The sequence below is a fragment of the Periplaneta americana genome, chromosome 4 (genome assembly GCF_040183065.1).
Source record: "Periplaneta americana isolate PAMFEO1 chromosome 4, P.americana_PAMFEO1_priV1, whole genome shotgun sequence".
In the NCBI taxonomy this organism is placed as follows: Eukaryota; Metazoa; Arthropoda; class Insecta; order Blattodea; family Blattidae; genus Periplaneta; species Periplaneta americana.
Window position 1 is genome coordinate 75081664 of NC_091120.1, and position 72089 is coordinate 75153752.

Genomic DNA, 72089 nt, shown 5'->3' on the forward strand with positions numbered 1-72089 from the left:
CTAATCTGTTCGACGAAAAAAAGAAAGATACGGGCATTCTCAGATGTTGTGCACATACTGAAATGCATAAGAAATTATTTCCATGATAAAATCGAACTCTCTTGCAAGGAGAAAAATATCAATTTTAGTTTTTATAGGAAACTTTTTAAGGAAAACTTATCTGGATGGGCGAATGTATAGGGTTTGTCCCAAGTTGACAACGGCTCATTTAGATCTCTCGTCCTTTAAGAGAATGAATGCCACCAGACTCGCGTTCCAACTCTTCAGCAACAGTGTCGCCAAAGGCCTCAAATTTTATCGAGAAGTAAGGTCATTGGGTTTCGAAGGCAGTGAGGACACTGAAGAATTTACAAGGCATTTAAACTGTATTGCCGCCGCATTAAATTCACACATTTCTGCTAAGGCTCTTTATAAAGACTCTTCTGATCACAAATTTCTTACCGATTTTCTTCAGTGTCTCTCAACTACAACCAACACATTTGCATCAGCTACAGCAATGTTTAGTAGTAATCTTGCAGAGTACCTTAGAAATGAGCGAATGACTCTGGAGCAAAGGATATAAATATATCCTAACAGGGAAAAACTTGCCCAAGATCCCTTGGAACATCACTTCGGAATTTTGTCTTGACTAAGTTCAGATGACCATCCTTCGAAGATAGATTTCCTCCATATGCATTTACTACGAAGTAGATCATTCTTAACATTGCTGGAAACTCTGAAACGAAAAATGTTGATGAACTACTCACATCATTAAATTTGTGAACCAAATTCGAACATTAGCGCGAAATGTGGAATTACTCAACAAGACAATTAAGAAGTCTGTAGAAACTTGTATAAAAGAAAAAAAAATGTTATTCATGAAAAAATACATGCTCAATAGGTACTTTGAAAGTGCTGCGCCCGAGTTGGTGAATACCACTCCTGTTGCGTTGATTGATAGATGTTTAGTGCATTATGTGGCCGGTTATGTCGTAAATCATTCCTCTAAGTTTATTGCGTGTACCCTCTGTGCCCTTCGACAGGAATGTAATAGGTCTAAATATTGTGCAGCTCTCACCCAAATCAAAGACTACGGATCAGGTAGGAACGTCAGTTTTTTAACTCATCCCTCCCAAGCTGTGTATGACGTACTTATTCAAACAGAATTGAAAATTAAAGAAAAGATTAGCTCAGCAAGTGCAATGTGGGATGACATCTATCTTGACGCTCTTTCGATCCAGTCTTCGGGAGCAGGTTGTTGAAGAGAACACATCATCGATATTATTCCTAAATTAGTCTACCACTATTTAAAGTGCTGATTCTTCTTCACGACAAAGTAAATCCGAAGATTTTTACAAGCTCGTAAATCCGTCAAGTCATCTCGGAAACTCTCAAAGGTAGCAAGCAACTAATCATGGTGAGTAATTTAATTCATTTACAGGCACGTAAAATATCATTAAACTCTTTATTTACTAGCACTTCGTAGAGTTTTCTGTCCCTGAATTCGCAACTTGTTACGAAAAGATTATTTAAATACTGAACTTATAATTGCTTTCACAGCGTTTCAGACCCCATTGTATATTCTGTTACGGAAGGTTCATAATAGTAATACCTCATAGAAGACTATTAATTATGAATAAGGAACTATAAAGGTATTTCTTAAGTTACGAATAGCCGGGTTAAATGGAAGAAATTTGCTTTTAAAAAGGACTACATTCAGCGTAACAAGTACTGAGAATTCCTTCCGAGTCCGCTCTTAGCAGTAACAGCGCCGCGTTGCGGCGAATCCGTGTAAACTTTGAGTGCGTACACTATTTCTTCTATTCGTCCTGGTAGTAATAATACCACAGTCTAGTACAGCGGTTCCCAAACTGTGCTTCTCAGGGGCTCCGTCCGCGGAAGTTATAATGACTATTACACTCTTACTACGTCATACTACTTTTGACCAATAAAACGGCACGAAAGGACGTATTTCAACCAATCATGGCTGCTTATCGCACAATTTTATCGCGTCCCTAGCATTTATTTAATTTTATCGCGTCCCTAGCATTTGTTTCTTTGTTTGCCAACATTTGAAACTGCGCTGGTCTGGACGTCAAAAAAAAAAATATATATATATATATATATATATATATATATATATATATATATATATATATATAATTACAAACCACTCCAGTCGATGCACAGCAGTTTCAAATATGACTCGCATTGGCATTCAAGAACAAGAATTAATAAAAATCACTTATCATACCTACGCATCTTCTGAAATCCGATTTACAAATGAATGAAGAGCACCATTCGGAAATCCTGAATAAGTTGAACACACCATGTAGGCCTAAATCAACGAGTTCCACTTTTATTACGCACACGTCCAATATAGCATCAATTGAACCACCAACCATATTCAAATTTGAAAATTGTACATTCAATAATTATTCCTTTTAAAATTATTCATTCGGAAATTCTGAATAAGTTGAATACACCATGTAGGCCTAAATCAACGAGTTCCACTTCTATTACGCACACGTCCAATATAACATCAATTGAACCACCAACCACATTCAAATTTGAAAATTGTACATTCAATAATTATTCCTTTTAAAATTATTCATGTTTATTTTTTATGTCATCGTCGTTAATTAAAACTTTTCTAACACTTGTGTATATTAGTCAGTAGCGTAGCATGAAATTTTGAGCAGGGGAAGCTAATTCAAGTTGTCTTTCATGCAATATGAGAAAACGTATTACAAAAATATAGTCTTAAAATAAATACTAGTCAATGTCAAGTCAGCAGTCGAAGATTGGTTGGAACCTCATAAGTAACACCAATAAGGCATGACCTCAAATGGTACGTAGTAAAATATGATTTCACGGTTTACACATATCTCTAACAAATAGACACGTATACCTATAACATTAGCTCACTCCCTGTCATAGTTAGAGGAATCACAATATTAACGATCAATAGATACAGTACGTAAGTATGCGTCTGTCTTTTGGTTGTGTCCTTCATTGACAGCAAGAGAGTCGGCCATTTGTTGTTTAGATCACACTTTTGTTCGTAAGTCAGTTTTGATAATAGAATTGTCCTAAAAAAAATTCAAGTAAATTGGTGTCAGGAACTGTTATTTCACTCATCCTTTATTGTATCAACCACAATGCACACTAACACTTCAACTGAACACAACTGACGAAAAGGGTAACTCGGAAACTACTTATTTTCAATGTCAAAGCTAGATTCTTGCTAGCCTTGCGACCAGGATAGTTTAGTTAGAAAGGGATGGAAAATCTGCGAGGTGGGTTACACAGAAGAATGACAGTCTGCTTGGAAGCTGGTGTGTGCAGGCTTCTTGTTTACTGCTGCATCACAAATAATCCTGAGCTGCCGCATCACAATATTTAACGCGTAAATATAAATTCTATTAAAATTAATAAATAATTTTGTCCATAGACTGCAGGTTTATTATGAAATTATTATTAACTGGGGAAGCTGAGCTTTTTAGCTTATATTGACGCTACGCTACTGATATTAGTTAGGTTATGTTATAGCTTCTGCTATATGATATTATGGATAGTCACGTATCAGAGATTGTTTAATATTAAGATTTATTGAAAATCATCTGTCAAGTGACGTTGATTACTGGGGATTCGGATAATTGAAATGGAATGTTGCATTTTAATAAAAATGAAACTGAATCAAGAAAGGCTTCTTGACTAGTGACATTGTCATCGTGTATAATAGATCGAGAACTTCTCGGCATTGCTCACTACTGCCATCTAGCATGCATCTAGCGTAATATTTGTAATGTTGAGATGGTACAATAATACATTTGAAGACAGTTGTATTTTCGTAAGTCAATTAATATTTTATTGTATTGGAGTACTTCGTTACTTCTAATCTTTATATACTTTCTTCTAATCGTGTAATAGTCAATTAAATCCCACTCGAGTTTTGATTTTCTCTAGATAAATCAAAACGTCTAGTGAGATTACTGTTGACAAAAATTGCTGCTTCCATCTAGTCTCTAGCGGGAAAAGGGAAACTACTTCCATCAAGCGAAAAATACTTTCTGAGAAAGTAGTTTGCGTTCTTCTCGCTACATGGAAGTATTAGTATTAGATCTACTCGTCACTGGAACTATCTCGATCTTTCTTGCTTGCCAAGTACTCAATGATTCTCGAAATTTATTTGTTTTTTTTTTATATATACTGGGCAGGCAGCGTTTCTTATTCGTGGTACGTGGAATCTACAATCTATTGACTGTTACGTTACCTCAAAAATATACTAGTGTCCAAAAGTTAAGCATAATTCGTAAAACAGAGAAATGAGAGGGAAAACGGTGAGCAATCGCTATAAAACTTTATCATAGTGTGTGCCGCATCGTACTTGTGCTCTATGCATAGGGAGGGGGTACCCCAACCTCCACCTTCCCTCCGAATAAACACGTGTTTCGAAGGTATGCAGACCCAGTACGGCTCATTCGTTCGTGTTCTCTCATTGTGAACAGAGGGTAGTTTCTTATCACAGTGTATACAGGACAGCACCAACATGCCACAGAGACGCCAATTGGACCCTGTTTTAAAGGGTAGAATAATCGACGTCTGGAACCAGGTCAGACACAGACCGAAGTCTCTGGAGCCCTGAATGTGGCACAAAGTGTCATTTGCAGGCTTTGGCGACGGTTCGAACACACAGGAGATGTTCGTTGTATGCCTGTACAAGGTCGCCACGGGTCACAACGCCGCAAGAAGACCGATATTTGGCCTTAACAGCACGACGTGACTGCAAGATAACTGTCTTCTGAGCTTGCAGCCGCCTCAGGCAAAGTGTATACCGGAGGCGCAGGGCAGGCGGTCTCTATGCCAGACGACCAGCAGTGTGGTCCAGCTCACTCGAGTACACATGAGGAACCGATTACAGTGGAGTCGGAAACATCAACATTGGACCTTGAATAAATGGAGGAACGTGCTGTTTACAGACGAGGACCGATTCAGTTTGACCAACGATTCCCGTCGCACAATAATCTGGAGAGAACGTGGAACCCAGCGTCATTCACAAACATCATGGGAAAACGCTCATTTTGTGGAGGTGGCGTACTCGTGCGGGCAGGCATAATGTTCAATGGACGTACAGATCTGCGCATCTTCGCAGCTGGTACTGTGAATGCCTAGAGGTACAGAGACGAGGTATTGGAACATGTGCGACTTTTCAGAGGTGCAGTTGGTCCACACTTCATCTTTATGGACAACAATGCACGTCCGCATAGAGCCAACCTGGAGGACGAGTATCTTGAGGGGGAAGATATCCAGCGCATGGACTGGCTAGCGATGTCCCCGGATCTGAACCCTATAGAGCATGCCTGGTATGCATTAGGAAGACGAGTTGCAGCCCACCAGCCTCCACTGAGGACACTTTCAACCCTTCGCAATGCTGTTCGTCAGGAATGGGAACAGCTGCCTGCAGAGCTCTTGAACCACCTGGTAGAGTGCATGCCACGATGCTGCGATGCCTTGTAGCCATGAGGGGTAAATACACCCCATATTAACCGCTCAGCACCATCATTGTTGTGGATGTGATAGTCAGATTTTGAACCGTAATTGTGTAAAATGTATCCCTAGGCCACAATAAAACAAAATTTGCTGATATGTGTTACTCTGTTGCATACCAGATCCTGTGTGATTCATTTGTTCAAGTTTGGTGCCATTCTGATAGGTTGGGAACAAAATATTGAATTGTGCTTAACTTTTGGACACTAGTGTCTATATTACTGTATATCTGCATATTAATTTGATAGCACATGTGTTAGCTAAACTTTCGTTGAACCGGAACTGTGGGTTAAGACGGGCTCCTTAAGACCTAAGAGTTATTAGCCATCAATCAGTGCTCAATCAAAGGGAGATAACAATAGCTATAACCTTACTTTCAAAGAAGATAGTGCGAATTCCTGGGAATTGAGTTCGGAATATGTTGAACATGATCCTGTCTCAGGGTCTACGATGCCTAGTGTAGAGGTATTGAAAATAACAAACGAAAATATTGTGATTTATATTTGGACATGGGATTCACTGAGTTTGCTGATGAACGTCCACAGTGTGTGACATGTAACAAAGTTTTTCCCAATAGTTCTATGTTTCCTGCCAAGCTTAGACTGTATTTCTCAATTCAAAAATTCACAAATAAAACTGCAGACTACTTCGAAAGAAAAAGTGACGGACTCCATGCACTTCAGACAAAATTTCACCTCGTGTAAAAACAAACAACGAGAAAGCACTGAAAACGTCGTACTTTGTTAGTCATGACCAGGCACTTGCTGGTAAACCTCACCCTTGCTGAAACTCTTATGAAACCACTATTAGTGAAGGTAGTTAAGTGCATGGTGGACGAGAAAACTGCAAAACTTGATTTCCAGTATGCCCTTATCAAATAACACTGTGCATAACCGAATCCAGAATATATGAAAAGACGTAAAAAATACCATGATTTCTCTCATCAGTTAAACGAAATTTTCGTTACAATTCGACAAATCCACGGTCTTTGCCGGATTAGCTATGTTAATGATGTTTGTGCGATATGAATTTTCAGTTTTTTTCATGAAATATTTTGTTCTGCAGCCATTGCCATCCTCTACAAGTGATACTGATTTTTTTCCTTCTTCATTGAAAACTCGATACCGTGGGACAATTGCATTGACGTGTGCACAGATGGCGCAAAGGCCATGGTAGGTCCTGTTGCTGGCGCTATTGCAAGGATCAAGAAAGTTTTAAAAACTGCACAAGTAGACACTGTGTACTACACCAACACGCCCTCACAACGAAAAAATGCCAGCGTTATTAAAGGTACTAGACAACTCCGTCAAAATTATCAACTTTGCTAAGGCACGACCTTCACAGTGTAGGCTACTTAAAATCCTGTGTGAAGATATGGGTAGCATACACAAGTCATTATTAGTAATATTACACACAGAAGTACGATGGTTGTTGCGCGGTAAAGCGTTGCCCCGATTACATGAACTTCGAACGGAAGTTTCTTCACTTTTGAATTACCAGAACAGTTTGCTAGCAGATTATTTGAATGATCGGGAATGGTTGTACAAATTATGTTACTTGGCAGACATTTTTCAAAAATGAATTGAGCACATACATACAAGGTAAATGGAAGATTATATTCGATGCTGATGACCAAATTGTCGCACTGAAGAAAAAGATAGCGTTCTACATAGAAAGCGTCGACAATAAGGATCTTACGTTTTTCATTGACTTCAAACTTTATAGAAGAAAATAACATAACAATGAATGTCTCATTCATAGCAATAATGAAAGAATACCTTGACAATTTGCTTCAAAATATGAATTCATACTTTCCAAGGGACCTCAGGAATCGATTCTAAAGAAATATGAGTGGATTGTAGATCCATTTCCAATGATGTCAAAACCAGCAGCCCTCACTGCTTCAGATACGAGGTCCTTATATGTAGACATGGTTTCGAACAACCACTGTCAGGCATAATTTAAAAGCAAACCATTTCCCGAATTTTGGACTAAGTTAGGGGAGGATCTTTTGATATTAATTTCAAAAGCTAAATTTCTCTCACTGCCTTTTGATATCTACTATGTACCTCAGTGAAACGACCTTTTCGAGGTACACGGCTACAAAAACAAAATATCGAACTTGTTTGGACACAGAGACGATATACGTCTTCAACTGACTTCTGTGACACCGGGCATTGACAGACTCTGTCGCAAGAAACAGGCACATTCTTCACAATAACTTCGGGTGTACATGTAACATCGTAACATTTTTTAAATATCTGAACTACTTGTTAATATCATTTTGTAGATTTAAATAAATTATATCCAGTACTTTTTTACTATTGTTTCCTTTATTATTATTATTATTATTATTATTATTATTATTATTATTATTATTATTATTATTCATACATACATACATATACATACTTCCGTTTATGTATCCTGTCAAATATGCTTCATAGAACGTAAACAGATAAAACTAAAAAGTAAACATTTCTTGGGGCTCCACGAGGAACTTTTGCATCAAAAAGGGCTCCGTGGCTGAAAAAGTTTGAGAACCGCTGGTCTAGTACATACAATCACGAAACTCAAAACGTAGGGAATATGGATCCATAGTTGCTAACCACTAGGAATGCTACTATCAACTCATCACAGACAATGCGAAATAGTACCGGCACAGTCTATTGTTCCTAGTACCCTCAAACTTTGTGACTGTATATACTAGACTGTGATAATATGTTAGCTAGTAGGATCTACTATATTAAACTCGTGATACAAACTGCAGCAGATGTGACTTGCGTGACGAACTGTATTTGTAGTCAAATTTCAGTGATAGATGGCATAGCAATTTGTTTAAACTACAGTGACTGTATGTAAATTATTCTCAAGGTGATTATCATTGTCTTTATTCCACTCTCCACAATTTTGATTGGAATTGTATATCTTCCTATCGATGTCAGTGTTGCTACTAACTCTCTGTCAAAAATCGTTAATGATGCTGTAAGTTATCTAAAGCTGTCCCTGTCACCTTTGTGAAAAAGTCGCACTATCCTAAATGGTTTTCAAACACCTACGTTTACTTATTAAGAAAAAGAACAAAGCACATAGAAATTTCAAAAAATATAAATCTGATCACCACTATCAAATTTTCTCTTACTATAGAAAACAAGTCAAGGCTTTGATTAAGTCTGATAAATTTAAATGGTTAAATTCCATTGATGATAGTTTAAAAAAAGAGCCTAATCAATTTTGGAAATATGTAGAATCTTTTCGGAAATCGAAAAACATGCCTAATGAATTTATTATTAATGGGGTTCACATTGCTGATCAAAAAATTATTGCAAATGTACTATTTGCTAGTCAATTTAAATCAATTCAGATCAACCAAAATTTTAAGTTTCTCACTGTTATTCTAATTTTAAGGGGAGTCTGTACAACGAATTTTGACAAAAAAAATGAAATTTTGGTTTTTATCGTTTTTCGATAGTTTAAAATGTGTAAAATGGTAATATAATTTTATTTCTTCTAATTGTCGGCTTTCAGCCGTATCTTCAGCAAAAATATTGTAGTAATTCTTAATGCAAAAAAAATGTTATCAATGAAAAAAAATTTTTTTTTTTTTTTTACCAACCATTCAGTGGAATTTTAAACTTATTTAGCCGATTTTATACATAAAAGTATGTTACGTATGCCCTATTTTTCCTACATTTGTATCTTTTATCACTTCTGAGAAAAGTGTACCCAAAATTGAGGAATTTAACATTGCATGATATGGAAACTTTGACACCATATTTCTGCACTTTCTTATTTTTTTTAACATTGGTGCACTTTTCTCAGAAAGTTTTGTACCAAGAAGGCTGAAATTAATATACAATATCAATGTGATGACATTTTACACAGTATGTTAAAAAGAATTAAGATTATTTCTATTTTCAGCAAAAAGAAAAAATAATTTGTAGTAATTCTTAATGAAAACAATGTTATCCATGAAAATTTTTTTTTGCTAACCTCTTAGTGGAATTTTAAACTTGTTTAACCAGTTGTATACATAAAAGTATGTTACATAAGCCCTATTTTTCCTACATTTCTATCTTTTATCACTTCTAAGAAAAGTGTACCCAAAATTGAGGAATTTAACATTGTAAGATATGGAAGTACAGTCTCCCCTAACTTTTTACCCCTTCCTGTAATCTCTTGTAATGATGTCAGGAAGGCCATAAGAAATGTCAAGCCAAATAAATATAAGGGTATGGATGGCATCCCTAATTTTATTATTAAAGAATGCTCTGAAATTTTCGTACAGTCCTGTTTTAACCTATATCTTCAATTTGAGTTTAAAAACAGGGATATATCCTTCTCTTTGGAAGAAAGCATCTATTATTCCCATATTTAAGAGTGGTAATAAAGCTATTTTAAGTAATTATAGACCAATTTCCATACTTAATAACTTCTCAAAAATTTTTTAAAAAATAATTCATAAGCATATTTCTTTTTACGTGAAAAACAAAATCAATTCGGCCCAACATGGTTTTACAAAAGGAAAATCTAGGCTACTAATTTAGTATCTTATCTCAATTATGTTATGCCTATAGTTGAAACTCAGGGCCAAATTGATTCCATTTATTTTGACTTCAGCCAAGCATTTGATGTTGTTCCCCATAATAGGCTATATTACTGAGTAAATTAAGTTCTTTTGGTCTTACCAGTAACTACCTGGGCTGGTTTGAAAATTATTTAAAAGATAGACAATCCTGTGTTAGACTTGGAAGTTCTTATTTTGATGCTTATATTAAGTTAGTTTATGCGGAGTTCCACAGGGTTCCACTTTGGGGGCCTCTACTATTTTTATTATCTGTAAAAGAATAAGTTTTAACTGTCTTTTATTTGCCGATGACCTTAAAATATTTCGCAAAAGTAATAGTCTGCAGACTGTATAACTTTGTAAAATGATATAAAAGCTATTGAGCTATGGTATGCTGATAATGGAATGAAAATTAATGAATCGAAAAGTTTTGTCATTTCCTTCTCTAGAAAAACCACTTCTCTTAAATTTAATTACACTCTTAATAATATCAACATAATAAGGAAAGACTGTATTAGAGACCTGGGAGTTCTACTCGATACCAAATTACATTTTCATAATCATGTCCAATATATTTATAATCATTCCATTAGAATGCTCGGACTTATAAGGTCTATAACTTATTCTTTTTCTACTCCAGCTACTCTTGTAATTCTATACTATACATTAATCAGATCTAAACTCGAATATGCATCTGTCGCCTGGAATTCTATTACTTCTGATTCGGTTAAATTGGAAATCATCCAAAGAAAATTTATGTCCCTATGTGCTTTTAGGTTTTTACCAAATTAATCTGTTTTCAATTATGAGCGCACTTGTAAATATTTTAACTTTTCCAGCATTTATGCTAGACGTCTTGAACTTGACTACTTATTATTTTGTAAGGCCTTAAAGGGTAATATTGATTGTGAATCCTTCATAAGCAATATCTACCTTCGGGCCCTTCGAATGGTTTAAGATTTCAAAAAAATTTGTATACCTATAACCCTAAATCTCTCTCTCCAGTTGTCAGATGCATGAAAGCTGCCAATTTACATTATATTAATTCTGATCCGTTTAATGTACCGGTATAGTTTCTTGTTTGGCTATTCTTATATTAAACATATTCATTTCAACTTCATTCGTTTGTGTTGTTTTTAGCTTTCCTGTATCATGTATTTTGTAGTTATCTATTCATTTTGTCATTATTGTTCATTTGTATTTGTCTCTAATTTTAATAATTTTTTGTATGCACTGTTTTTGTTATTCCTTGTACACTGTAAATCTTGTACTAACTTTTATCTTGTGCTGAACTGTTATTGGCCCTAGGCTGTTGTACAGCACAATAAATATTAGTAAATAAATAAATAAATAATAATAATAATAATAATAATTATTATTATTATTATTATTATTATTATTATTATTATTATTATTATTATTATTATTATTATTTAGAATGTGACACAATCCATCTGTTTGCCAAAAAACAGAATAATTTGCTTCCTCCCTCAATTTTAAGTTTCCTGTGCTTTGTAAACATAAAATCTTTATACATTATATATAGGTACAATAATTTTCTTCCTTCCTCTACTGGTCGGAATAAAACGTGGAACGTCACACATGATTTAGGAATCGAAATCTGTGAAGTAGGTACCGTAACTTAAGAAACTTACAATAGGTAGTCAGACCCTGTGAAGTTACTGTACTTCGGAAATGTATAACAATCAGATCCTCTGAAGTTGCTTAGGAAATACGCAACAATCAGATACTGTGAAGTTACTTAGGAAACGTACAACAGTCAGATACTGTGAAGTTACTTAGGAAACGTACAACAGTCAGATCATGTGAAGTTACTTAGGAAACGTACAACACTCACATTGTGTGAAGTTACTTAGGAAACACATAAGTTAGTCAGTGAGATTTGATTGGATTGTGTAAAAGTGAAACCGAATGAGATACATAAGTTATTGTGAATAGATTTGATTTTATATAAAAGCAAAGGAGGTATACAAGTTAATTATTGAGAGTTGATTGAGTTATGTAAAAGTGAAACCAAACGAGATACATAAGTTAGTGTGAATAGATTGGACTTTATATAAAAGCAAAGGAGACATACAAGTTAGTCATTTGAGAGTTCATCGGATCGTGTACAACTGAAACCAAAGGAGACAGATATAAGTTTGTCAGTGTAAGTTGATTGGATTGTGTATAAGTGAAAGCAAAGGAGACATATAAGTTAGACAGATGAAGAAAAGGTGATTAAGGAATAAGTGAGTAAAACAATCATTAGGTAGAAAGCAGTGACGGCTGATTGGCTGAGGCAAGTGACCCCGGGCCTCACTGCTTTACTACCTTAAACTCAAAATTTTGTGTTATTTAGTCGTATGTAACATATTATATTAGTTATTTGAATGAAACGTATGGAGTTGTAGAAGTAGAAAACTTAGTGATGTGTACAGACCTGTCTTGCAGGAAAATTTGTTCCTGAGGCACGAAATGTTTTGGCCAGGTTTGGCTTCTGCATTTCGTATATTTCCACGGGTTTTAAGGTTTCACTTCATCAGCTGAAATTGAGGCACATTTCTTGTGGCCTCTTGGCCTAGTAGGTATTCACCCAACCGACAGCCTTCACTTCTCCCATTCAGAACCCTGTCTTTTGTCAATGCCAGTGTCAAGGATGGGATGGGGTGAGAATAACAGTGGAATCATTGTGTGGTCCAGTGTGATTACCGGTATGTGTTTCGGGAAAATAGAAATCAAAATCAAAATAATGATGCTAATTGTAATAAATTCATTACTAGGAGTGTCCTTTTCGAGAGGAAAATAATATTGAAAGAAGGCAAGTTTTAAATTAAGACAGACCTACGCCATCATTAACAATTTTTCGGAAAGATAATTTTAAGATACGAGCTTTCAATGCATCCTGGTATGGATGTAGTAATGTGGTGTGAAATAAATTTTTCTGTTGGCCGTGCTTGTTGCTGTAAAAAAAAAAAAACTAAAAAACAGCGTGGCTTATAGACAGTTTCAGTGACCTTCTTCAGCGGAGCATAATATTCATTGCTTTATAAATATGAACAGTTACTGAAACATATTCACAGCATAGCAACTTATTTGCTGAGTGACATATTATTTTTCATTAATGATAATAATAATAATAATAATAATAATAATAATAATAATAATAATAATAATAATAATAATAATAACAATATCAATCATAATATCAATCATAATAAAATATCACCAATAATAAACATTTTGTACGGAAGCCAGCCTACTTAAACTAGTTGCATCAGACCTCACCGAGAATTCTATCACCAGTCACTACTGTAGGAAGTGAAGTGGAATAAGAGTGTATTAGGTGCAACTGCCATTCTGCATGAGCCCCTAATTGGCAATTAAACAGCGGCAGTGGCAGAATTTTTAATTTCTGGAAAGACATCTAGAAGGTCGGCAAAATATGATCATGATAGGCAACCATGTTTTTTTTTGGCCTGCACCACTGAAATAGTCTTTGGTAAAGCAGATGCTTCCTGTAGTAAAATATATTAGTGCTTATTACCTATAATTTTCATTTTCGAGATAAAGTTAAATGCTAGAGGAGATCTAACAAATTAAAATTAAGTGAAATACATTAAAATAAAATAAATTGAATTAAGTACATAAATAAGCAAGTAACTAAATAAATAAGTGAATAAGTAAATGAATAAAGAAATGAATAAATAAAATAAATTGCATTAAGTAAAGAAATAAGCAAGTAACTAAATAAATAAGTGAATGATAAGTAAATGAATAAAGAAATGAATAAATAAATGAGTAAGTCATTAAATAAATAAGTTAATAATAAATACGCAAATAAAATAAATAAGTAAATGATAAGTAAGTGAATAAAGAAATTAATAAAATAAACAGATAAATAAATCCGTGATGCAACAACCCATGAGGGGACGAGGCAGGCTGCTGGCCTCAAGTCCACATGCCTCAGAAAATGTGAACGTTCATCCAACAGAATGGAGATAAAGTATGGTTAGCACGTTGATTCCCTCAGCCATTATAGCTGGTTTCCATAACTGGATTTTTCTATCTATCCTATCTCCACTAATTCATCACAATGTTGGGTGAGCACTGGTCCCATACACTGACCAAAATTGCATGACAAAATTCCTTCCCCATGAGAATTTGATCAAGAACTCATCCTGTAACATGAGTCCAGACTTGATGCCTTAGAACAGTATTTCTTAACCTTTTTGATGGTGCTGCCCCTCTTTTCATTACTTTAGTGCAGCTCCCTGGCTAAGGTGCAGAGTAGAATGTAGAACATAGTAATGCAAAATTTGGTATCAATTTGAAAAGAAAACAGTTTAACTACTGTATATTTTTATTTAACACTAAATAGAAGTTTAAATTATTATTATTATTATTATTATTATTATTATTATTATTATTATTATTATTATTATTATTATTACTATTACTACTACTACTACTACTACTACCGGTACTACTACTATTACTACTACTACTACTAACTTACTACTTTTTCAGTTAGACCATAATGCCATGACACAGAATGTGAGCTAAACATGTTACTAATTGAAGAAATTAGTGAATTGTGTGGAAAATGTCTGAAACAAGTTTTAGTTATACTTTCAATACAGGGCTCCTACAAAAGACCTTTCCAGTTTCGAACATATGTAATTTACGTTCTATGAATCTGAGGTGCATGAAAATTGTACCAATGGAAAGAGAAACTCGAAAAGTTTAGTTCCTTACCTTAAAGATGTTCAATGTGTCCCTCCTTGGTATTACGCACACATCAAGCCTATAGTCAAGTCCAAGTGGGTATGCGGACTTTCCGACCCCCAGATTCTGAGGTTATGTCTGTTCACCTTATCAGACATGTGAAAAGTGGCGGATAAACTCCAGAACACGGACTGCACCCTTTCCCTCTTACTTCAAAATTCCAACCTTGTGCAAACAAAATAAATTATTGGCACTGAAAAGTGCCTTTTCGTAAATCTGATCTCTTTAGTATTTTAAGACATAATTTGGTAGGTGCAATCTGTGTTCTAAAATTTTCCCACTTTTTGAGTTTCTTTTTCCATTAGTGCTATTTTCATGAACCACAGATTCATAGAACGTAAATTACATGTTTTCTAAACCAGACATGTCTTTTGTAGGAGCCCTGTATTCAACGAACAACAGTCTAGCAGAGAGCAGAAGGCTGGCATAGCTGGGATGAAGGATAACACGCCACCAAGAGGCTCGGTTAGAGGCTCAGCTGCCATGACCCCGGGAGTCTCAACCGCCACGCCCCTGGGAGTCTTAGGCGCCAAGTCCACTGGAGACTCAACCACCACGCCAACAGGGGTCTCAACCGCCACGCCCCCAGGAGTCTCAGGCGCCAAGTCCACTGCAGACTCAACCGCCACGCCAACAGGGGTCTCAACCGCCACGCCCCCAGGAGTCTCAGGCGCCAAGTCCACTGCAGACTCAACCACCACGCCAACAGGGGTCTCAACCGCCACGCCCCCAGGAGTCTCAGGCGCCAAGTCCACTGCAGACTCAACCGCCACGCCAACAGGGGTCTCAACCGCCACGCCCCCAGGAGTCTCAGGCGCCAAGTCCACTGCAGACTCAACCGCCATGCCAACAGGGGTCTCAACCGCCACGCCCCCAGGAGTCTCAGGCGCCAAGTCCACTGGAGACTCAACCACCACGCCAACAGGGGTCTCAACCGCCACGCCCCCAGGAGTCTCAGGCGCCAAGTCCACTGCAGACTCAACCGCCACGCCAACAGGGGTCTCAACCGCCACGCCCCCAGGAGTCTCAGGCGCCAAGTCCACTGCAGACTCAACCGCCACGCCAACAGGGGTCTCAACCGCCACGCCCCCAGGAGTCTCAGGCGCCAAGTCCACTGCAGACTCAACCGCCACGCCAACAGGGGTCTCAACCACCACGCCCCCAGGAGTCTCAGGCGCCAAGTCCACTGCAGACTCGACCGCCACGCCAACAGGGGTCTCAACCGCCACGCCCCCAGGAGTCTCAGGCGCCAAGTCCACTGCAGACTCAACCGCCATGCCAACAGGGGTCTCAACCGCCACGCCCCCAGGAGTCTCAGGCGCCAAGTCCACTGCAGACTCAACCGCCACGCCAACAGGGGTCTCAACCGCCACGCCCCCAGGAGTCTCAGGCGCCAAGTCCACTGCAGACTCAACCGCCACGCCAACAGGGGTCTCAACCGCCACGCCCCCAGGAGTCTCAGGCGCCAAGTCCACTGCAGACTCAACCGCCACGCCAACAGGGGTCTCAACCGCCACGCCCCCAGGAGTCTCAGGCGCCAAGTCCACTGCAGACTCAACCGCCACGCCAACAGGGGTCTCAACCGCCACGCCCCCAGGAGTCTCAGGCGCCAAGTCCACTGCAGACTCAACCGCCACGCCAACAGGGGTCTCAACCGCCACGCCCCCAGGAGTCTCAGGCGCCAAGTCCACTGGAGACTCAACCACCACGCCAACAGGGGTCTCAACCGCCACGCCCCCAGGAGTCTCAGGCGCCAAGTCCACTGCAGACTCAACCACCACGCCAACAGGGGTCTCAACCGCCACGCCCCCAGGAGTCTCAGGCGCCAAGTCCACTGCAGACTCAACCGCCACGCCAACAGGAGTCTCAACTGCCACGCCCCCAGGAGTCTCATCTGTCAAGCCCGCAGTAGTCTCAGCTGCCAAGCCCACGGAATCAGAAAATCAACGTGGAATTCTGGAGAAAGAAACCAAAAAATTTAAAGCAGCCATTGTTCAATTAGAAAAAGATGTGGATGAAGCCAAGTGTCAGGCAGAGAATTACAGAAATATCTGTCGCACCCTACAGAGAGAAAGAAAGATCTTGAACAAATACATCCTTAAAGCGAAAGGTAGATATCATCAGTACACAATTTGTAATGGGTTACAGATAAATGCACCAAGCAGACATTTAATTCTCACAGAGTAGCGTCACTTCAATAGAGTGAACGTATTAATATTAGAATATTACCCATCCATTCATTCTAACTTCGACACAGCCCTAGTATTATGTAGTTTGAATTCCTTTTAAAGATCGAGATCTGAAGCTGTTTGTACATGATCAGATTTTTCTTCCAATTAAATAATTTACACGGAAACTGATCAAAGATTGATCAGTACTGAAAAATATTTGCCATAGACTGTTTCGTATTGCTAAAGATTTGATAAGATTTTAAAATATGTGCTTCAAATTCATTGTAACCTCTGTAGGCCTATCTACTGAATACTCTATTACAGCATAAATATGTAAATCCTTTGGAGAATTACTAAGCTTTAGAATACAATATTTACCCTAAAACAAAGAATATTAGTATATTACGATTGCATATTTTTTTAAACAAAATATTTATGATTAGTATTTGCCCCACTTTGAGAGAGAGAAACAGAGATTAAGGGTTTTTGAGAATAAGGTGCTTAGGAAAATATTTGGGGCTAAGAGGGATGAAGTTACATGAGAATGAAGAAAGTTACACAGCGCAGAACTGCATGCATTTTATTCTTCACCTGTCATAATTAGGAATACTAAATCCGGACGTTTGAGATGAGCAAGGTATGTAGCACCTATGGGCGAATTTAGAAGTGTATATAAAGTGTTAATAGGGAGGCCGAGACATAGGTGGGAGAATAATATTAAAATGAATTTGAGGGAGGTGGGATATGATGATAGAGACTGGATTAATCTCGCTCACAATAGGGACCGATGGTGGGCTTATGTGAGGGCAGCAATGAACCTTTGGGTTCTTTAAAAGCCAGTAAGTGAGTAAGAATTTGCCCAGGTTAAAGGTTATATTCTTCTTTATTGAATAAAATACATGTATTGGTATTTAATTCGAGATATCTAGCATGCAATTTCCTCATTCATTATTTTTCATTTTGTTGTGGTATTCCACAGAACTCTCGGCATACAGACGTGGGTTTAATTTGTATAATTGAATTAACTCGCAGACAACTTTTCTCTACCAGGACATCACTTTTTTTCGAATCCCATGGTCACGTCTTTCTAAGAATTGTCAAGTCTTCGATCGATTAGAACATGTTCTTATATGTTTTTCAAGACAATCAAAGTTAAGTATTGAAAGCTTCTTTGTCTATGCGAAGTTGCTTAAACTCAGTAATCTTTAACTGTGAAAGGTTTATATCTTACATTTCTTTTATATTTGAATGAAAAGTGTAATCGAAAAAAACATGATGTATATATTTTGTGGAACAATATTAATAACATCGCCATGTTCTTTGTTTTCTTTTCTGGCATACTAACTTGTAACCTTACGAGTTTTCATTTTTTCGTAATATTTCACTTTTCTTATTTCAGAGGAAGCTCATGAACAGCAAACCCTGCAAGATCAAGCGAGGAAAACGTTAGAAAACGAAATTGAAAACCTTAAGTCCGAAATAGTGAAGCAGCGAAAGACTACATCAAACCTTGAGAAGGAGAGAGACAGGTGACAAAAATACAGTAGAATCCCGATTATCCGTCACCCTATTAACCGATTGCTGGATTAACCGTCTGTGTTTCTCTCGCTTTTTTTGCTGCAGAAATATATGAAGTATTGCACATTGTATTAGCACGTTATTTTTTTTCTAGACAGGGTTATTACAAGTCTTTTCCCTTACAAGTATGGTCTATTGTTCGAATTGTCGTACTGTATAACTTCTATATGAAATATTTTCTACGGGTATCAAACGAGCACTCACTGTGCTAAGAATCGAAAAAAAAAAGTGTAAATAATTGAGTGGTTGGAGAAAGATAAACCGTGGCTCATCTCGCATCAGAATCCGAGATTGGAGTGTAGAAAGTACGTAAATCTACAACACGAGATCTCCAATGCTGAAATCTTTCCACAGACAGCCATTACAAAGGTTTCCTTGCCCCTTAAAAACCCGTCGTTGATAGTCAGACTTCAATTAGTGAACTTCTGATCCACTATCTAGCATATTAAATGCAACACCGGCAAAACTACGAAAGTGTAAATATTGTTCACTAAATTTACGATAATCTTTTATGATAGATAGGTAGGTAGGTAGATAGGTAGATAGATAGATAGATAGATAGATAGATAGATAGATAGATAGATAGATAGATAGATAGATAGATAGATAGATAGATAGATAGATAGATAGATAGATAGATAGATGGATGGATGGATGGATGGATGGATGGATGGATGGATGGATGGATGGATGGATGGATGGATGGATGGATGGATGGATAGATAGATATTTATTAGCCTTAGGAAATACAGTACGGATTATCCGATTTTTTCGATTAACTGTTCAGCCCACCCCCTTCATTACCACGGATAATAGAGGTTCTACCTACTGTAGTCTATTTGGTAGAGAAAATATGCTCATTGATGGATTTAAAAGCATCTAGTTGTTTCTTCACCTGCCTTAACTATTAAATGCTACAGTTAAAAGTAGGCCTATGTTTTTTTAACATTCCATTATGATTTTGAAGCTAGTGAAGTACCCGACAGCTAGTCTATAATGTAGTGTACTCATGTATTCATATTCTGCATTTTCAAGGAATGTTTGTAGAATTTAATTTAATATATTTTATAGCAAAAATAGAATAATAAGAAGCATTAATTGGTAACAGCAAGCCGAAGGTGAGGTGAATTCTAACAATTATAATCATCGTAACAAACAAATCTTATTTTCTACTGAAACAAATTCAGTAACAGCCAAGTAGCTCAGTGCCTGCATACTGAACTACTGAATGAGGGGATCCAGGTTTCAAGCAACAAGGGGTTTTTCTGTGGGTACTCCAGTTCCCCTATGACATCCCAACAGTTTCTCTATTATCATTCATTCATCACAAATGAATCTGTCGGAGCTGAAAGGCATTAAGTCAGTTTTTGCGACTTTTCAGGAGAGACAGAAAACATTATATCGTGAAGAAAACGAAGTAAATTTGTTGAATGTTTATGTTAAGCTGTACGATAATTCCCTAGTCTATGTGTGCCACAATAGAAATACAAATTCAATTCTTCATATACATTAAAAAGATTATTTAGAAAAATTGACTTAATGCTTTTCAGCGTCATGGTTGCTACTTACACTTCATAAATACGTTACATATTTAAATATTACATAATATTTTAGTTATATTTATTTGTAACATAAATATCACCTACATTCAATGAAAATATTGTTATAAATTACAACTTTTCTTAATATATAGCAAAATACAAACTAAGTAGAGTAAAGAAGACTGAAAAACTTAGTCACTTATGACTCATGTTACACTGATACATTGATATCACAAGGCTGCAGGTCCATACCTGTGGAGTAATGGTTAGCACATCTGACCGCGAAACCAGGTGACCCAGGCTCGAATCCCAGTCAGGTCAAGTTACATGGTTGAGGTTTTTTCTGGGGTTTTCCCTCAACCCAATATGAGCAAATGCTGGGTAACTATCGGTGCTGGACCCCAGACTCATTTCACCAACATTATCACCTTCATTTCACTCAGACGCAGAATAACCTGAAATCTTGATATAGTGTCATAAAATAATCTACTAAAACAAACAAGGACGCGGAATTGGCGAGAATTGGAAAACAGCAGTTCAGCTGCTTGGTCAACTTCGCATGGTGTGACATGGCACTGAAAGGCAGGAAGTCAATGACTTAATGCTTTCCTCGTCCATTAACGTTACAATAGCAACAGTTTCTTCTACAAGAAGAAGGCTGACTTAATTGTTTCTTGTGCCAATTGATAGGTTTTGCTTAAATAGTTCATAATGCTAAATAAAAAAGTCCAATTTTGACTTAATGCCTTTCAACTCTGACCAATTGAAATGTAATGTGGATCCGTCATCTGTGGTGCATTGTGGATAGTCACTAATAAACTAAGTGCTGTACGCCTCTCAGCACTAGTGACATCTATGAGCATGCTTGTAGAGTCGGGGTGAATAATGGCAAGTTAAGGGCCCTCCTGCCATTAATTATTCTTGTTTTAGTTGTTGTTGTTTTCTGAACTTTCTTGAAACATAGGGTTCTTGAATATGTTCATACTCGTGAGGGTCCTAATAAGGTTGGATTTGTTGGTATTTTGCAGCCTTTTAGACATGTTATTAAGCTTTCTACTAAGGAACAGACTTTCCCTTTCTTATCTAATTATTTATGTTATTATTTTGCTCCCATTCTTAGATTGTTTTTGGCTCTATTAGTTTGGTTTGTAATGCCTTATTTTACTGGTTTAATTTCTTTTGAGATGGGTTTATTATTTTTTCTTCATTGCACTAGTTTGGGGGATATACTGTTATGATTGCTGGAAGATCATCTAATTCAAATTATGCATTGTTAGGTGGATTAACTGCTGTTGCTCAGACAATTTCTTATAAGGTTAGATTGGCTTTAATTTAATTATCTTTTGTATTTCTATTTGGTAGTTATAATTTAATGAAATTTTATGATTTTCAGATTTATAAATGAATGATTCTTTTTACTTTCCTTTTGAGTTTGCTGAGGGTGAGTCTGATTTGTTTTCGGGATTTAATGTTGAGTATAGAAGAGGAGGATAATAATAATAATAATAATAATAATAATAATAATAATAATAATAATAATAATAATACCCTGTCCTCCAGAGTGGGCGTTATGCGGCGGGCCAGTAGCTCGCCCATGTAAAAAATATAAGTACTAAAAACGCCAAAGGAAAAATAAATGTCTTTGGCGTGGAACGGGATAAACCCCAATCCTTGGAAAGGCAGAAGAAGGCGAATAATAATAATAATAATAATAATAATAATAATAATAATAATAATAATAATAATAATCTGTGGTGCTAAGCCCGTGAAAGGCCTAGACCGACCGAGCTGCTGGCCTCACGCCCACATGCCGAAGCAGAGGTGGACGATCATCCAACCAGAATGACGGTATCGTGTGGTTAGCACAATGATACCCCCAGCCGTTATAGCTGGCTTTCGCAATCGGATTTCACTACCTATCGTAGCTCCCGAAGTGCATCACGATGCTGGGTGGGCACCAGTCCCACACACTGGCTGAAATTTCATGGTTCATATTGGGTCGAGGGAAACCCCCTAAAAACCTCAACCAGGTAACTTGCTCCGACCAGGAATCAAACCCGGGCCACCTAGTTTCGCGGCCAGACACACTAACTGTTACTCCACAGGTGTGGACTAGAAGAAGAGGATTTACTTTAATTTTTTGGCTGTATATGCTAGTATGTTGTTTATGAGTATATTATTTTGTATTATTTTTTTGGATGGTAATGTTAATTCTATATATTTTTTATTTTTTTTATTTTAAGCTTTCTTTTATATTTATTTGAGTTCAGGAAACAATATTGCAATTATAAGGTAAATTAATGTATTTGGATTGAAAGGGATTTTTGCCTTTATCATTAAATTATATATTACTTTCCTTAGGAATTAGGATTTATATATTTTTATTATTAGTTTAAGTGTATTAATTTAAGCAAAATTAATAGAAGATTTGAACTTATTTCTTATGCTTTCAAGACATATACTTTTCTTTAAACCTTTTTAACTTTATCTTTTTATATTGTCTCAATTTTTTGTTACTGTGGGATTTATAATAATATTAGGAGTATAATACTGTTAGAATTTGTCCAATAATGATATAAAACTCTTCTACTGGTCGTGTGTCAATTCATGTTAATAAAATTACAATTATCTTTATTGATGAGAATAAAAAAATCATAAAACTTTCTTAGTTGACATGTTAAAAGTGTTATAATTTTAAAGAGGTTATATACCTTATGACAGATGGGTCCTGTTTCGACACTGGTGAGGTGTCATTTTCAATGTTTTTGCAACTACTGCTGTTCCAGCTGATCTTGATTTACGCATTGTATTCTTCACCTGACATAATTAGGAACATTAAATTCAGGGGTTTGAAATGGGAAGGGCATGTAGCACGTATGGGCGAATCCAGAAATGCATATAGAGTGTTAGTTGGGAGGACGGAGACAAAAAGACCTCTGGGGAGGCCGAGACGTAGATGGGAAGATAATATTAAAATGGATTTGAGGGAAGTGGGATATGATGGTAGAGACTGGATTAATCTTGCTCAGGATAGGGATCAATGGCGGGCTTATGTGAGGTTGGCAATGAACCTCCGAGTTCCTTAAAAGCCAGTAAGTAAGTAAGTAACGATAAAGTTAAGGGTGCTGCTGTTGGGGATGGGGGGGGAGGGATTAAAAAATACACACGAGTACAAGTTCTTAAAATTCGAGATATAAAATTTACATTTGGTACTATTGTGTAATTGTGAGAAGGTATGCATCACATGCAAAACGCTGTTTATTTCATGCTGATGTAAGTAGAGAAATTCAACTTTAAATCAAGTAAACATATCATTATCATATCAAGTTTTATTTTGAGAGTTTCTTTTTAGAATGTTCAGTATACTATTTTGTAGCAGTAAAATGATTTCTTATTGTGAATTTTTCTTAACTAAATTTTGATGTAAACGGTTCTGGTATTCCAAATATTAAGTTCACCATTTCATATCTGTTATAGATACGTACTTGAAAATAAGGAATTGTCAAATAAACTTGGAGAGACTTCCCATAAAGTGAAACTAAAAGAAGAAGCAATTTTTGACTATGAAAAGAAATTAATAGAGGCAGAAAAGAAGTTTCGACTACAACAAAACAGCTTTGAAGCAGTTGATAGAGGTCGGCGTGCTTTCAGCAAGCAATTGATTGAGGCTGAGGTGAGATACAAATACCTACCTGTACCTTTTACTGTGAAAAAATATTAAAAAATACTCATTTGTTTTCAGTAAAGGAGTTGGTAGAATTCGTGATCAGTGTTTCATTCGCCTGATTTATATTCACAAATCTCAAAATAACTGTGCTTCAGTTAGTTACAGAGGTATTTAGGGTAGACAGAGTTAAAAAAAAAGACATTACGGTATTATGTAATATCAGTGATGCCTAAACTATGTGTGGAATACATAAAATGTTGCCAACTTTAAGATTACCGGTATGTACAAATTATGTATAAATACATAATACATTTCTGCGTTTTAAATGTGTGTTTGATTCCTACATGTTTCACTATGTTTATTTCGTTATATTCCATAGCTGTCACCTGAGAACATCAAACAGCAATAACACTGAAGACATTCCTCTGTGTTGCTACCACAAAGTCACCTATATCTGGTGTACAAAGAGTTCTGAAATATTTTCATAATTCTGTCATCTTTTGTGATAAACTTCGGTTGAATTATTAATATATACTTCCGTTTTCCTTTTCGTTCTAATATTAAAGAACATAGTGATTGATTCGTAATATTTATAACGGATCCAGAAGTGTTCTTGTCCATATCCTCACATGAACATATCATGCCTAATCCTGTTGATTTAGAATTAAGATATATAGAAAATAAGTGAATATACTCTAACAAAGAATGATGAAAAGAGACTGGAGGTTCAAGAAATGCCATTTAAAATTCATATAACGTGCAGGAATAAAATTTCCAACAAAAATTACAGAGAATAATTGGAAATAACATAATGGATATTAAACATTACCAGTTAAAATGGAAAAGTCATGTTTAAAGAATAAGTAACTTGAGACCTCCTAACTAAGAATTTTATTACAGACAAAAAGTAAGATGAGTAGAAGAGTTTTAGATCCTGGAATAGGCTTCACTTGAATCTTACTGATTTTGAATTACTGCACATAGAAAAAAATGTAGATATTCTCTAAGCGAGAATAATGAAAAAAAGACTAGACGCTCAAAAAATGCGATTTCTCAGACCACTAATTCATGTAATCCGTAGTAACAAAATTGTCACAAAAAGATCAGAGAAGGCTTGGAAATAAGTAATATAGTGCATGATATTAAACATTACCAGTTAAAATGGAAAAGTCATGTTCAAATAATAACTTGAGACTTCCCAAGCAAGAATTTTATTACAGAGCAAAGGATAGGATGATTAGAACAGTTCTGAATCTCGGAACAGACCCTCGAGTTCTAAATCTTGATAGACAAAAGAAAGAGAAGAAGAAATTTAAATAGGAAGGCAAGCTTTTCATATTACAGAGCTTAATAATAATATAAGTGGAGAAACCATGTCCAATGAATGAATTGGAATAGACTTCCAAAAGCCATGCTTCAATACTATCCCCAAGGGACGAGATCTTTAGGCCATCTAAAAAAAAAAGGTGGTCTGAGAGTGACTCACTGAGACCATAATGGGCCTTGGACCTTATATTTGTTTGGATGATGATGATGATGATGATGACGACAATGATGACGAATATAGTTTTAGTAACTAAGATAGTTTAAATAATAAATCTTACTCTTTCTGCAAACATGACAATGAATAGCAGATTATTATGAAATAGAAACACACCAATATCGTGTACAAATAATGTTTGATATCTACTGTATCTCAGGAAATGGGACTTCCATCCATGTTCAAGATTTCTGGTTTTATGTAAAGGGAGAAGCAATTGCTATTACAATTTGTGTAATTATATAAGTTTATCAACAGTAATCTCACTAGAGGTTTTGATTTTATCGACAAATCAAAACTCGAGTAGGATTTAATTGAATATTACACGATTAGAAGAAAGTATATAAAGATTGGAAGGAATAAAGTACCGGTACTCTAATACAATAAAATATTAATTGACTTAGTAAAATTCTATTTCACTAATGTTAGCTTGACCAAAATGTTTGAAGAGAGCCTCCATTTTCAGTTGACTGTCTAAGTGGTAAACAAATGACGATCGCAAAGCATATTTATAGTATTGTAAAGAATTTGCAGTTTGAAATGTTGGCAAACAAAGAGACAAATGCTAGGGTAGTGATAAAACAAACAAATGCGAGGGAAGTGATAAAAATAAACAAATGCTAGGAAAGTGATAAAATTAAACAAATGCTAGAGAATTGATAAAATTATGCGATAAGTAACCATGATTGGTTGAAAGACGTTCTTTCATACCGTTTTATTGGTCAAAAGTAGTACCGTAAAGTGGGGTGACTTTGAACACTGCTTTGAATAGTAATTTAGCACCTTTTTAATTTGAATGCTGTACCCTATTCTGAAAAAACTGAACTAGTTTATTGACAACTTAAACAGTTTTTTTCGCAATTAGGTACAACATTTAATTTAGAAAGGTGCTATATTACTGTTCAAAGTCATCCCGGCATTCAAAGTCACCCCACTTTACGGTATGACATAGTAAAAGTGTAAAAGTCATAAATAAACAGTCATCAAATTGAAAAAACCTACGCACTACTCAAGGGGAGTTTATAATCACAAAATTAAATGTAAGAAACAGAGGACCAATTTAGAAAAGTTTTCGTTTTTAAATAGGACCATAATAGACTGGAACCAGCTATCTGCAGCAGCTTTCGATGGCTCTTCTAAGATTAAAAAATAACTTACGTTCTTATAACTGCAGTGGGTACCAGGGCATTCAGGGAAATGAAAATGCAGACCAATTGACCAAAAAGAATACGGAGATACCCTTTGTTGGACCTGAACCTGTGGTTGGAATCAGCTTACTCACTGCCAAAACCTCGCTTAAGACATGGATTAAGGATAGACATCAAATTAGATGGCAATCCTATCCTGGACAAAAACTGACTAGGAAACTGGTCTTAGGTCCAACAACTCTCTCCCCTCATCTCTGTTCAAATTGGACAGAAGAAGAATGAGAAGTGTAGTTGCATTAATTACTTGGCATGATCACTTCAGGAAACACCTACGCACAGTGGGACTCTATAAAGAGGAACCCATGTGTCGAATGTGCAAACAGGAGGAAGAGACTGCCTCACATATTATCCTGTTTTACTTCCACTCTTAGAAAGGTAAAGATTTTCCCTTTCCATAACAAGGGAAGATTTAGGAATGGACACTAATGTTGGAGCCAAAATACTGTTGCTAGTCCAAGGAACAGATTTTGGAAGACGATGCTAGTGTCCATTCCAATAGGGATGCACAATAAACCTTTAGGCTGACGTACAGGAGACTTTTAAGACTCCTTAAAAATCCCCTGTTACCTAACCTAACCTACCCTACGTTGTTATAACAAGAGTAATAGTAATTATAAATTATTTATTATTATGAACTAAATGTTATGTAAATGTGTGTAATGAATATTTAATAACTGCGTTATAGTTTTATATGTTGTTTTACCATTTCCCTGTGTTCTATTTGTTTTCTATATTGCTGCTTCGTTTGTGTTTATTGGAAGTGTTTAGTGCTACAAATAAGTAAACATAGTATAAGTGTTCGAAGTGTTTAAATGTTTTGTAAACATTAAAATTGGTTTAAGATTTATGTGTTACAAGTGTCACATAAGCGTCTTTTACTTTCTTCAGCTTAGTGTCAAGAATAATTTAGTGTTTTCTGAAATCTTAATTAGTGTTTTGTTTTTGTATTTCTGTTGTGAGTCATGTTCATGTTGTGATTTCGTATTTGTGTTGTTTTCTATTTGTGTTATTGTTTTGTAATTGTGTTACTTGATTTCTTTTGTGTTGGCATGTTATTTTGTGTTTTGTTGTGTTCTTTGTATTGTATTGTAAATTGTGTTTGTTCCCTTTTGTATTGTACCAACATCGTACTTACTTACAAATGGCTTTTAAGGAATCCGGAGGTTCATTGCCAGCCATCGGTCCCTATCCTGAGCAAGATTAATCCAGTTCCTAGCATCATATTCCACCTCTCTCAAATCCATTTTAATATTATTCTCCCATCTAAGTCTCAGCCTCCCCAAAGATCTTTTTCACTCAGGTTTTCAAACTAACGCTCTATACACACTTCTAGATTCACCTATACATGCTACATGCTCTGCCTATCTCGAACGTCTGGATTTAATATTCCTAATTGTCAGGTGAAGAATACAATGCGTGCAATTTTGCATTGTGTAACTTTCTCCATTCTCCTATAACTTCATTCCTCTTAGCCCGAAATATTTTCCTAAGCACCTTATTCTCAAAACTCTTAACCTCTGTTTCTCTCTCAAAGTGAGAATCCAAGTTTAAAAACCATACAGAACAATTGGTAATATAACGTTTTATAAATTCTAACTTCGTAATGCAATAAATAATTCATTTTCACTAAAATGTATATGATTTCTTTGTATTACGTGTTGGATAGACATGTCTTCCTGATACTACCGTTATGCGATATTCAAGTTTTAATGCTTGGCTGGTTGAGTACTAAGATAAAGAATATAGAATTATTGTAATACGTATTTCCAACTAATCATTCGTCTATTTTTTCATGTATACAGAATGAGATATTAGAATTCAAAAAGAAGATGAAGATTATGAATCAAGCAGAAAAGCAAAACAAAGAGGTCATTGCAATGAAAGAGACACAACTTATGAGAGATAAGATAGGTAATATTTATTCAATTATTATTTATCTCTTTTAAGAGAATATTGTTGATAGTTGCACTGTATTATGATAAGAGATAGTAGGCCTATAGCTATTTTCGGTAACTGTGTTCCATGTTTTTCATATCATAGTCTGGTGTAATTGCCCACAGTATTTTTAATGTCAAATTGTAATGTATTTGCATTCCAATAGCAATTTTTAAATAGGCCTACATAAATAAATTTGTCTTTCCCATTCAGTAATTGTCATAGGAAAAGAATATAGCAATCATAATTCAAGTCTGTAGTTGAACAAAAGTGTGATTTCCGCAAAATAATTTTAATTATTGGTTTCTCTCCCCCCCCCCCCCCCCCAGATCTATGTTTGTTGTATGTGATTTTATTATTATTGTGGATGTACTAGTATTGATTTAACAAGTAATGTAATTTTACATTTAAGACTCTGTGATTATGATTCTGTAGTTCAGGCGTGTAGCACATATGGATGAATCCAGAAAATCATATAGAGTGTTAGTTGGGAGGCTGAAGGGAAAAAGACCTTTGGGGATGCCAAGACCTAGATGGGAGGATAATATTAAAATGGATAGCCATAAGTAAGTAAGGTTCTGTAGTTCACTTTTGAGGACCAGTTTTTATAATCAAAACTTAAGATTTATTGATATGAGAACTTAAGAACCATTTACAATGAAAACACTACCATTAATGCGAGGACACAAAGATCTGACATGAACATAAGAATTGCTTTACCATTCAGAATGTTAATGTCAAAACAAAACAATTGAAGAGTGTGGCAGATAAAAAGGAATGTTTCTGTGATTTATGCTTCTACATGAAAAAGAAAAATATTTTATATAAATAATATATAACCTTTGGGGAGGCCAAAACGTAGATGGGAGGATAATATTAAAATGGATTTGAGGGAGGTGGGATATGATGATAGAGACTGGATTAATCTTGCACAGGATAGGGACCGATGGCGGGCTTATGTGAAGGCGGCAATGAACCTGCGGGTTCCTTAAAAGTCATTTGTAAGTAAGTAAGTAATATGAAACCTATTATGTTTATATTTCTCATAACCTGGAAAAATACTATATTAATAATACATACAGGGACAAAAAAATCCGGACTCTTGTTTCATAAAAAGAAAAATTACATGTATGTTAGAGTTTTAGTAGGCCATGCAGTTTAATACCCATCAATTTGTGGTCATTTTGTTACCATGGATTCGTGTAAAAAAGCCATTATTTTGAGGTACACCATGTATTTGTAAAAGGTTTCAGTTACTACAGAATTTGTGTTTGTGTTTTTGTTCCTTATTATCGCTATTTATCTAATTTTCGCATGTTGTCAGTGTTTTGAGTGTAAGTTGGTAGTCACACTCTATCCTTTTAAAGAATGCGACCTGAAGATATTGCTGTAGCCATTGCTCTAAATGATGATGAATGCAATGTATGCTACATCGCAGATGTCACGAATATGGCTAGAAGTACCATTCAGGATGCCCTAAAACATTTTAAAGAGACACAAGAATACACCAGGAAACCAGGTTCGAGTCGTCCGCGATGCACAACTCAAAATGAAGACAGGTGCATGGTGTTATCAGTTCTTAGCTATGATGGTAGCCCAACGATTTGTTGACATGCATAGACATTCAATATCGGCGAAAACAGAAGAACATTGAAAACAAGTGGATTGATATCAGCTACACTTACAACTGGTCCCAGATTACTCGGAATGGATCATGTTGAAAGATTGCGTTTTGCATAGGATCATAGAGAAATGGACAGTGGAGCTGTGTTCTGTTTACAGACGAGTCTCGTTTCAATCTACGCTTACCTGATGGACGTGAAAGAATTTGGAGAAGGAGAGGGGAACGATTTTCGCAATGCTGTATTTCTGAGAGGTCGCCACTTGGAGATGGTGGAGTGATGGTTCGGGCAGGAGTGTGTATGAATGCTCTCAAGGAGTTGGTTTTCATAGATGAAAATCTAACAGCTGATAGTACATAAATGAATGTTTGGTCCATCATGTGGTGCCATTTGGTCCATATATAGGCAATGGTTTTCCTCTAATGCACAACAATGCACGCCCACACGTCGCTTGAGTTACCAGAGATTATCTGCAAGAAGCGGAGATTCATGTTTTACTGTGGCCAGCAAGGAGTCCTGACATGAATCCAATTGAGCACTTGTGTGGAATGCTGGCTCGGCGTATTACGAAGAGGCAGCCACCACCACAAGCACTTCTTGAAGCATGGGAAGACATTCCTCAAGAGGCCATTTCTTGCCTAATTCAAGGCATGGCAAGACGTATTGATGCAGTTATCCAATGCTGAGGGAGTAACACACATTATTAAAAATGTGATTCCAATGTTACAAGCACGAAATATCTGAGCCACAGCTGAAAAATGTTGTTACTGGTTTTACGTCCTTCGTGTCCTGACAAAAAGATTTTATTTCTAATAATGTATTTATGATTAATTACACGATCCTTTGTTTTAAATATATTTTATTTTTCTATCATTTCAAAACCATTACATTTCATAACCTACTAGACCTTTGATTAACAATTTCTGACATAAAAGAAGTGCCCTTGAACACTAAGTGTCCGGTTTTTTTTTTGTCCCTGAGTGTATATATAATGTTTTTTCTTATAATCGCCCATACTGTCATTCCTCAACGTATGACCCTTTCCTCCTGAACCACCCTGTATGAAATGATAAATTCCCTTTTTCTTAATTTAGATCCTATTAATGCTGCTACAAATGAAGACTATATTTCTCACCAAAATAAAAATATTAATCTTGTCTGAATAATAGTATTAATTTGGCATTTTGTACTACAGTAATTTACAATGGCCTGAATAAATTAATAATACTATGATCACGTTAAAACAATAAGTAGAAGCAATGATCTCAAGGGAAGACGCAACTTTGTGGAAATGAAACAGAACATCCCTCCATCTTTGTTACAAATTGCTAATTTTGTGAGTAGGCCTACGTGATTAAATTTGTCAGTTTGACATCAAGTGCCTCATGACAAAGTATAATCGCAATGAATTACCAGCAGTTGCAATATATGACTGACTGTGGTGCTTCTTTTGTGCCTCCTCTGACTACGTGGTTGCAGCTTGCCATGTATGAACATACAGACCAAACAATAAATCTCTCTACTTCGGTTCTCAAATATTCTGTAGTGTTGGTAGGATATACAGAATGAGTCAGAATCTCTGCTACAAACTCTGGGGAGCAACAGATCTCACAGTGGAGATTATTTTTCATAAAACAACCCTTGTTCTCTGATGCTTCATTTAAGAGGTACGCCATATCAAAGAAGTGGCAAGTTTTAGTGACATTTATAATTATTATAAAATGTATTATTCATTTATTTCTTCATTTGCCCTTGTGGACGATTACAGAAGGAAGGTGTTCAAAGTGTCTACTGTGGGGAGCTAACGAAATTAGCCTTGGTAGAAATGCGGAGTAATGCCAATTCTACACGCAGGCAACATCCAGCATAACGCCACTTGCTCGCAGAAAGCACCATAATGACACACTACTAAATACATTACAGTAACTAACCAACGTGAAACATTTGATCAACTTTTATAATATAAATTAACAGTTTCAACTTATACAACACACCCACAAACAGCTACTCTCAAACTATCTGATATTTTCAGCCACAATATAATTAAACATCATGTGGTGACTGAGATGTCATTTATTTAGTGTCATAAAGGTCAAACTTACAACAACTTATCTCTGGTCAGTTCTAGGAAGAGCGATGCTCCATTCATCAATACCTCCCTGCACCGCACCTAATTAAAATACATCTTGCAGAGACTTTCTCATCAGCTCCCCACAGTGCCCCGAACCTCATCACATTCATTGCACCATTGTTGTTGTTGTTTTCTAATGCCAGGCGTTTGACAATAAAGTCATTTGACCTCTTGCACTCCAATATTTTTCAAAGATATTATCATGGCCAGCCACTGAAGCTCAGATTTTGAGGTGTTCCGAATCCATTTCTTGGTTTGAGTTGCACAATGGGCAGTTAGGGGACTGATATATTCCAATTCTATCCAGGTGTTTGGCCAAACAATCATGGCCTGTTGCCAATCTAAATGCAGCAACAGACGATTTTCGTGGTAAATCGGGAATTAACTGTGGATTTTGATGCAGAGAGTTCCATTTTTTCCCTTGAGATTGTGTTATCAAATTTTGTTTGTTGAAGTCTAAGTATGTAGATTTAATAAATCTTTTCACAGAGTAATACGTAGATTTAGTAACAGGTCTGTAAGTAGCAGTGCTGCCCTTCTTTGCTAAAGCATCCGCATTCTCGTTTCCCAGGATTCCACAATGGGATGGTATCCATTGGAATACAATTCTTTTATTGAGTGATATTAATTGAGAGAGCATTTTAGTTATTTTTGCTGTTTGAGATGAAGGTGTGTGTTTTGAGACGATTGATAGAATAGCTGCTTTGGAGTCTGACAATATAACTGCATTTTTAAATTGATTGATGTGGCATAGAAGATTCCTGAGACTTTCACTTATTGCAATGATTTCTCCATCAAAACTTGTTGTTCCATACCCAAGAGATCTATAAAGTGAGAAGAGACAGCACGTAACACCTGCACCGGCACCTTGTTCTCTTGAGATCAAGGATCCGTCAGTGTATAAATGAAGCCAGTTTTGTGGAGGGTACCTAATATTAATTGTCTCTAAAGACAATTGTTTTAGTATTTCAGTGTTTACTTCTGATTTTAGTATTTCTTCTGTTAAATTTAGATTATATTCTATATTTAATAGAGTTAAAGGGTTTGGTTTAATTTGTAGGTTTTCTGTTAAATTCGGGATATTGATTTTCTGTTTTAATTCTTGAACAATGGATATGAAACTTTTTTGTGTTTTCAATCTACAGAGAGGACTGTATGAATGCCAATTGTTTCCTGGTAATCTAATAAGTTTTTCATATTGAATCAGTGCTTTTTCTTCTATTGTCATTTTGATGCTGTTAATATTAGTGAGGAATCTCATAGAATCTATTGGAGTTGTTTTGATTCCACCAGTAATGAGTCTGAGAGCTTGGTTTTGAACATATTCTATTTCGTTTATGAAAGATGAAGTAATTAAAATTTCTCCGCAATATGTCAGCACTGGCTGTATAAACATTTTGTATGTAGTGTTCAAAGTATTCCTAGAGCATCCCCATTTCTTTCCTGCTAGTCTTTTTAGAAGGGAGAATCTTTTACGAGCTTTTCCAGAAATGTATTTCAAATGGTTGCTCCATGTTAACTTACTATCGAAAATAACTCCAAGATATTTGGATTCATAAGTCCTAGGAAGATGTTGGCCATTGTATTGGATATTGAATTCTCTTTCTTTTTACCGAGTAAAAATGTTTGATAGTTACTTTTGCTTAAATTGAGTGTCATCAAATTTGATGTATTCCATTCATGTAGTTGATTTAGAGCTTTAAGAGCAGAATTTTGAATTTTGTCTCTATGTCTGTAAGATCCGGAAGTCCACAAAACTATATCATCTGCAAATAGTGCTGTTTTCATGTTTGATTCCTCTAATAGGGAGGGTAAATCATTTATATAAATATTGAATAAAGTTGTGCTGAGGACAGCGCCCTGAGGTACACCTCGATATGTTTGTCTGTAACTAGGAAGTGAGTTATTGAATTTAGTGGCAATGAATCTTTGACTAAGAAATTCTGATATCCATCTGAACATATTGCTGGAGATATCTAATTTCTGGAGTTTTAGTAATAATACCTAATTCCCTCTTTACCCTTTCCTATCCAGTCCTCTGACTGAACTCTTACTTTCTTCGACCCCAACGGCACTAGAGCATTCGAGGCCTAGGAGTTCATTTCCTTTCCTTCCTCCTCTTTCTACTTTTCTGTTCCTAGTGCTGACCTGCTATGGCACTAAAATCGTCCTCCAGTGGCTTAACGAGGGAAAGCTGGTGATCAACAAGATCTCCCAGCTAGGTCCAATGGACCCCAGCAGGTGTGGTCCTCCAGACATTCTGGGGGTTGTGTGTGAATGAAGTAGCCACCAAAACGTTAAAATATGGTGTTCACTTAAATCGGCTACAACTTGCCATTTAACCACTCCAATATGAAATGAGTACCATTGCACCATTGTAGCTGTGATTGTTGACTGTGTCGAGTGTTTCAGGTCTGTCTCCAGCCAAGGTTTACTGTAAACATCTGGGCTGGAGTTGTTGTTGTTGATCACCTGCTGGGGCCTGTCATTTTGTCGCTCTGTTTGAATGGAGCAACTTACCTTGAGGTCCTTCGGAACACATTTCCGCTGCTCACAGAGAATTGCATTCCACTGTACTTCAGCTTGGTCGTACACACACATCTGAACAACAGCTATGGGATGCAATAGATAGGGAGAGCAGGACCTGTTGCGTGGCCAGCACTGACTTAATGCCCCTAAGATTTTTTTTTCTTTGGGGGTGTATGGAGAATGTTATGTATGCCACCCCAGTTGACAGCAGAGAAGAACTGATTGTACAGACATTCACTGGTTTTGATCAAATTCGACACAGACCTAAAATGTTATACAGAGTTCGAGTCACTGCTATGATGGTGTAACGAATGTTCAGAGTTGAGACTTTGAACACCTTTTTCAGCCTGTCCACAAGAGTACTTGAAGAAATAAATTGATAATAATTAATTTCATAATTATAAATGTCACTAAAATCTATTTTCTCTTGGATGTTGCTTAGCTTCGTCAGATAACATGAGTTGTTTCAGGAAAAAATTATCCTTATCGTGAGATCTATTGCTCTTCAGAGTTTGTCACAGAGGTCCTGACTTACCCTATAGTGTTGAACAATGTGTATTTCTTGATGAAACAATATGTATATAAAAAACGTCGTATTGTGAAAGTGTCATGAAATTCAAAAGACAATTTCCTAATGAATTGCGACCAAAAGGTGTGCTAAAGAATTGTATACTAAGTTTGATGAAACAGTTTCCATTGTGAATAAAAAGGTGTAGAAGTGAAAACATATGGAATCAACAGTAAACAATTTAGCTATTATTTTTTTACTTTAGTAGGTTATTTTACGACGCTTTATCAATATCTTAGGTTATTTAACGTCTGAATGAGATGAAGATGATAATGCCAGTGAAATGAGTCCAGGGTCCAGCACCAAAAGTTACCCAGCAATTGCTCATATTGGGTTGAGGGAAAACCCCTGGAAAAAACCTCAACCAGGTAATTTGCCCCGACCGGGAATCGAACCTGTGCCACCTGGTTTCGCGGCCAGACACGCTAACCGTTACTCCACAGGTGTGGACCTTAGCTATTATGTTCTGAAAATTTAAACATTTATGATTTCCAAATCAGGGTACTGGTAAGTCGGTAAATACAATAAGGTAAAAGTACTCCCATACAATCCAAGAGGGACATGGGGCATAAAAGTACAATTCCATGCATTTTTTTACCCTGGCACTAGAACGAGGTGGTGTGGTTGGCACCATGCTCTGACTGCCAGGAAAGACCCGGTACTTAATTTGACAGGAGGCTGAGTGAACCTCAGGGCTGTTCTGGAACTTTGGTCATGAGAAAATCCCGTCACCACCAGGGATCGAACCCCAGACCTTCCAGTCCGTAACCAGCTGCTGTACCAGCTGAGCTACCTAACCACAGAAAGCACGAATATAGAAATAAATTACATATGCTTAAGGGTTTGAAAAATGAGATTCGTATTGTAATGCAGGAAATTGTACAAGACCAACTGCAGTGAGCTCTTGGAATTTATTATGAAACTATAAAATGTGTATAAAATCTGAGGGGCATTGTTTTCAACAGGTTCTGTAAACATACGTAAGGAAATTTGTTTCAAGGATTAGTAAAGCTTTCTTCTGATTGACTAAATAAACTGAAAGTTCATCTAGACTTCACTTAATTTTCGGCATAAGTCTTTCACATAGAGTATGTAATAGGGTATCGACAATATTATTGAATACAATTACTGTCACACTAAAATAACTGGTTGTGCAGCTCTAATGCTGCTCTCAGCAACAGGTTAATGCATGTGTCGAGAGGCAGGGAAATGCAATGCTGTGATACTTTCTCACGAGACACTATTATAAGAGTATTATTGCACTGTTAAACGCACGAATATAATCATCAGAGTTTGTCGAAGTTAGGAAGTTCCAGTTGAGATTCTGTTGTAATTTTTATTTTCTTTTTAATTTATGTTTGATCCAGAATAACTTTGTTTTCTATTTTGTCCTTTTATCAATAGCAGTACTGTACCTCGTATTTTTATAAATACCAACACACACTGAAGCACAAATAAATATGTGCAAATTAAAATCTTTTAAAATCTATTATAGCATTGCAGAGAAGTGAGAAAGAAAAAACACTCGTGAAACTGGAATTGAAGAAAATTAAAGCCGAGTTCAAAGAAATCAAAGAAGATAATGCTGTCCATAATGTGAAAGAAATAAAACTACAGAAAACCATTCAGGATGCTGATGAAGAAAGACAAAAGCTAAAAAAGGAAATGGAACAGGTACAAATAATTCTGTGTCCAAGTTTTGTTGGTTACTTCTGATATTTATAGACATCTAACACACTCAGGTATTTACTGGTTGATGATGTCTCTTATTTCATACAATTTAAATGAAAAACGGTAAACTAATACATGTAATGGATGAAGAAAGATTAAAAGTACAGGCAAGTAATTGTATGGTGGGAACTTCCTTGCTTCAGTTTGAACAGAACAGGAATTTTCTAGTGCGCAATGATTAATGTATCCCTTTCCCCTAACGTTATTTAAAAAATATTTAGTTCATGTAAAGAAAAGGAATTTAATTCCAATCAGATTGCTTAAACAGGTGTTAAATAGTGTTACATGATAAACTTCTTTTCAGATTATGAATGAAAAAAACATGCTAGGCACTCAATTGATGAGGAGAAACGAAGAACTGTCTTTGCTTAATGAAAAATTGAGAATCCTAGAGAGCACATTACAAAAAGGCGAAGCTCAATATCAGCAAAGAGTTGAGGACGTTCGACTATTGAAGGTAGAAGTAAAGAAACTCAGGTAAGTGTCCATTGCATGCATGCTTGTCTCAGCACTTCATTGATAAGTTCCCATCTGTGGGATCATGTTTCAGTTTTATTGTGACAAATACCTTATTTTTTTTTAGTAGGTTATTTTACGACGCTTTATCAACATCTTAGGTTATTTAGCATCTGAATGAGATTAAGGTGATAATGCTCGTGAAATGAGTCCCAGCATTTGCACATATTGGGTTGAGGGAAAACCCCTGAAAAAACCTCAACCAGGTAACTTGCCCCGACCGGGAATCGAACCCAGGCCACCTGGTTTCGCGGCCAGACATGCTTACCGTTACTCCACAGATGTGGATGACAAATACCTATTGACTAGATTGATTAAGACAAAGATGCATTTTGTCTCTGCTATTATTTAATATTTATACAGACGATATTCTCCGAAGCTTAAAAGAATACCATTTGGAATTAGATAAAAATTATACTCTTAATATGCTACTCTTTGTAGACATATGATATGATATTAATTCAAGATAATGAGAATAAATTACAAAAATTATCCCAAGATTATAATTTTAACATTTTAACTGGAAAATCAAATATTATAGCCTTACAGGAAGAAACATAATAAGATCAAAAATAGTTTTAAACAACAAAAAAGTAGTAGAGCAGGTTGTAAATTTTAATTATCTGGGTTGTAATGTAACACATAAAAACAACAATGAAGAAGTATAGAATAAACTAAATAAAGTTCAACACATTTGTGGAGTAATAGCAATTGGAATGAAAAAGACTAAGGGAAACAAATCTAAAATTCTATAAAACAATGGCTGTTCCGGTTTATTACATGGTTGAGAAATGTGGACTGTTTATAAGGAAGAAAGATTGAAATCATATACAAGCAACAGAAATGAAATACCTTCGAACAATAACAGGATGTACTAGATTATACCAAATTAAAAATGAAGATATACTGTATATTTTCGATATTTTTGTTGAATGAAAAAATTATGACATACAGGAAAAAGTGGAAAAATTATCTCTTGAGAATGGATAATACCCGTAATTCACTACAAATATATAGATATTAACCTTCTGGCTATAGAGATGTAGAAAGACCAGCAAGAAGATGGCACGAAACATGAGGCCAGAACAGGAGAGCTCTCTTAAACCTTGAAGAGTTGATAACTAGATTTTAAATAGCTATAAGCTAACGGCAGGTTAGTAGCGTAGCATTTGGCAATACAGTTAGATAGATAGATAGATATTTATTAGCCTTAGGAAATACAATGATTTCATGGCATCGTCAGAGTGAATACATAATAAATATGTGGTTACATACATGTTATTCCGACATACAAGATGTCTACAATAATATACAAATAATATACAATCAACACATTCAGTAATGAAGTCAATTCTCCACAGTTTTCTTCAGACCATTACTTGCACAAGGTTCTTGGTTTCCTTATCTTCTTGGGCAGTCTCACCCCAGACATGAATCAGATAGAAAAGAAGAGCAGTAAACACAAAAGGAGATACTAACTACTGTAAGCTAAATTTGGATTGCTAAACTAAGATACTCATTGACAGTAAAAGGCATGTGGAAAAGTAAAATATGTTTCACTGACTTTTTAAGGGCTTTAGTTTCAACAGGGAGTTTGTTGTAAAGTCTTATCCCTGTATGTGATAAGCTATTGAGACTTTTGGATAACCTATGATGATTAAAATGTAAATTATTGCATGTTCTTGTGCTGTAGTTGTGATAATCAGAGTTTATTTTAAAACTATCATAATTTTGGTGGATGAAACAGACTGTTTCAAGAATGTAAATACAAGGTAGGGGCAAAATATCAAACTCTATGAATATTTTTTTACTATCCGAGCGAATAGGTACTTTCTTTATAATTTTCAATATTCTCTTTTGCAGTCTAAACACTTGTGCAAGTTTTGATGACGACCCCCAGATAATTATCCCATATGATAATACAGAGTGAACATAGCCAAAGTAAACCGCTCTAAGTAGTTCCTTGGGAGTTATATTGGTTAGGACACGGAAAGCATAACACAAACGACTTAGTTTATCAGTTAAGAATTGAATATGACTTTCCCACGTGAGGTTGGAATCAATCCATATCCCTAAAAATTTTGTACAATCGACGTCCTTTATTCCAGTATTATTAAGTAGTATTTCAATGGAGTCATGTAGTTGTTTCTGACTGAAATACATACAAACGGTTTTACTGAAATTCAGTTTTAGTCTATTGCTAGCTAACCACTGTTCTAGTTGTCTTGAGGTTTCATTTATTTTCTCCTGTAAATTATTTTTATCAAGAGCATTGAAAACAATATTGGTGTCATCTGCAAAGAGAACGGTTTTAGCTTGTGTTATCCTTGAGGGAAGGTCGTTTATATACAGAAGAAATAGAATTGGGCCAAGTATGGAACCCTGGGGCACCCCGCTTTTCATGATAGTGGGATATGATTTTATTGAGCCTATTTCAACAAATTGTTGCCTTGCACTTAGGTAAGAAACAAACCAACTAATACAAAGAACTCTGTTCTGTTCCTTCGTGCTAGTTTTTAAGGATTTGATTAGTGATCCCAGACATTCCAGTTTTGAGACCTTTGTCTAATGTTCCATCTAAATCTCGTGGGACCTACATTTCTACTGGTTTTTATGTTAACTTACATAGCAAAAAGAACCTGAAACAGCTCTACTAATGGTCAGTTAAATGACGGTAGTAATCAAGCCCATAATTTTTCAAGAAATAAATCATTAACACATCATTTTCTGAAAATATGCAGTTTTATTCATTTAATCGTATTCGAGTTGAAAACTTACAACATTACCTAAATACAGAGGGTACCAAAAAAATGTATACACACTTCAAGCAAAGAAAAACCTATGTTAACATAACAAAGCTGAATTCACACAAACAGAAAATGATGAGGACTAATCATATTAGACTTTTACAGTTACAACAGTTGCTCAAAATGACCACCATGGGCGTCGACACACTTCTGAGTAAACTGAACTACTGTTCGAGCAACGTTTGCGAAAGTGTCCTCAGCAATTGCAGCACATACTGTTTCAATTTCTTCCTGAAGTACTGCCAGTGTAGCTGGTTTTCTACGGTAAACAACATTCTTAAGAGTCCCCCATAAGTAGAAGTCCAACAGAGTTAGATCCGGAGAACACAACGGAAACTCAATCGAACCTCTTCGTCCTATCCAGTGCCCTGGAAGATTGTCATCAAGGTACGCACGTACATCTCGGTGGTAATGTGGCGGTACACCATCCTATTAGAAGTAAAATTCCTCATTTTCATAGAGTGTATAAATGGCGGGTAAGATGGATGTGCGTAACATGTTCCAGGTACACTTAGCCAGTTACTGTTCTATCAAAAAAGAATGATCCAATTAGACCCCTAGATTACAACCCATACCAAACATTAATTCCAGGTAAATTAACAGCCTTTTCCACAAAAACATGTGGATTGTTTGCACACTAGTAGACAATTATGCGGGTTAACAGTTCCGTTCAACTTAAATTGTGCCTCATTGGACCAAACAACTTTTGTTACGAAGGCCTCATCCTCTTGCACCACGTTCCGAAACCATTCACAGTACTGCATTTTCCGACCAGGGTCATTTTCATTTAATGCATGCAAAAGTCTTGGGATGAAAACTTTCAACTTTGCTGTTTTAATAATACGAGATATGCTGGTTCTGCTAATCCAAGTCTCACGTGCACATTGCTTTGTAGATTTCTGCGATGAGTGCTGAAAACGTTCCAAAACCAAAGCCGAGGACGCAGGAATTGTTGATGTGCGAGGTCTCCCAGATCTCCCTTGTAAATATCGCATAGGGTACCATGAATCTCAAATTTGTCATGAATGTGTGCAATTGTTAGTCGCGTTGGTCGTTCTGTTGTGTACTCACGTCTTCATTGCCGTTGAACTTCAAAAACATTCTCAGTTCTCCAATACCACTACAAAATTGCTTTCCGCTGTTCAAACAATAATCTTGGATCCATTTTGTTGTTGATTGACCTGTCTCACAGCAATGCTGGCATAACATATGTGAGTCTCATTTGTTTACAGGACATCATACTACACATTACTGTTGTTTTTCGGTCCAACTTTAAAATATATTAAATAGATATCTCCTGTCAAAGTGTGTATACATTTTTTCGCCACCCTCTGTATATTATATGAAAATGTTTTGAAATATTTTCAGACAGGAGAAAAACATACAGTCACGCAGTATAGTCAACATGACTGATATGCGCCAAGAGATACTCCATCTCCAACGAGACGTGACCAGAGAAAAGTCAAAAGCTCGCGCACTTGAAGAAGAGCTGCAGAATCCACCTAATCTCCATCGCTGGAGAATACTAGAAGTGAGTGCCTCTTTGTGAAATATGTCCATTGTATTGTTTCATATTATCTTTTTAAAAATTAATATCGTGATGTAACAGAACATTGTTTTCCGATTCTGTCTGTCTGTCTCTGTTCTCCATTTATACCTAAGGCTTTTTACGAATTTTATTCATATTTGGTAGGATATGATATGCTGAAAAATATGGAGATAAAATTTATTATCGAATACTGTGAATAATTATAAGAGAGGAAAATCCTAGATGAAAGAGAAAGTAAGCAGCTTTTCTGATCAGGAAATATCCAGAGAATGTCACATGGAAGGTACAAAATAAATCATGAATTTGATGCCCAATGGGAGTAGGAAAAGAGGTGACCCTAGGTCGACATGAATGGGTTATAATTGAAAATCATGTCTGAAATAAATTTATGGGGTGGGGGACTAGTTTGTTCGTCATAATTACGTGGAAACAGGACATTGAAAATCTTAAAAAAATATATGTAAATTGGGCACACACACTTACCTGTGTAGACTATTTCATATGAAGCTCTAAGAATGACGATTTTTTTTTCAGCACCTGAAATAGTAACTAAATTTTCTTATACCCACTGCTACAAACTCAAGTTGGATAAAGTCTCATAACAAACAGAGCTTGCAATTGACACGGAGTTTCTTATTGCACATTTTACACCAGAACCGAAGGAATAAAAGTACTATTGTGCAGAACCTTTATAATCAAATGAATTGGTGCAATCACTGAGGATAATATTAAAATGGATTTGAGGGAGGTGGGATATGATGATAGAGACTGGATTAATCTTGCACAGGATAGGGACCGATGGCGGGCTTATGTGAGGGCGGCAATGAACCTTCGGGTTCCTTAAAAGCCATTTGTAAGTAAGTAAGTAAGTAAGTAAGGGTCTTACTTTGATTTATGGTGAGCCAATTTCTATCCGTCCATGCTGCGAGATTGTTTATCATTTCCTGTAGAACATTTTTGTTGGTTGAGTTGAGCACCATGTTGACGTACATATACATCACCACTGAGGGCATGCATATCTGTATGACATCTACTGTCGAAACATTGAAAAGTAGGAGGCTTAGTGGATCTCTCCGTGGCACCCTCTGGTCCGGGTAACTTCCTTTGACTTCTGTTCCGTGTCGTCTATCTTTATGAAGTTTTGAGCAAGTATGTTGTGGGTGAGTACAAGGATGTGATCATCTAATCCTTTGATGCTCTTGAGTTTCTCCATCAGTGTCCGCCTGTTTATGCTGTCGAAAGCTTTGCAGTAATCCACAAACACTGCATAGAACTTCTGCTTTGGCTTTCCCAGGGCTTCTTAGATGTCTCCGAAGAGGATTTCTACTGCCTGAAGGGCGAAGGAAATTGCTGTTCAGGGATCTGTGGGTGTAGGACTTTGGTTGTATCTAATGTTGACAGCACTCCAATATTTAGCAGGAAGACTGGAAAATTGAGTAAAAGTTGGACAGTGAAGATGATCTTGATCCAGTCTTAATTAAGATTGTAGAAAGGGCATGTAGGAAATTTTGCAATATCAGTAATTCTGTGTAAATGTTTACTAAGGCAATCTTAATCTATAAGCAACCTGAATGTTGCCCACAGAGTTTCGTGAAGTTTAATTATTAAATTAGATATACTGCATAATAACTCCCAATTTTTTCTATTTGCTTTAGAAGCGTTGTAATTCTTTATTAAATTGTTATACATGTATTCTGATCTCATTATTATTTTAATACAGTAGTAAGATACAGGTATAAATGATTTTGGATTAATTTTGCTACTTTCCTTGGCCAGGAAATCAGCTGCCTGGTTACCTTCCTCCTCGCAATATGCTAGGATCCACTAGTGTAGCAAAAGTTTATTTAATATTATCAATTGTCTTAAAATTTTACGACACTCTACTGTAGAATAGGTACTGAGATTTTTTGCTGTTACATCTGATGCTATAGCAAGGATAATTTCTTTTGAATCTGGTAATATCAGTATCATACTCTTCTGAAATTTATCAGTTCGATACAGATTTTGTAAGCTTGAAAGAATAACCACAATTTCATCTTCAAAATAGTATTACCAGTTAGTGTTTGAATCTACAGAAGGAAGAAAGCAAACATATTGCACCAGCACCACTAGGCTTACCTGCATTATTTGTTAAATAGGATCCATCTGTAAAATATGTAACCACTCACTGAGAGGATAATTTAATCCATTTTGATTCTTGCGTACACTACTTTTAACACTTGAATATTTTCTGTTTTAATTCTTGAACAATGGATATGAAACTTTTTTGAGTTTTCAATCTACAGAGAGGACTGTATGAATGCCAATTGTTTCCTGGTAATCTGATAAGTTTTTCATATTGAATCAGTGCTTTTTCTTCTATTGTCATTTTGATGCTGTTAATATTAGTGAGGAATCTCATAGAAGCTATTGGAGTTGTTTTGATTCCACCAGTAACAAACGCTACAAAGAACACATTAAAGCAATAACCAGAGGACACAATACATCTACATACGCCGATCACATAACCAGTGCTAACCATACATACAATAACATAAATGCAGACATGGAAATCCTACACATACAACCCAAGAACCAAAAACTCAACACACTAGAACAATACGAAATATACAAACACATTAAAACACGCCCTGATCAAATTTTCAACACACAGATCAATTTCAGTACACACACACACACACACACACTATTTGACTCCACTATTCAACACCTTTCAACAATCAAACGCACCCACATAACAGGCAGAGAAGTTCGAGATGACACCGAGATCTAGTAGGCTCTGAGGATGGTGTGTTAAGCACCGAAACAGCTGTAAGCCGCACAAACTTACATAATTAACACGAGTAAGTCCGCTAGTTAATCAATTACGGATAATTCAAATTACTCATTTTTTAATGTCTGCAGAAATGTTCTTACATCTCGTATTACAATTAAATAATATTAAGTGTAAAACAACTCTAAGGGATTGTGTTTTAATAGCAAATTTTATTTTAATTTAAGTAGCTGTAATTTTTGTTTTATATCTTAAACCAGACTTAGAAAGCTCTGGTGGGTTTTCAAGCATACCTCTCGCAAGAACATACAGAGCTTTACTCATTCTTGAATTACAGGTGTTTCTATCTTCCATGATTTTTCTTTTTCCTGTCGAAAAACCATTGAAAATCTGGTAGATCGTCTTAGAGAACCTCTACAGTTGTTATTTTACAGTATATGAAGAGGTACATAACATAATAATGCAAGTATCTTGATGGTTGTGTATTTATTATTGTTCTTTCTCTTTGAACGCAGGGATCAGATCCAACGACATATGAGCTTATCCAGAAGAATCAGCTTCTACAGAAGAGATTACAGGCGCTATCACAAACAGTAAGTGAGCGAGAAGGCCAGCTACAAGAATCTCAAAAGATGTGTAAAAAACTACAGGACCTCCTGTCCCGCCAGCCAGGGCCAGATGTAGCTATCCGCCTCCAACAAACTCAACATGCTCTTCAAGACAAAGACAAGAAAATAAAGGTTTGTTACTCATACTGTTCAGAATACCAGCTTAAGAAATTAGTCGAAAGAGGTGCTGCCTGGATTTTTCAATTACTAGTGAATATGTAAAAACCTCACAATATTTCGAAATTGTATCCATCTTCATTCTTGTGCTGAACAATGGGGTGAGAAGAATGTCCTAATCATTAGGGACGTTCAAATAGCTAAATCATGTGATTTACTAGCAGGTAATGGGTATTTTAATAAAAAGGAAGTGACGCTAAATTTAAGTGACCAGCTTACCGGAGAGGAATTGAAAGGTAAAATAAAACAGTATAGATGTATTAAGAAAGTTAACCTCATCTGTGACTCAAGTGTTGGCGCACTGGCGCAGGTGACCCAGGTTCGATCCCCAGCCAGGTCGTGATGAAATTTGTGATGGACAAAACAGACGTTGCAGGGAGGTTTTTCTCGTGGTATCCCCGTTTCCACCCTCCACCTCCTCTCATTTCATCTATCATCTGCAATGGAGTGAAATCTTGGGAGTAGTATGGGTTTCCGATGCTGATACAGGAAGGGTTTGGGCTCCAGACCCCTGGGGCTTGTCAGGCATCCTCGTATGCAGATGGGACCTGGCTGTATCAAGGGCTGAGGCAGGATGGTCCACCTGTCAGCATCAGGTCAGGAAGAGTTTGGGGCATATCTGGCTACTTGTCCGCCTAATGGAACCTGACATCAAGGGCTGAAGCATGATGGCCACTTGTCAGCACTGGATTCACGAATGCCATCCAGGCCACCTGTCGGACTTGAGACAATCATCGTGCAATGAACTAAAGCATGCCTAACCATACAGACCTGTCCCAGATCCAGCCCTCATAAAATCAGTCAGTCGGCTATGAAGCAAGTTAAGAGAATATACCTTAATAAAACGGATGTATGTCAGTAATGGAATTGAAGAAGAACATAGGTGAGAAAAAATGAGGAGTTAAAGACTGTGCTACTGCTTGTCAAACAGAGGATGAGTTAACAGAAGACAGAATTTTTTAATATCATATTTTCAGGTAAGTTATGATGTAATACAATAAATATTTATTGCATCAGGAGACAGGATTGTTCAATTCTATGATTTGTCCAAAGTTTAGTAATAGTAACTTACTTATTAGTGTATAACGAGTGGTTGTGAAATGTCGGGAAAGTTTACATTAGAGTGGCTAGTGGGGTCATCTGAGCAGCCCATACATGCAGTTTCTTTGTGTTTCCTATGATCCAAGTTATTTGCTAGTTTTAATATTAATTTAAATTCGTGATTGTCACCTCACATTACCAAAATCGAATAATCACTACTGATTAAATCATCATTATTAAATTTTATATAATATAATATATTAATATTAATAATAATAATAATAATAATAATAATAATAATACTAATAATAATAATAATAATAATAATAATAATAGTCTTTTGTTGACGTCGTACAAAATTTTATCCAATATCCTTTTGAGAAGATTAACTCCGTACGTAGATGAAATTATTGGGAATCATCAGTGCGGTTTTCGGCGTAATAGATCGACTATTGATCAGATTTTTTGTATTCGACAGATAATGGAGAAAAAATGGGAGTATAAGGGTACAGTACATCAGTTATTCATAGACTTCAAAAAGGCATATGACTCGGTTAAGATGGAAGTATTATATGATATTCTTATTGAATTTGGTATTCCCAAGAAACTAGTTCGATTAATTAAAATGTGTCTCAGTGAAACATACAGCAGAGTCCATATAGGTCAGTTTCTATCTGATGCTTTTCTAATTCACTGCGGGCTAAAGCAGGGAGATGCACTATCACCTTTACTTTTTAACTTCGCTTTAGAATATGCCATTAGGAAAGTTCAGGATAACAAGCAGGGTTTGGAATTGAATGGGTTACATCAGCTTCTTGTCTATGCAGATGACGTGAATATGTTAGGAGAAAATACACAAACGATTAGGGAAAACACTGAAATTTTACTTGAAGCAAGTAAAGCGATCGGTTTGGAAATAAATCCCGAAAAGACAAAGTATATGATTATGTCTCGTGACCAGAATATTGTACGAAATGGAAATACAAAAATTGGAGATTTATCCTTCGAAGAGGTGGAAAAATTCAAATTTCTTGGAGCAACAGTAACAAATATAAATGACACTTGGGAGGAAATTAAACGCAGGGAAATGCGTGTTATTATTCAGTTGAGAAGATCTTAACATCCAGTCTGCTGTCCAAAAATCTGAAAGTTAGAATTTATAAAACAGTTATATTATAGGTTCTTCTGTATGGTTGTGAAACTTGGACTCTCACTCTGAAAGAGGAACATAGGTTAAGGGTGTTTGAGAATAAGATGCTTAGGAAAATATTTGGGGCTAAGCGGGATGAAGTTACAGGAGAATGGAGAAAGTTACACGATGCAGAACTGCACGCATTGTATTCTTCACCTGACATAATTAGGAACATTAAATCCAGACGTTTGAGATGGGCAGGGCATGTAGCACGTATGGGCGAATCCAGAAATGCATATAGAGTGTTAGTTGGGAGACCAGAGGGAAAAAGACCTTTAGGGAGGCCGAGACGTAGATGGGAGGATAATATTAAAATGGATTTGAGGGAGGTGGGATATGATGATAGAGACTGGATTAATCTTGCACAGGATAGGGACCGATGGCAGGCTTATGTGAGGGCGGCAATGGACCTTCGGGTTCCTTAAAAGCCATTTGTAAGTAAGTAAGTAAGTAAGTAATAATAATAATAGTGGTAGTGGTGGCAGTGACGGCAGTAATTTGATAAAATATTTTTTTGTCTTTATTGTTTTCAGTGTCTGACATCCGAATTGAACATGTACAAAGCACAAGCATCAGAGTACAAATCTGAGTTGGAAGAAGTGAACGAAGAATTAAAGCTTGTAAAAAACAAATACTTCGTTCAGGTAAGTATGTGTCTTTATCAGTGATTTTCTAACTTCATAGGTTCATGGCTCCTTTGATCTCCTGTAGCTCCCCTATATCAAAAGAAAAGTCATCATAATCATCAATTTCACGGATTAAACTATATTTGGTTTGTTCCAATCTAGGGAATGTCGTAATGAATGTAATTATTCAAATTTGAGTGTGTCATATTAGTGGGAGGATGGAAGAAGGGTGAAGGAAAAGAAGTGGTGTGTGTGAATTTAGAAAAGGATTTCTTCCTCAAACTTATTTGCAATATGTGTATTTTGCATTTTAAAGCAGCGAATTTCGATGTAACTTTGAAGTTTGTTTTAGGCTTTACGGCGAGTACTTGAGAGTGTGCAATGTTTTTATTTTACTTCTCATTTTAAAATAATGTTCAAGAATATAATTATTATGCATTGTGAATTCAGATGTTACTCACTGTACATGGAAAGAAAGAAGGGCAATGAGTAACTGTGGAGGGGGGAACACAATTAAAACAGGAAGCTGTTCATGGTTCAGTTTGTTAATGATTGCTGCCAAATACTATTACACTGTAATTCAAATTGTGAGCGAAATGCCAAACTGAAATCTTGAACGAAATTTAATACCGGAATGCTATGCTGTACTTGCAAATGACCATGCTTTCCGAATCACATCCATTAGAGATGATATTCATATATTAAGATATTATTTAAAATCATAATTTGTTAGTAATTAGAACATTTTATGTATTTATTTGTCTATAATAGGCCAACGCTTCAATTACAATAGGTAGTACAAAATTATAGTTGCAGTCTGAAGAAGGTTTTAACTTCATAAGTGACACCAATAAGGCATCACTCATGAGACAACTAAGCCAGAAGATAATGGGGTAGGTTGTCCAATTCCTATCCTCCTCCATTGCATACATCGCTGACTAGCTACATGTTACACTAATCAGACTTCAGATGTATACAAACTGTTGTTCTTCCTGTGACACATTTCGTCAAGTGAGATGTACTGCCCAATAATAGATGTACGTATCAGACAGAACCTTAATCAGAAGTTTATAGTTGCTTATAATATAAAAATGTAAAAATAAATAAAAAACACGAAAAAAGAGATAAATACACAATATCATGAGGAAGTTAATTACTAGCGCTTCTAGATTTGGTTGATTAGACCATCCTCATCTCTGCTAGTCTACCAGTATGAAGGTGAATACTCCTATAAGAAGGACTCCTTTATATAATTCCACATGTTTATTGAAATTTATTATTTATATCTTGATTTTAATAACAGGGAATATCACGTCTCAGAAATTGGAAGTTTCATATTTTTTCTATAATCCATGAAAAGCTGTAGTTTTAGTTTGTTGTAATGATATTTTCATATTTTGTTTAAATGCAATAGGCTTACTGAGTTTTGTAAATTGTCTTCTCTATTTTGTACTATGATCTAGTCGTCATCAAAGAGCATTATGCTTGTTTCTCTTAATCATAATGATATACGTATACAGTAGTATAAAAGAAGAAGGAAGTAAGACAATCGTTTTGAAAATATATAAATTAGCGATCCTATTTTGCAGTAAATGAAGACCTTAAATTTTGGTATAAAAATTGGTTCATTTTGTTATTATTTCGCATAAAAAATAACTGTGTGTTACTTTTTCACATTTAAAATATATACTTTTTGACTTTAATCGTGCAAAATACATTACCCCCTTTAAAGATTAGAAATCCATATCATCAAGGGAATCTTAAGCATTGCGACCAGACATGATCACTTGTTCATTGTGATAATAGCTGGATTTGTGCCGATACCAATATTTTCCGAAAAGTCAAGTCAAGTCTTTATTGATTAGTAAGACCAACTGTTTTATCTGTCCTATTTCCAGCAATCGTTGTGAGGAGAATGTAACCAATGAATTTCTGAAAAGAGATGTTTCCGGTTTGGTCATTTGGTACTTTTCCTTGGTAGCATGTACCTCTTATTTATACTATATTTGTGACTTTCATTTATATGACAAAAATTAAGTGTTTATTGAGTGATAAATTTCATGATTTTTTATACATTTCGAAATAAAAGTGGGAAGACAAAGTAGAATGTACTGTAAGTTACACTGTGTAACTCGACATTTTCAATATCAAGTTGTTGATGAACTGGCATCAATGACCACATCAACAAAAAAGCACAAAAACGTAGCTTTTTATCATCATCATTGCTCGATAAAATGACATCTATTTTAAAGGTAACGGTCGTGGGAAAAGAATAATTTGTAGCATAAGAAGGCATTTATAACACCATCAAACACAAGTGCAATTTTCGTTCAATGGATTTTATTTGCGATCACACTAATTGTGAGAAGATATTAGTGAACATGCTGGCCCATTTTGCAATGAATACCATTGTAAAGAAATCAGAAGCAGCTAGGTTCATCTCTATAATGATTGATTCATCCAATCATAAACAATTGAAAATTGTTCCTTTCTTGTGAGATATTTTTTCATTAACACAGAAATTTAAGTAAGGATGATAATTTTATTTAATTTAGTTTGTACAACTAATATCTTGGGCAATTTAATATCGCATAAGGATGTCCTGATTTTTTATTTTCAAAATCTGGTCACCCTGATCTTAAGGTTCTTTCTACATACGAGGGCCATTTCATAAATAAAGCACAGGTTAGCATAACTGTGAAGTGGATGACGCAACACCAATGAAAATTAAGTCCGTTGCAGTTGAAGGATTGAGGAAGAAGCACGTGTGTTCGTTTCATTCATAGCATACTCTGTGTTTAGGTAATGAGAGCTAGAAATGGAGCCCACATATGTCTTGGGTACTGTGATGATTGAAGATTAAAGATCGAATCTTAATGTGGCAACCTTACAGAAATCCACAGCGGAGCAGAGTTTGTGGTGAGCTTATAGCGGACTGTAGTACATTTTCTTGTTGGGCTACTCGTTTTCGTGTTGATGCAAGACCAGGAAGACCAAGAACATGAACAAAGTGTGAAACTTGTGGCGGATGCTCTTCAAGAAGATATTCGAGCAACATGTGAGGAACTTTCAGAAGCTACGGGGATTTCACCAAATTCAGTATTCCATATTTTGTCAAAAAATTTGAAGAAGAGAAAAATTTCTGTGCAATGGGTCCCTCACTGCTTGACTGCTGAATGGAAGCAGAAACACCTGGACGTTGCAAACTTGCTGGCAGGATCATCACGAAAACGAGTAGCCCAAGGAGAAACTGTACTATGGTCTACTGTAAGTTCACCACAAATTCCACTCAAAGCACTGTGGAAGCGTGGATTTCTGTGGGGGGAGTTTTGCCACGTAAAGATTCGATCTTTGATCTTCAATCGTCACAATACCCGAGACACATGTAGGCTTCATTTCTAGCTTTCGCTACCTAAACACAGAGTATGCTATGGACTAAACGAACATACGTGCTTCCTCCTCAATCAGTCAACTGCAACTGACTTAATTTTCATTGGTGTTGCATCATCCACTTCACAGTTCTATCAACCTGTGTATTATTTATGAAATTATCCTCGTATTAACACATTATCAGTTGTGTAGAGAAGTGTGTGTAACAGTCTCCCATCCTGTGTGTGAATAATATAAACTAATAGGCACCACAGAACAGTGAGTCTATTTCTACCTAGTACTTAAAAATAAAGTCATTCGAAATATGGTTTGGATATTAGATTCAAAATTTTGTACATGAGTATCCATCTTCGGACACTTTAATTAAAAAAAAAAAAAAAAAAAAAAAAAAAAAAAAAAAAAAAAAAAAAGGAAATCAAAACTTCACTTGAAAAATATAATTTCGAATAAATTCGTACTGAAACAAAAATTTTAACGTTATTTTGCGCGATTAAACTTACCAATATTTTGACCTGGGGGGACTTCAAACATACCATTTTTGCTTTCTTTGGCTGAAAACCCGTATTTCTCAAATCCGTGGTTTGTGGAATCCAGGTATCTTTAGTATGAACTAAAGTAACATATTACTGTATTAAATAAACATATTTTACGTTGTGACTAAAATTATTTAACCATCAAAGCTAAATTCAACTCAATTCAATGATCAGTCATGTTTTTGACGTCACTTGTTTGTGTAAGAACGGTTTAAACATTTTTATGTGCATAGTAACTGTTTAATAATTGTATTTTCGGAGTGGAGTTTTTCCTTATTGTGGCGGATGTGGAAGAATGTGACAGAAAATCCCAGGACACTGCTATCAGTCTAGAGCTTGGGACACAGTATTCCATTGCTGGACAATCTATGTTAATAAGATACATATGACAGCCCTGAATGACATCCCATGTTTTCGAATTTACTTTTAAATGCATGTCAGCAGTATTGATCTAATAAAGAGGCGACTTCTTTCTCCATCTCTCTCTGTTTCTGTCATTTGTAGGAGACAATATTGCTACATCGCAACACTTTGCTATTGATTTTCGTCATATGTAGGAGAATTGAAGCAGGGAATAGGAGGAAATATTATTAATAATAAAATGACAATCTAATGTAGTAAACTTCTGAACTAGTGAGGTATATATATATTCCTAGAGATTAAACTGTTGTTTTCTATCGAATATGAAGTCACATTTTAGTGAAGTTTCCATCTAAGAAATTTTATTTCTTTGATTTTCAGAAACGGCGTGAGCAGAAGGTGAAAGAACGGGAGCATAAACTTATTTTACCGCCCATAAATCCTAGGGGGGGATTTAATTTTTGAAGTAAAAGACTGTAAAACAATTGTTTTGGACATTCAGCTTATTTTAATAAAATTATGTGTTAATATATTTATGGTAATGATTTCATTTCTGTGTCCTTAGTTCACTTTTCAAAACATACTATAAAAATGCAGGGAGGTGCGATATATTCACATTTGTAACCCAAATTCAAGAATGCGGATCATCTGAATTGTGCTTCCTGATATGAAATACCGTAATCTGTTTGTGATTGTGAATGTAACGAAATGTGGTTTTCATTAAATTGAGAGATAATATAGAGAAGCAGACATTTTCATCAGGAGCGGGCAGCCATCTAGGTGAGTACCACTTCACCTATTTATGAGTGTGTTTTGAAAAGTAATGCCTCCTAATATTTTTGTGTTATTGTTAACATAGTTCTGAGTACTAGATGTTATATATTCTATTCAGTTAACTTTCCTGCTTCACTGACATTCAGACCTCTGCCGCTAGAATGTATGAATCATAGTCTGAAACATGGCGGCATGTAACAACACTATGTTGGTACATAGTGTGATAGAGTTCCTAACAGTAGAAAATGTGGTCCCAATTGACATTCATTGGGAGAATGAAGGCTGTTTATGGAGATGAGTATGCAGAAATCAGTACTGTACGATGTTGGTTTATTCATGCTTGTAATGAACTTGGTGCGACTCTCAACTTGTGTGACAAGGGACGAAGTACAATGTTGTATATTGCAGTTGATGACGTTCATCAGAGTTGTGTCAAACTCATTAGATGGAATCGTCGCATAATGCAAGAGCAGTTGTCAGTCAAGTGTGGCATATCACAGGAGCATGTGCAGGCATAATCGCGGAACTAGGTTTCTGAAAACTTCATGCAGAATGGGACTTGGTTTCACTGTCTTTGATCTTCCTTCATACAGCCCTGATCTGGAGCCATCTGTTCCCAAAACTTAAAGAACACCTGAAAAGCCTGCATTTTGATTCTGATGATGCAGTGCAGACAGAAGTGAGGCTGTCATTTCTTCATCAAAGTAAAATATTCTACAGTGATGGTATGAAGAAACTGATCTCTCATTGGGAGAGATGTGTTGATTGCCAGGTGGAGTATGTGAAGAAATAAATATATGGATACTAGGAGGCGAACTCACAACCTCTAGTATGGAAATCAAACATCTTACCACTATGCCACACAAAGCTCTCGTAGATTAACTACATTGTAGACGGACGACTTTCAATGAAGAGACACCACATCAATGCATTGCGTTGCGTTTATACGAGTGAACCACGCGATAGAACTTAGCATTTCTATTGACCAAGAATCAGTCCATTCTTTTTACCATTAAGTGTACATCTATTTAGGAATGACTGACGACAAAATTGAAATTTTCGTTGGTGAATCTAGAGTTTCCTACAGCCACTTTCAACAGACTCGTAACAAATATTCACACGTTTATCACTGGGATTGTGGCGCTGGAAATCAATTTTGAACACTTTTATCACAGCCACGACACATTTCAATTTTTATTGTACAATATATATGCAATTATCACTACACTGACACAATAATTCTTGAGATAACACAGAATCAACTTAGGAAATGTAATTAATAGAGTCGCAATATTGCTCTCCTGCCACACACTGGCTGCTCTTAATTGTGTGTCTTCCTTTGATATGACAGAAAATAATTTTTGCAGCACTACATTATTAAAATCGTGTTCTGACATTCTCAGAAAGTTTTTGAATCCAAATCGATCTTCAACTTTAAGCTCGTTTAGAATGTCTTCTGCAGTGTATCTTTTACTAAGATATTGCCGCATCCACATTCTCATTTCTTCCTTTTCAAGGCCTTGTAACAAGCAATAGAGGCAATTACAAAAGCCAAATCATCTTCATCTGAGTCCATTGTCTAAGGTTTGAAAACAAGACACTACCTACATTAAAATATCATAGATTGTTTATGGTGGACTATGCAAGGAAAGTAAAGTTGAACATGTTTAACAGTGTGGACAAAGTGTTACATTAAATTAGCATTAACATGTTCAATCAACATGTTGGGATGTTAACAGTAAACAGTTTAACATTTAACATGTTGTTGTTAAATGTTTATTAGTGGAGACGAGCCTTAAGGTTTGGTTAGGTGTGTAATGTTAGAACAGGTGTGTAGTATTTTCTGACAGGTTATTGTCGGACCATCGGATCTGTGCCCCCGTAAGATATGTGAACTGAACCCTAATTCCTTCTCAGCCTCGATAATTCATTTCTCTCCCTGCATTCCTATCTCTCTCCCTTTCTCTCCCCCACTACTCACAATTTTGAGCCTTCTTGCAGGACAGTTTATTTGCACTTGCAGTCCAGTGTTGTCAACTCAACATGAATACTGTAGCACGGAGTGGTGAAGAAAATATTATTAAGCAAGTAATAGCATTTTTCGATGAAGAGAAACAAACAGGTCAATATCTGTTTCCCATAAATCAGGCAAAGAAAAGAGCAGCTCCGATTACATGTGAGACTTATTTTATTTCAATTGATTACATATTAAAATTACTTACTTAACTAATACTGATATAATACAACATTTTAGACATTACTGTTTGACGTGGTGGGAGGAAAGCGGGTGGAATGGAGCAGGTTAGAGCGCCCAATAAAGAAAATCAGAAGAAAGGGAGTCTATGCAGGAGATGAAAAGTTAGAATCACCAAGGAAGAACACACACAGGAAAACTTTAGTTCTTGTAGATGATATGAATCGATGTATTTTACGAAGAAAGATACAAGAATTTTATACCATGCAGAAAGAAGTTCCGACATTGAAGAAATTATTGAAGGTTGCGAGAGAAGCAATAATTTCCAAGGTTGGAGAGAAACGTTATGGAAAGTGATTCGAGACATGGAATTTAGGTTTTAAAAATGTAGAAATACAAGATGTATTTTGATTGAAAGAAATTATATTGTAGCATGGAGAACCAGTTATTTATGACACTGTTTGACGGAAGTTTGGCAATATCCCTATGTAACAAGGTTCATGGCCTGCTGTTTGAAGTGGTGGGAGGAAAGCGGGTGGAATGGCGTTAACTTTTCCAAAAACGACGACAGCACTGAAGGGGCACAGATCCGATGGTCCGACAGTACATTACGTTACATTTTGTACTATTCTCAGATGTTAGGTTAGGTAAATACTACTTTCAGACGTTACGTTAGGTTAGATGTGTTCTATTCTCAGATGTTAGGTTAGGTGTGCACTATTCTTAGACGTTAGGTTAGGTTAGGTTAGATTAGGTGTGTAAGATTATATGAAAGGTTACGTTAGGTTAGGTTTATAGTAATACATACCCAAGTATGGTTGTGGTGGGTAGAGCAGTCTGATATCGGCACATGTTGGACACGTCACTGACTGCCTGAAAATAGTGTGTGAAACTAGAAAATCCTTCCACTCTACTGTATTTTGCAGTATAACTGCGAAATCCATTACCTTTATATCACATCCCGTGCACGACATTTCAGCTTCAGCCAGAGTCCGTGGATATACCAGAGTAGCGCAATCACCGAGTTGGCCGCCATTGTTATTCATTTTCAACATGCTAGGGTTAGGAATATTTAAAGTAAAACTCAGATATTTTTAATTTGAAGGGCAAAAACTTCTAAAGGATCTTCTTACATTTTAGAACATTATTGTCAGTCAACACACTAATGTATAAAAACTTCATTTAATAGTCCTAATTATTACAGCATAAAAAACAACACAAAACAACAAATTCCACAATTTGGGACATCTGGCCGAAATCTACGGCTGACCACAAGGATCCAGAATACAAAGCAGAGGTTAAATGAAAAATACAATATGATTGCGGAGAGATTACGAAACAATGATCAATTTAAAAATAAAGTACAATTTGATTTCGGAGAAACATGAGATGAAAATACATTGAAGAGTAATGAAATGAAGTGAAAAAGAAATTACGTAGCATTATACAAGTAATTGTGTAAAATGGATAATGAATCTCTCAATACCATTAGACAAATTTTGTTAATGTCCTCATTAGAAAATTTAAGAGAAAGGAGAATGGTTTTGGTTAACTTAAATGAAGTTCCCCTATCGCCAAAAAGAAGTCCTTTCACTTCCCATGTATTAATATTCATTTTGTATCTCTCACTGAAGTGAGGAATGCAGGGGTTGTAAATAGACTTCTTTTCATTGTTAACTTTATTGGCTTGTTGATCATCCTTCTCAAAACGGACAGTGGGGTCAAGAATGAGGCTTCTTTGATTCTGGCGATCGATGGCTATAATGTCTGCTCTTCTCGTTGACCCATTCTCAGCCAAGCAGTGCACTTCTTCATAAACCTCCCACTTTGCCTTCCGAAGAGTGGTTGCGATGGAGCTTCTCACTTTATGGTGGCGATTGTTCCTCAGTAGTTCTCCTTTAGGGCAATAACCCAAAACATGCCCAAGGGTTTCTACTTCGCTGCATCCTGGATGACGACAGTTTTGATCTTGAAAGGAATGACCTGGCACCGATCGTACTGCTGCAATGTTTGTGGACATCTTTATGGCATTGGTCCACTCTGAGGATGTATCCCTCTTCTATTACTAATCCAAGAGTTGTTTTTTGGATCTTCACTGTAAGTTACCACTCCTTTGCCTTTTTGTGGAAGACAAGACCAATTATTAAACGACCTCCTCCGTAACTCAGATCTTAAACTTCGGCCTGTCATCGAATGTGCTTCTGCGTTGTTGGGAATGTTTAATTGTGAAAGAGCTTCTTGTTTTTCAGTTTCAAGATTCCTGCAGAAATGGAGATGTTCGTCATTTATTTTTAAAAGACTTCTGGCAATGTTATAGTGTTGGAGGTGTACTTCCCATTCAGCATTAAATAAACCAAGGCCACGAAGATTCTTCGGAGCATATAGCATGTCATTCGGACAATCGTGCAGTAAACCCACAATTTCCTTAGCACCTGTCCGGACAATTTTATCAATATCGTGTAAGAAAGATTTTGGAATCTTATTCAGTGGTGTACTTTGGAGCGAATAAATGATCTTAGGCCATATATATTGATTCATAATATTGTAAATTTATTTCAACTCAACAATAGGATTTTATTCTTCCAACAATAATTCCTTTCTACAATTCACCTTAATCGCTCTTGTCAACAATAGGATTTTCACTCAACACAGTATTCGTTATAGCACTCCACTGACGGCACTGACAATTTACTTGGACTATTACGAACAACAATGAACTGTTAATCTTAACTAATATTTACAAAGCACTATTTACAAATCAGATTCATTCATTTCATTCATTCATTTATTTTATTCCATAGATCTTACATGAGCAATGAAGCTTTAAGATGTGGAACATGTCAACATTTTACAATATTACAATTACAATTTTTATAATTTTTTATAGTTTTACAATTTAGTAATTTTCTACAATTTTTACAATTTTTACAATTTTGTACAATTTTTTTACATTTTGGCGAGATGTAGTGAGATGAGATGAGGTCCGAAGATTCGCCAAAATATTACCCGGCATTTGCCTTTTTGGTGAGGGAAACCTCGGAAAAACCCAACCAGGTAATCAAATCAAAGGGGGTAATCAAATCACAGGGGTTGATGCCAAGGACTCGCCATAGACCATCCGGCTTCAGTCCCACAGCTGGGGAAAACCTCCGAAGAAACCAAAGTCCAAAGGGGGATCCAACCCAAGCCCGAACGCAGCTCCGGATCAGCAGCCCAGCGAGTCTGGCTCTACTAAAAGTATACAATACATAGCCAATCAGATTATTAAATTTACAAACGCAAACGATCATTCATAAGTTGAGCTATATTATAAATTATAATACAAAACAATTTAATTAAATTTAAGGCATAAACAATTCAACCAGTTGTGATATACAGAAATTGATAATACATATCATGCAAATTACTTCCAATTACAAACACAAACAATTTATCAGTAGAGCTATATAGATTACTATTCAATTTAAAGCATATACAATTCATCGGCCAAAACTATGCAAATATATACAATACAAAGTAGCATACTTTCATTAAGCTATACAAATTTATGCAATTAATATCAAGTAGATTAATTCAATTTATAATCATAAACAATTCATCAGTTGAGCTATACATATTACCATTCAATTTACAGTAGGTCTATATACAATTCATCAGTAGAGCTACACAGACTAGAACTATCAGTTCTCAGTTCACAGTTCTTCTAGCTCAGTCACTCGAGTTCACAGTATCTCGAACCACAGACCTTCAGAGACAGTTCACTGTACTCGAACTCAGGTCCCTCCAACTGCGGTCCACTGCACTCGAACTCAGGCCTTCGGATGCTGACACAGTTGCGGACGCACACTCGAGCCGAACTCCGGTACACAAGACTGGCTTGCTTGCTCTGGCTTACTCACTGACTGGCTGACTAATCAACTGAAACTGCTCGAGTTCGCTGGCATTTCTTCTTTTATAGCAAAATCATAGTTGCGAGAAATTTCTTCGGGTGTGCAGAGATAGCTCTCTCGAATTATCTGGATATCTCCACTTCGACGGACTTCTGGAAGAGTCGGGAGAGTCCGTCCCCCCTTCACTCCGCACGCAGCAGTTGCGCGCGCACTCTCCCCTCGTCGCGTTGGCACTTTCCCCTCTCTTCTCTCCGCCGCGCGCCATCCCTCAATGCTCCGTGGAGCCCGCGCGATCTGCTCCCTTGCGGGACGCTGGTCGTGAGTTCGAATCTCACGTCGCTGTCACAATATTCAGTTTTTGATCAGGTTTTAGTAAATTGGTGGTGATCAACTTGTCAATATCTTTACCAAAAATTCGAATAATACTTGGTTGATCAAATACAATTTCTGCAGAAAATGTAATTCCCAAATATTTGACAATTTCACCCTGTCCAATAGAATTAATTATATTTCCACAATTCAAAGTGATAGTGTCTTGGCTGAGATTACCGTTTTTAATGTTAATGAGACTACATTTTTGGGGGTTAATATTCAAACCAATTTTTGATAAGTTTTGAATCGTCAAATCCGTTAATATAGAAACTGACTCGAGGTCCTTACTAATGAGGGCCAAATCATCGGCGAAGGCAAGAATTGAGACAGGGCTAACAGTAGGAGATAACTGGTAACCGTATTCTGGGCTATTTAAAGTTCAGTTAATTCTTTAAGAATATGATCAATAGCCAAGTTGAAGAGAACCGGGGATAAAGGAGAACCCTGAGCTTCTCCTTTATTAAGTGTTCAATACACTCCTTCATAAACGTCACAGTATAGCTATTATTATAATGTACCGAAGTATATATGATATTTCCATGCTGATATTCTGCGTCATCATACGATGAAAGAGTAATGGAACGGTGTGGCTTAGTGGATAAAGCGTCAGCATGTAGAGCTGAAAACCCGGGTTCAAATCCCGGCGCCGGAGAGAATTTTTCTCCGTTCCATTACTCTTTCATCGTATGATGATGCAGAATATCTGCATGGAGATATCATATGTACTTCGGTACATTATAATAATATATATGATATGCGTAAATCACTTCGTGATTTAAGACGGCGCTTATTCCGTCGGATCCCGGCCAACTAGTCACTCATTACGAGTGCACCTCAGCACATGTGTGGACTTCGGTCCTATCTATGACGTCGTGCAGAGGGCGGCCACCAGAGGGAACCCAAGAGTTGGAACTTAAAACTGAGACGATTCTTCCGACGCCGGGGTAGAATCCGGTGTGGCTTAGTGAATAAAGCGTCAGCACGTAGAGCTGAAAACCCTGGTTCAAATCCCTGCGCCGCACAGTGGTCTAGAATGCAAATTTAGCGGGACATATTAATAACTTTTCAGCTACCTAACAGATTTTTATGAAATTTTACACAGTAGTTACAGGTAGCATATATGTTTTGTATGCAAGCTGTCATTACATTGGTATAAGGGGAACTACCCCTTATAGGGGAGCCATTTAGACAAAATTAGAAACTTTTCTCCTATCTGACAGATTTTTATGAAATTTTACAAAGCAGTTACAAGTAGCATATATGTTTTGTATACAAGCTCTGATTACGTTCGTATAAGGGGAACTATCCCTTATAGGGGGCGCAATTAGACAAAATTAGTAACTTTTCTCATATTTAACAGATTTTTATGAAATTTTACATAGCAGTTACAGGTAGCATATATGTTTTGTATACAAGCTCTCGTTACGTTGATATAAGGGGAACCACCCCTTATAGTGGGGGCGCAATTAGACAAAATTAGTAACTTTTCTCCTATTTAACAGATTTTTATGAAATTTTACAGAGCAGTTACAAGTAGCATATATGTTTTGTATACAAGCTCTCATTACGTTCGTATAAGGGGAACTACCCCTTATAGGGGGCGCAATTAGACAAAATTAGTAACTTTTCTCCTATTTAAGAGATTTTTATGAAATTTTACAAAGTAGTTACAGGTAGCATGTATGTTTTGTATACAAGCTCTCGTTACGTTGGTATAAGGGGAACTACCCCTTATAGGGGGGCGCAATTAAACAAAATTAGTAACTTTTCTCCTATTTGATAGATTTTTATGAAATTTTACAAAACAGTTACAAGGAACATATATGTTTTGTATACAAGCTCTGATTACGTTGGTATAAGGAGAACTACCCCTTTTAGGGGACACAATTAGACAAAATTAGTAACTTTTCTCCTATTTAACAGATTTTTATGAAATTTCACAAAGTAGTTACAGGTAGCACAAGCTTATTGTTTTGTATATAAGCTCTCATTACGTTGGTCTAAGTGTAACTACCCCTTATAGGGCGGCGCAATTAAACAAAATTAGTAACTTTTGTCCTATCTAACAGATTTTTATTAAATTTTATACAGTAGTTACACTTAGTACATTTGTTTTGTGTACAAACTCTGTTTATGTTGGTATGAGCAGAAGTGCCCCTTACAGGGGGATGCATTTAGACAAAATCTTATGGGGGGGGGGAATGTAACATTTTAGGTACTATTGCACCTTTTGGACACTCGGAAAGCTTATTTGGTACATAATTAACAAGCTGTCATCTTGAATTCCCTGAATTATACTGCGGAAGCAGATTCGGTTCACAGATATTGAAATAACTGCAACCGAGAAAAATTGCACTACTGCACCTCGAAAGAATAGTGCTCATAAATTATTACTTCCGCAAATCTGCGCACCTTAAGTCTAGATTTAAAATAGAGGTAAATAGTGGAGGAAGTGAAAAAAAATCATTTTTGGACGAACCAAAGGGGGTTTTTTTTTTCTCTACCTTAGGAAAGTCTGCACTCAATGGTTATATTTATATTTTGTCCCGTGTCCATTCATGCTAATTTGACATGCTATAATAACATTAAATGTAACACAAACAAACAGTGTTACATACCTAAAGAACTACTTGACATGTTGATACCAAATATGAATGGAATCGACCACTTACAACAGAGTTACAGCACAAGGAAAACAGCAGACTCGCGGTGCTTGCTGAGTAAGAATGCTGGGTGGTGAAATGTGGCATGTTACCGGCTTCTTATCTTGCTATGCAGCCACCTCTGCTGATTAAGATTATCAATTCAGTGTTACTCAATTATATAGGAAAAATAATTTAAGGGTTTAATTTAATATCTTTACATGTCATTTTTCTCCATTTGTCCTCCTAAATATGAATTTTAGACCACTGTGCGCCGGAGAGAATTTTTCTCCGTTCCATTACTCTTTCATCGTATGATGACGCAGAATATCTGCATGGAAATATCATATGTACTTCGGTACATTATAATAATATATATGATATACGTAAATCACTTCGTGATTTAAGACGGCGCTTATTCCGTCGGATCCCGGCCAACTAGTCACTCATTACGAGTGCACCTCAGCACATGTGTGGACTTCGGTCCTATCTATGACGTCGTGCAGAGGGCGGCCACCAGAGGGAACCCAAGAGTTGGAACTTAAAACTGAGACGATTCTTCCGATGCCGGGGTAGAATCCAGTGTGGCTTAGTGGATAAAGCGTCAGCACGTTAGAGCTGAAAACCTGGGTTCAAATCCTGGTGCCAGAGAGAATTTTTCTCCGTTCCATTACTCTTTCATCGTCACAGTATAGGTATTACAGCAACATGAACTTAATAAATTACAAGTAACCAATGAAAACAACAATGTTTCAAATAAAATAACAATAAATCTAAACATTTCCAACTGCATTCCTTGTGCAAACTCTCCGACTTCCGCATATAAGGGGACACTATATATTGAAATTTCTCGAAGTTCATTAGTTTTAAGAGTTCACAACAGTGAAATCAATAACTACTATACTTACGAAGCTAGATTCACCAAATTTTGATCACTGGTATATCTGCTTAATAGTGACAAGTGTACAAAATTGCATCCGCCTATAATACGTGGTTTGCATTTTATTAAAATATTGATCTGCTTTCTATAAAAAGTCGCTTGCACTACAATTGACATTATTCTTAAGTGATTTTCACTTATATGGCTCCTTACATATATGGAATCAAAGCTTACTATAAGGTTTTGCTGTAAAATTAATAAGTAAATTACTAGAATTTTTATTATAAAAAATTAAAAAAAAATAGTCATAAAAGTTCCTAGTAATTTACCCATTCGCTGTACAGAAAATTCCAATAGTAATGTTTGTTCCAATGTACTCGTATATAAAGAATCTTATAAGTGAATATCAATGAAAAATAATGTAAATTGTGACGCAAGGGACTTTTTCCATTAAGCAATACACTATATAATTAAGTTATTAATAAAATGCAAACCACTTATCATAGAGAGAGACGAAATTTTGTGCATGTGTTATTATCAACCAGATATACTAGTGATAAACATTTTGTGAGTTTAGCTTTAAAAACATGGAAGTTAATAGTTTCAGTATAATGTCCCCAAGGATACACTGATGTGAGATTTTTTCATTTTTGGTAAAAAAAAAATCGTTTCTTTGTTTTTATCTTTAAAAATTCATTTATGATCTAAAGATGTCCTCTGCCAATTTTCATGACCATACGACCGGTCTTTCAGCTGTTTAGGGTCACATTTTTAAAAGGCTGCGGGCTCTGACTGTTAATTTAAATTCTCCGTCCACGACCTCCACTCTGAATTCTGCGACCATTTTGGAAATTACGCTATATTTCATACATTATTTATTATATTAGATTTTCGATTGAGCCAGTGTAGCTTTCTTCATAGAATTCAACAGGTGTTAGACCTACTTCAAAGGCTGCTTTCCTTTAAAAGATATTCAGTTACAAAGGAGAGCACAACTCTTATCTAAAGGAATATTCCACTTGTTGCTAGTAGCCATAACAACATGTTTTCCATGCTTGGTTTTGTTTGTGATACAAGAAATATTTGCAAGTTTCTAACAGTTTTATTGTTAGTGTTATAATAGTGTCTACAGTCCATAGTGATTTGTAAATAATATTTATCTATTATAGTGTTTTCATAAGATTACATAATTTTTTTAGCCATCTTTATTTACTAGTGTAGGTTAGGTGTGCACAGCATGGTAGTTGTGTATAAGGATAAGTTCAGTATATAATATGCTAGGTCTATATGTTTCAAAATGCCTAGAAAATAAAAAAGACAGAGACCTGGTTCATTATTATTATCCCAAACTTTTGAAGTCAATTTTCTCCACTTTAATTTTCTGTAAATTTTGCATTGCTAAAAATGCTACTCTTTCTACAGATTCTGTACTACATGCATGATTTTTTGAATATGTTCTTAACAAAACTTACTATCAGTATTATAGTCCGAAGACAGGTTTGAACCTCGTAAGTACCACCAATAAGACATCACCCATGAGACAACTAGGCCAGGAGATAATAATAATAATAATAATAATAATAATAATAATAATAATAATAATAATGATTTATGGGGTAGGATGGCAAGTTTCTTTCCCCCTCCAATGCATACTTCGCCAATTAGCTACATATTCCACTAATCAGACTTAAGATGCTTACAAACAATAATTGTCCTTCCTCTGACACATATCGTCAAGTGAGATGTACTAGCTGATTATATCTATATGCATATCAGCCAGAAGAGGTATTTTTTAATATTAAATTTTTTTACGCTCGAGTTGAATTTTTTCTGTTTTTATACTTTTAGTGCATTAAATATTTTAAATTATTTTTTTATAAAATAAAGAGGAAAATTGTATAGTAAGTTTCGTTTCTGAACGTCTGACACGTATGTAGACAAAAATTCTGGGCAAAATAGTAGCAATTTTTGACAACCTAAATTTACACAATTTAAAATTACAAATTAAAAGTACAAAATTTCACAGATCTACCTAGAATAGTTTAGAAAATTGAAATTTCAAATCAGTCTAACCTTAATAGGGTTTCTAGTTTCTACGGTCTTTGTATTTTCCAATCGAGCCAAACAATACAATCTTGTCTCAAGAATGAATTCAGAACTTCACAAATATATTATGTCATTCTTGCAAATAGCAACTAGGATTAAATTCAGAAATGCTTGATTTGAAAGGGAGAAGATGGTAAAAATTTGACACTGATCCTAATTGGTACGTGATTTTCATTTGTTTTATGTAGAAATATCATTGCTGAAACAACTCAAATTCTAGATTAGTTTTATAAAAATATTTTTGAGCCCAAATTTTGAAAAAATAAATATTAAAATACAGTCATTCCTTCATCTCACAATGTACCGGTATGCTCGCTTAGGTAGCGGATTGCTCCTTTTTATATTTTATAGTCACTTATTTCCTTTTTCTTTATTTCTTTCATCTTGTCACAGAGAAAACAAATGTGCGCTTTTTTCATTTCTCTGTGAACAGTTCTGAACATAGTAGCACTGCATTTTTTCGCATTTAAATTCAGGGGCGTATATTGCGGATGTTCAAGGTGTGTGCTGAACACCCTGTAAATTCGGTAATCTCATTTTTTTATTTTAAGTTGTTTTATATAATGCAACAATAATTTTAATTTATCACAATTTAAATGCGTGGTAATCTCATTGGAAGTTGACGTATATAGTTCAAGACTAATTTTAATTCATAACCATTTAAATATTTTAAATGCCTGCTGGTTGAATGTGCACACCATCCCCAGAATGGCTTTCGTTTTGTAACGTACGCTCTGCCTGACGAAGTGGGATGAGTTCTGGCATGGATATATTTATCCATGGTTCTGGTCTGGTTGTCCTGTCCGTACAAAAGAACATCCCCTGCTGAGAGTTACTGCTATAATTCTCTGCGCGCGCAAGGTGGCATGGTGGGGATACTCGCTTCTCTCAAGCTCGCAGGTCGTCGTGTATACAGGCAGCTCAACTTGTCAATAGCGTTAAAAATATTGTGTTTGACGTGTGTGTTTACTGTTTGTGTGAGTGAATTTACTATGTTTAGGTTTTACTAGGGTTCATAGTTGTGTGCCAGCCAGTGTTGCCAAGTCAGCGGTTTTGTAGCTAAATCTGGTGTTTTAGGACTATGGTCAACTACAGAATTTTACCGTCAGCGGCTAGCTATTTATTTGGTGTTTTTTTATCATGCAGAGAGAGATGATATTTTAAAGTTTTTTTTTTCTGTAAAGACGTTATAATTTTTATATGTACTTGCGGACGATGTTAGTTAACCATAAACCAGAGTTTAGTATGGCATTAACACATTTTTTCATTGTGCGAGTATACAATATCAACGTTTTATGTTAACTCGATTTGGTGCAACCACGTCCATTTCCTGCCTCATTCATTGTTGTACAAATAGGCATTCCGCATTCATTAACTTCTTAATGTAATGTATGCATTGTTTTTGTGAATGAAATGATGTATTTAATCAAAAGGAATAGATATTATTATTTTTCATTTATGATATATTATATAGGCTATTATTTATTTTATCATTCCGCATTATAGTTTATGTAACACAGATAATTTTAAAACTTAAAACCAGACTCATTGTTGGCAGGCACGTCTTCAGCTCAGTGTGAAATCAGATTTCGAACCGACTGGTATGACTGTGAATGTGATTATTTCCGAAGTGTCCAGTATATTTTTTATCTACGTACTTCATTAAATTTTGAACAAATATGCCGCATAAAACTACATACGTACAAAAGTTTAGAGATGTGTTAAAAAAAAAAACAATGTGTTGAAAGATTGGGTGGAAGAAGTTACCGGTGATAGTTCGAAAGATCGGTGTAAATGATGTAAGGTGATATTAAATGCAAAATATTCAGACTTAATTACACATGCTGATAATAATACGGTTGGGGTGAACTTGTATCAATTTTTATTTACAGACTGAAATCTATAATGAAATATACAGTTTTGTACAAAATATCAGTGCGAATAATTGTAGCCCTGGGCAAAAACGCGAAATGAAATTATTTCCACAATAATTAGGAAGAAATGAAGGAACTATATCCAGTAACACAGAAATAAATCCGCAGCAGCCATTGCAGCCAACAATTTAAAATCAAAATACCGCTCAGTGAAAGATTATATAGTAGCTCATGCTTCCACTAGAAACACTGCCATCTTGTGGTGACAAGACTTTGAAAATGCCTTTGAAATTAATAATAAAGTGACAAACCTGCCACCTTGCGTTTACTATACTAAAAGCCAGGTTATGAACCACGGCCGACTTGATGTTCCCTTTGCTTTTTTGTATACGGCCTTGACAATAGTAATATTTTCTTGAAATGGGATAATTTCTCAATTCCACCACGAGGCGCTGTCTGCCAAGCTCTGGTGTCCACAGAAGAAATACTCAATATGAATTAAAATAAATGATTAAAGAGTAATAATAACACTTATAAATAATAAATAAGAAAATAATAAGTATTTTTATGTTTAGTTCTGTTAATTATGGTAAAAGAGTGAGTTTAAAAGCAGGGAAGGTACCACATAGTAACCTGTTCAGTTTAAGTAACATGATGACAGAGGCGTAATTTTGTAGTTCATTCGCTGAGTAGCACCCCTAGGCTAAACTGCGATGTTTCAAAGTAATCACTTGGGTAATTATTTACCATAACTTGTACTGAGTTTTATAATTTCACTCACTGCACTGATACATTCCACTTGATATTGCAGATTCAAGAATCATAGTTTCAAGATTTTGCGACTCACTGGATTATAAGCCGCATTCTTCGAAGGAACAAGCTTTTCAGTTAAAGCTGCTGCAATGTTATCTAGAAGCGGCCTAACAAATTTCACATTAATGATATTAGCAAGTCCCTTTTGGCAGTCTTCATCACAAATTGGCATTGCAAGAGAGGGCATCTACACAGTAACGGCTCAATTTCTGAACACAAATTTTCTAATATATTCTTGTTTGGTATTCTCTTTCGACGATTAAGCAGCTGATCTAGAATCAATTTTGCATGAATACTGCCTTCATCGGCCTCTTTCCATACATTTTCTTGTTCTTTATGTGACGGATCTCTTTCAATTAGTTGAAGTTTTTCGGTTGTTTTCGTTATCTCATCTTGCTTCTCTTGTAACACCTAATTAAGTTGTGTAATTTTCACATGCAATCTGTTAATTATTTCTTTTTAGCTCCACAAAGTTGACGTCTGTTTGCGTCGCTTTATGGTCATTTTCTACTGGCAAGAAGGGAATGTCATTAACTGATGCTGAGCCACTCGGAACATCTTGGTCAAATAGTGAAAAACCAATATTACTAAAAGATTTGCATTTCTTGGGTGGAGGGAGATCAGTTTTAGTAACTGTTCGTCATGGTCTTCTGATATCTGCCACTTATACCTAGGATAATGAGGGAATATTGTTGGCACAGCATTTGGTTTTAATAGACTAAATTTCCCATTATTAGAATAATCTTCTTCCCTGAAATGTAAACTACAAACGACTGAAGATGGGGAGTTGCTTTAGGAACAAAGTCTCGGCGTGAAATCACTTTAAGCCATTTTCGCATCTTTCCCTTACTTACTTACGGCTTTTAAGGAACACGGAGGTTCATTGCCGCCCTCACATAAGCCCGCCATTGGTCCCTATCCTGTGCAAGTTTAATCCAGTCCCTATCATCGTATCCCACCGCCCTCAAATCCATTTTAATATTATCCTCCCATCTACGTCTCGGCCTTCCCAAAGGTCTTATTTCCTCTGGCCTCCCAACCAAAACTCTATATGCATTTCTGGATTCGCCCATACGTGCTACATACCCTGCCCATCTCAAATGTCTGGATTTAATGTTCTAATTATGTCAGGTGAAGAATACAATGCGTGCAGTTCTGCGTTATGTAACTTCCTCCATTCTCCTCTAATTCCATCGCTCTTAGCCCCAAATATTTTTCTAAGAATCTTATTCTGAAACACCCTTAATGTCTGTTCCTCTCTCAAAATGAGAGTCCAAGTTTCACAACCATACAGAACAACCGGTAATATAACTTTTTATAGGTTCTAACTTTCCGATTTTTTGACTGCAGACTAGATGACAAAAGCTTCTGAACCGAATAATAAGAGGCATTCCCATATTTATTCTGCGTTTAATTTTCTCCCGAGTGTCATTTATATTTGTCACTGTTGCTCCAAGATATTTGAATTTTTGTCCACACCTATGGAGTAACGGTTAGCGCGTCTATCCGCGAAACCAGGTGGCCCGGATTCGATTCCCGGTCGGTGCAAGTTACCTGGTTGAGGTTTTTTCCGGGGTTTTCCCTCAACCCAATATGAGCAAATGCTGGGTAACTTTCGGTGTTGGACCTTGGACTCACTTCACCGGCATTATCACCTTCATCTCATTCAGACGCTAAATAGCCTAAGATGTTGATAAAGCGTCGTAAACTAACCTACTAAAATAAAATAAAATATTTGAATTTTTCCGCCACTTCGAAGAATACAACTCCAATTTTTATATTTCCATTTCGTACAATATTATGGTCACGAAATATAATAATCTTTCCCTGTCACTCGGATTCGTGGAATGATATTGCTCCTTCACTCTTTTTTTCTATTGGAAGTACACAATAGTACACAACAATACGTCACTTTGAATCATAACACAATAAACTCACATACCAGTAGAAAGAAGCGCAATATTATTAATTAAAATCGTACAAGAAACCATACACACATTCCTCAGTGAACCTTGGGAGTCAGAGCCATCTGGCGGGAATTTCATATTTTCTCGATTACAGCTTTAAAACAGGGATCAAAATGAATTGTCAAGGCCGGTAAAGGAAAAGCGAAGCGAGCACATCAAGTCGGCCGTGTATGAACCGATTAAACAGGAAGTAGATGTATTGGCGAGAGGAAAGTGCGGGTTAGAGGGGTAGCCTGTGCAGTGATGACACGTTGAGTGAGTGTGGGGGGGTGGAGGGGAGAACGAGAACGGAGCTTTTCATTGGACCTCGCGTGAAAATGTCGTCTGCTAATGAAAATCTGGCAACGTAATCAGGGAGACAGTGTAGCCAGTTCATTTGCAGTACAACGTGCATTACGAGTCGCATTTCGTACCGGCATTATTAGCTCGTGCTTTCTTAAAAACAGTAATTTTAATTACTAATATTGTAGATAGTGTTATCGAGAACTATATACAGTAGTTATTTTAAACATATCGGTGACAAACGCTGAACACGCTTTGAATCTCGCGCCAATATGTGGCAACAGAGCTCAGAAAGAGAGCAACAGAAAGTTGCTTCCGGTTTAGTCGGTTCATAACAACGAGTTAGAAAGAGAAGACTATAGAGTGGCCATGTTGTCCTGTACAGCGCTCTTTGCGGTGCCACCGCGAAACACGGCAGATCTGAACTAAGCGCCCACCTTTGTAAAAATTCGTCTGCTTACAATGTTGTATAACGGAGGTAAGAACTACAAAGAAACGAAGAAAAAACATGCCTGTTGTGTGTGATCCATATAACTGCAATGTCAAAAGGAAGAATACAACTGATATATCATATTTCATGTAAATTTTATGAAGCTAAGTCCATAGTTTTGTTAATTAGCAGCATTTTTTTCATGCATAATTGTGTAACAACGCCCGGCATAAACAAAATAAATGATACACTGGTAATATACTTAAACTAAATACGGGTAAAACCACTACGATTTCATTTCAGACCCAGTGAAAAACAAATAGCAATACAATATTAAAATTGTATTTCGACACCGGCATCCTTTATTTCTGCTCCTTCTGTCCTTACTGCTTATAGAAGAAGACGATGAGCTGTAGCTTATAAAAAGTAGGCCTATTTCGAAGATAAACGATTAATCAAATAAATGGTTCACTAGTAATAAAGTTAAACTAAATACGGATAAAACCGCTACAATTCCGTTTCAAACCCAGTAATAGCAATCAAATATTAAAATTGTATTTCGATACTCGCATCCGAAATAATGCAAAACTCAGGGGTAGGTCGTATTGTTGTTAGTATTTTGACTGGAAGGACATGAAAGAACATAATTGATCAGCCACGTGCACTAATGGGGTAAGTATAAATATATTTCGTAACTTCTTAACCCATTATTGTACGTGGGTGCTCAATTATACACTAATAATAATCTGTGGTGCCACAGTCCTTGAAAGGCTCAGACAGACCAGATGGCTATTGGCCTCACGTTCACATTTCGATAATAATTATACTCTACTGTAAAAAAAAAACTGAAAGCGTGTTTGGTCATGTTTTACCCACGTTACAAGCTTGGAGGTAAAGGTTGTTTGCTACAGTTAGGGCCTACCAGAGTCTACTATATACAGTCGCGAAGGTCAATATGTAGTAAAAATGCAAACATGGGTAGTTGCCCACCACTAGGATCGCTACTATCGCCTCATCATCACAGATCTCTCCTAGCAGATGACAAAATATGTTACACTTTCGTTGTCATGTTCTTTTGGAAAAATTAACACCTTCCTTCCATTATTGAAATATTAAATGGATAAAGTTAATTTATTATTTTAATGAAGTATATTAAATTCCACCATAAACTCGATACCTGCAAGAAAT

General features: G+C 36.1%; 1 protein-coding gene across 1 annotated transcript; it reads left to right on the forward strand.

The window, feature by feature from the left end:
• The first annotated feature begins 16159 nt into the window (after nt 1–16159).
• LOC138698935 (cilia- and flagella-associated protein 58-like) lies at nt 16160–53443 on the forward strand. The gene is made up of 10 exons (XM_069825134.1): nt 16160–16994; nt 18455–18584; nt 23652–23847; nt 28392–28500; nt 36870–37048; nt 37410–37582; nt 41797–41959; nt 45266–45490; nt 48302–48412; nt 53059–53443. The coding sequence occupies exons 1-10, from the start codon at nt 16160–16162 to the stop codon at nt 53140–53142; spliced, it is 2205 nt and encodes a 734-aa protein (XP_069681235.1). The 3' UTR covers nt 53143–53443.
• The last annotated feature ends 18646 nt before the right edge of the window (nt 53444–72089 follow it).

Excerpts from the sequence above, each read along its gene's own strand:
- LOC138698935 (XM_069825134.1), top strand. The coding sequence starts at position 16,160 with ATGCCAACAGGGGTCTCAACCGCCACGCCCCCAGGAGTCTCAGGCGCC. Across the intron at positions 28,501-36,869 it reads ACTTATGAGAGATAAGATAG|CATTGCAGAGAAGTGAGAAA; the intron begins GTAATATTTATT and ends AATCTATTATAG. Across the intron at positions 41,960-45,265 it reads ATCGCTGGAGAATACTAGAA|GGATCAGATCCAACGACATA; the intron begins GTGAGTGCCTCT and ends CTTTGAACGCAG.